Source organism: Lactuca sativa, chromosome 9 (assembly GCF_002870075.4).
Source record: "Lactuca sativa cultivar Salinas chromosome 9, Lsat_Salinas_v11, whole genome shotgun sequence".
Lineage (NCBI taxonomy): Eukaryota > Viridiplantae > Streptophyta > Magnoliopsida > Asterales > Asteraceae > Lactuca > Lactuca sativa.
The window spans coordinates 178333468-178405556 of record NC_056631.2 but is presented as its reverse complement, the minus strand read 5'-3'; the positions used below and the strand labels follow the sequence as shown (position 1 = coordinate 178405556).

Below are 72089 nucleotides of genomic sequence, written 5' to 3'. Positions count from 1 at the left end.
GTATTTTAGTATCGGTGTTTGTTATCAAAAACGTTGAACGTGTCTCAAGTATAAGTTCGTGAAATGTATGTAAGTGTTTGTAAAAGTTTGAATCTCTCAGAAAAACCTATATTTTCTAATAAAGTAGCCTTCTACCAAGGCTTAACTGTTTTTGTATGTTCGTTTGTTGTAAAAGTGTGTAATTCCCCAAGTGCAACTATCTTTTAATAAAATATAGTTTGTACATTAAAGTTCAAGTGAGGTTATCACTAAAAATATGTAATGGGTAAATCATTGTAGTACTGTAGTTTAGTTTTATAGTAACTACTGCTGTACTAACTACCTTAAACCAGATTTATATTAAGGTAAAATGTGATAATTGCACCATGCTATCGACTGGTAACAACGACATACGAATGGTCGTAATAATGGAATGACGTTTGGCACCTGCAGACCTGCAGGTCCGGCTATAGCTAGCAGCAAGGTGTAGGATAGTCAATCCAATATAGATCTATACACAAACTCAACGCTCTCTCTCCAAGAGAATTCTGGCTACAACTCGGGCCATGACATTTAAGGCATGCTCCGATACAGTGGATCACAATTGTTAACGTATTAATGTAGGGGTAATGTTTCTCGTTCTAGTATAGTTGTATATGTTCTCATAGTATAGTTGTATAAGGACTCATGAATGAACTGACTCATCGCTCTAGCAGTTGTAATAGTATGATCGTGTGTTACCCCGATGGTAACTTACTAATGGTGTGTCTAGTACGTATGAATATAGAAGTACTTTTATGTCTATATATGTATATTTGATATATAATTAATATTAAAACGACCTTCGGATGGTCACCCGAAATCCCACCAAACCACATCCAAATCGAGAAAAAGGAAATAGGGCGGATGGCCTTCCTAAGCCCTTTAAACATTATTTATACATCTATACATATATGGGCAAGCAATTTATAATATAAAAGCATAAATAAGTTTTTATAAGACATTTGAAACATAAGTATTATTTTAAGAAAAGATCGACTTGATGTCAATCTATAAAACAATTTGAAGGCATAGGTTTGATAAAACAGTTTAAGTATAAGGAACATTTGTTTGAATCACAGTTGTAAATAAGTTTGAAAGTAAAAGGGTTTGTAAAACATTTTGAAGTAAAACAGTTTGATAGACAGTTTGAACAGTGATAAAATCACTGGATTCCCTAGTTATTAATCACATGTGATTAATGCAATCACATGCGATTGAAGCAATAACTATAAGTATTTAACTTGTATCCACCCCCATAAGTATTTAAAACATTTAAAATAATTTCAAAGGTTGATTAAAGGGGTATGAACTCACTTGAAAGTTTGAAGATAGCGAGATGGAAAACCGGGCAGAGTTTCGTCTTGGGAAACGGATTTTTCTCGGGATTCTCGGGAATCTCGGGAATCTCAGGAGTAAAATCGACCCTCGGGACTTGAGCAAAAAGACCAGAGCTTCGGGTTTGAACGGGCACGGAAATCGAGGCAAGATCGTGAGAGAATGAGAGAGAATGAGCAAAATTTTTAGAAAGCCTCGCATTCTATTTATAGGGGGGTCTGAGAAGCCTCGTACGCGGGGCGTACGCTTGTACGCAGCGCGTACGCGTACGTCATGCATGAGAAAGTCCTCGACTGCCTCGGCTTCGGATGGGATGGATCAGATGGGACGGGTCGGACGGGCGGGTCGGACAGGCGGGTCGGAAGCTTCGCATAGGGCGACGTGGACGATCCGAGGCCCTTGATCTGAGTACGCGGGGCGTACGAAGGTACGCAGGGCGTACTCCGGTCCTATCCGATGACTCCCCTTCGGATAATACCGGGAGTTTATAATTAAATTTATATTTATTTTAAATAAACTTCTAAAATTCATATCTCCTTCATACGAACTCCGTTTTTGACGTTCTTTATATCCACGCGAAGGTGAGACTAAGATCTACAACTTTCGTTTAGATTCCGCTGGCAAATTATTTAGTTATTTTTATTATTTATTTAATAAAATGACGTGATTAAGGAATTTCTTCAAAAATTCATAACTTCTTTACCCGAAGTCCGTTTTGGACGTTCTTTTTATGTACGCTCACGATTTGAGGTTATCTATAACTTTCATTTAGATACTTAAGGCTAAAAACTATTGTATTGAAACTTCGCATTTTTCGTTTAATCGCTGTTGCCGGTTTTGCCGAGAATCTTCGGTTGGTTATAACTTCTTCGTTATAACTCGGATTTTAGGGTTCTTTATATGTACGAAAACCTTGCTACGATTCCTACTACTTTATTTAACCTAAATAAGATTTTAGGAAAGTTATATTTTGACCTAGATTTGATTGGTTTTACATTACATTGTCTTGAAATATCGGGTTGTCACAGCTAGCAAGGCCCAACAAGCACGATTTGAAACTTCCAAGCCCAAAGTTTGTATATTGACTTCTCATAGTTAGCACGTGTTTAACGAATTGTTTTGGTTTGACGATTTTGTATTGTTGTTGATTCGAGACCAAATCAATTTAATTTGTACCAATGTTTATTGTTGAAAGTGTAATTGTTCTCTGTTTTGTCGATAGTCGTGGGTTTGTATTTTGTATTATTGATTTACTTTGCTCGAAAATGTAGTTTGGCCCTTTTCATTTCCTTCCTTTTATAAAAATAACACTTTTAGTCCTTTATATAAAAGAATTACATTTTAGTCCTTAAAACATTATTTTGACACTTTTGTATCATAAACTTGTTGAAAAGACATTTTTAGCCCAAATTTATTTTGTAAACAGCTTTAGTCCTTCCAGAATGATGTTTTCTAGGTTAAAACCCCCAATTTCGCAACTTTTACAGTTTTGGCCCAAAATAGAAAAAATTTACATTTTTGGTCCTTTTTGAATTTGAAAAACATTTTTGACCTTTGAAATAATTTTAATACACTTCAAATCCCCTGTTTTTACAGAAGATTGCATTTTCAGCCCCTCAAACTTATAAATCTCACATTTTAGGGCTTATTGGGCTGAAAAGCCCAAAGTTAGCCCATTATATTCAAAATTTACATTTTAAGTCCCTCAAAAATGTTTTTGTTCAGAAAAATTATTATGGAAACTGTTTGGAACCTTTTGACCCTCCAGAAACTATAAATTGTCGGTTTATACCCTAAGTTTTGTATTTTTGACATTTTAAGCCCAAAAATGGGTTTTATGTTCAAGTATGTTCATCCTAAACATATAAACTATTTTTCTTGACTTGATTAGTGTAAAATAGTTTAAGTTATGTTTATTCCCTTCCTCATGTTTTAGATCTCGGTTTTTACACACTTTTTAGATAACATATTCATCACAAACACATAATATCACACACATACATGCATCAAATCACACATAGCATACAGTTACACATAGATTTACACATTTACTTGTACTCTCCCCCATAAAAACTCATAAAAACCGAAAAGAAGGGGTATGAAACTCAACTTGAGTTGTGATTTCGGTTTTGAAGAAGATTGGAAGAAGTTTGATGTTACTTTTGGTCCTAGCAAGCTTTCCTTTGTTGATTTCGAACTTATAGGGATTCTAAGAGAGTGATCATGATTTTGAATGGGTTAGGAGGAGATTTTTGATAAAACAAAGAATCTAGATCATAGATCTAAATATAAACTTACCTTGGATGATGATTTTTATGGAAAAATCTCTTTGAAAAGCTCCTAAATCTCGAAAATTTGATGAAGAAGAGTGAGGATGTTCTTGAGAGAGTTTGTTTAAGAACATTGGATTAAGTGTGTATGTTTGGGAGGCTCTCGGCCGAAGGAAAAGAGAGAGGGGAGAGAGTGCATGGAAACATGGGTAAGGCTTGGATGCATGATGAATAATAGCCTAGTTACCCACAAAATAACAATGAGGTGGCTAGCAAAAGTCAACCCTTCTTCTTGGGCTTGTCTTGGGCCGAGAATGGAGAGGGAAAAGAGAATGTTTGGGCCTCAAATGCTTAAGCCCAATTTCATGGTTATGTTGAGTGATTTTTGGTCCAAATAAATATAAATGTGATTTTTATGACCTATTAGGGCTAAATTAGGTTAGTTATGCCCCAATAAGGTTCATTTAAATATTTTGTTTCATTCTATGCCCAATATGACCCATAATATTAAAATAAATGAAAGTGGGTCCAATTAGAGCCCATTCAAGAGTTCTAAGCCCATGATATTCCAATTGGAAGCTTATTGGTCCACTGGGCCCAATAAGGAAATCCTAATCCAGAATGGACTTAAACAAGGATTTCTAAGGTTTCCAATTGTTTGTTGACTATTTGTAGTGCTTGTATGAAGTGCTTGATTGAAATTTTGTTGTCATAGAGTAAGCATCAAACATGCTTTCATGTTTTTGATTCATAGTTGACATAAGTGTTGTAGTTACAAGGCACCAAAAATTTCTAGTTGTGATAGTTCCCCAAGATACCGCATACCAAACATATCATATAACGAGCCCCGCCCACACTCGCATAACGGGCCCCACCCTATAACATACATATACAGGTACATACAAGTATCACACATACAAAACGTATATAGACATAACCAATCAAGGGTTGGCCTTGGTGCCTTATACCCGCTAAACCCAGTGACGAGACTCACCTCGAAAAGCTGAATGAAACGAATGATCCTTGACTGTTGCTCCTACAGCTCCCCGAGTTATCAATTGCCACATAAAAACTAATTAACGTCTGTGGTCTACATCGGTACCCGAAAATCTCTACTTGGGGTAAAAAAGACAATTTTACCCCTAACCTAGCTTGGTCTAAGAATGAAGACCATAACCACAATCCAATGGGCCCAAAAGCTAAACAATCCATCAAGGCTCAAAATATGGCCTGATTTCCAATTAGGCCTAATCCCTTCACATGGGCCTTAGCCCAAGGTTCAATAACATACTTGGCCCAAAAACTACCAAAGTTAGATGGTCCAACTAAACCCTAACCTTTTAAGCCCAAACCGAAAGTCCAACATCGAAATGCTATCAGACTGAGTATGTTGGGCATACTCAGCTGGTATGCTAAGCGTACTGGCTCGAGGGCTTGTACACTGCGCGTATAGGCTTGTGCGCCCAACATACTCAACCAGATTGGCCACCTAATACTTTAAGAACTTAACTTGTTAAGACTTCACCCCAAAGTGCAGATCTAACCTCCTTAAGCTGAAATATCATGTAAAGTTGCTAACTTTACGTCTATGCATGACCATAAGGAGCTCTAAAGCTTAAAAAGGACTTAATGAATCCATGAGGCCCCTAACTCCATAAAGTTGGCACCTTAATACCAAAGGAGCCCATGAAGACCTTAATCTGAAAGAATAAGCCTTTGGGACGTCCTAAACTCAACATCCATCCAAACCATGGCTAAAAACATAACTATTTAACCCAAAAAGAGATCTAAGCATCTAGCTAACAAGATAAGAACTTGATACCTCAAACTTATTGCAAAATGGGTAGAGGTTCTAAATCCAAGACTTCCTTCTCCAAGCTTAGCAACTTCAAGATCTTCTAACTCCTTCACAATGAACAAAATGAACACCAACTCTCTTCAAAGGCTCAAATGCTTGACAATAAAGGCTAGAACTCGATTTAGGGGTTTGAAGGCTTTGGGTGCTAGCAAAGAGGCCAGCCCCTGAAGATAAGGATGCTTAAATAGGGTGTAACACCCCTATTTAGGGTTTCATTAAAGTCTACATACGCCCATCATATGTGACCTAAGTCTCGTCTCACCACCAACCTAGTACACTAAGTGTACCAAGTGGTACGCCCTACATACTACTTCAAGGACCAAAATGCAATTATTGAATACTCAAGGGGTTATAAGGCGCATACCAGGGCACAAGTGTTACAATTCTCCCCCACTTGGATCAGATTTCGTCCTTGAAGTCTGATGCCCCAGACATCTCTGGATAGTGCTCCCTCATCTTCTCCTCGGGCTCCCAAGTCCATTATGATCCCTTGCGGCGTTGCCACTGCACCTTCACCAACTCAACTACCTTGTTCCTCAAGGTCTTCGTTCTTCGATTCAAAATCGCCACAGGACTCTCAATATAATTCAGGCGGTCATCCACTTGAATATCCTCCAATGGTACCACTATGGAATCATCCACTAAACACTTCTGCTGCTGAGAGACATGAAATGTGTTATGAATCTGACTAAGCTTGGATAGAAGATCAAGACGATATGCAACCCAGACCACCCGAGCCAAAACCTTGAAGGGACCAATATACCTGGGGCCCAGCTTGCCCCGCTTCCTGAACCGGATGACACCTTTCCAAGGTGACACCTTCAGGAGAACCATATCTCCAATCTGGAACTCCAAGTCTGATCGGCGCCTGTCGGCATAAATCTTTTGCCGAATCTGAGCACTTTGGAGCCTCTCAGAACTTGTTAAATCATCTCAGTGGTCTTGAGCACCACCTCGGTACTCCCTATAACTCGCTGACCGACCTCACACCAACAAATCGGGGTCGTACATTTCCTCTTGTAGATCATCTCAAATGGAGGTTGATCGATGTTGGCATGATAACTATTGTTATAGGAAAATTTCGCCAACAGAAGATACGTATCCCAACTCCCACCAAAATCCAACACGTACGCACGCAATATATCCTTAAGAGTCTGAATAGTCCGCTCACTCTAACCATCGGTCTGCGAATGAAATGTCGTACTAAAATGGAAACAAGTGCCCATCTCGTCATGAAACTGCTTCCAAAATTCGGAAGTAAAACGAACATCCATGTCTGAAACCACTAATATCGGAACCCCATGATGTGCTACTACCTCCCTGTTAACATGTTGTCACGCACGTATTAAACAAATAAATTTATCACTACTGGTTGCATTAAAAATATAGCACAGGGAAGCAAGGTCGAATCCTCATGGACACAGCCTAATGGTCAATGTCTTTTTGCATCATGCACAATCTAGTCAAGAAACAGAATACAAAGGGGGGATTTAATTATGTACTAAAAACTAAAAATGCAGTGGTATTAAAATTTAACGAAAATTGATAATAAAAGTGGTTTCAACTCTGCTGCAACTTTCCGGATCATGCAATCAACCCAGATCCGAATATTTGAGATGCGTTCTATCTAAGCAGGTACTGAGAAAAACTAAGAAGCTCTAGTAATTTCTCTTTTACCTTATTTATTTAACCAAAACAAGCTCTTCAATTAACCCTAACTTTTTACTGTTCAATTAAACAAGCTCTTAATTAAATCAGAAAAGAAGCTTTATGATCTGTGTAAAATTCCCAACAATACCCAATACTTCTCACAAGCTCGGAAGCGTACATATATGATTTTTATAGTTTATAATAAAGTCAAATCCCAAACACGAAACCGATTTATTACTTGTTACTTATTACCAGTTGACAAGAACAATTACATATTCTATTAGCTGATTAACTGGATTGATAAAACCCTAGCTAGGTGATCAGACTAACAAGAATCAAAATCAGACATTCATTACGAGCAAAACTAAAGAATCTAGATAGAAACACAAATCAAAAACCAGATCTAAGGATCAATCACATGAAAAGTACTCGTCTTTGCAGAACTAAAAACTAAGGTTTTAGCCAATCATGGCTGAAATCTGATAAAAACAAATGAAAAGAGACATCAAACAATTAATCTTACTAATCTACTTGAAGGAGATAACCCACAGTCATTAGATCTACAAAAATCGTTGAAATTAGAGAAAAAACACCTCCAAAATCGTATTTTCATTGTCTGGTACCTCTAGAATCGCCAACTTAGGTTACAGGGATGCTATCAGGATCTATTTATACATCCAACAGCAAAAACAACGCGCATACGATCGCATGTAGACAACCTGTGATTGTAGGTTTTAAAGAAAACACGTCTCGAGGCTTTTTAATGAAGTAGGATGCTATTTTGACACTTTTGGCCAACCTGCGATCGCAGGTTGTCATTTTTCACTTCCGTGTGAATTTTTGGCACTAAAAAACCTCGAATCCATGTTGTGACCTAACCTGCGATCGCATAAAGGCCCCATGTGATCGCATAAAGGCAACCTGCGATCGCATGTTGTTCCTAAGACGTCCGAAATTTCATCTACTTTCTAGATCATTTTGAATCGTTACGGTTCATGAAATATGGTCAAAATACTGATAAGGGGTCAAAGCTGCCAGCAACTTCCTTTAACTTTAGATAGCATATTCTATCTTCGTGTGATCAATTCGATCGAATGTCTCTTGATCAAAGAATCTTATTCCACAACATACTCCATAAGTTCCAAGCTACATTTTAAGCTCCAAACGCACATCCAACTGCTCCCAAAGCACTGCTCCACCCTGACTATCTGAAATTGACATAAAAGCATGAGCAGTACGAAAATTCTAACGAAAGACATGAGCTGAACATTATTTAAACAAATGACATGCAAATGTACAAAATATGATGCTAAAATGATAATAAAACTACCCTATAAGATGCAAAAAATGGCATCTAGCACTTATGGACATAAATCTCGGCCAAATTCTCTGTATCTCCTGGATTGGAATGAAATGCGTGCTTTTGGTCAAACGATCCACGATAACCCATATATAATCCACTATGCATGTAGTCCTGGGAAGCTTCGTGATAAAATCCATAGTGATGTCTTCCCATTTCCATACATGAATCTCCAACGGCTGCATTTTTTCATGAGGTTATTGATGCCCAACCTTGATCTTCTTGCAAGTCAGGCACCACTCCACATACCATGCCGCATCCCGTTTCATGCAGGGCCACCAATAATCAAGACGAAGATCCCTATACATCTTCATCACTCCGGGATGAATGGAGAATCTCGACTTATGAGCCTCCTCCATCAGAACTTAGCGCACACCGCCCCAATACGAAACCCAGGCTCTCTGATACATAGTCAACAATATGCGGCTATCATAATCGAAGGAAGCCACCTGCCCCACAATACACTCGCTCTTTCGGTGCTCTTCCTTCATGGCCTCAACTTGTGACTCACGAATGCGCTACGACAACGGAGTAATCACGATCATCCTCAAACATAGTTCTTTGATCGGAGCCGCGACCGCCTGGTGGCTGAGAGCATCGGCCACCACAGTGGCCTTCCCTGGGTGGTACAGGATCTCACAATCATAATCTTTCACCATATCAAACCATCAGCGCTGCCTCATGCTCAGATTCAGCTGATCTATCAAGTACCGTAGGTTCTTGTGATCCGTGTAGATGGTACACCGGACCCCATAGAGGTAATGTCGCCAAATCTTGAGCGCAAAAACCACATCCCCAACTCCAAATCATGCGTCGGATAATTCACCTTATGAGGCTTCAACTGCCTCGAAACGTAAGCGATCACGCGACCCCGCTGTATCAACACTGCCCCAAACCTGTGATCGATGCATCACAATAAGCCACGAAGTCATCAATACCCTTTGGTAGGGTCAAAATCGGCACCTCACACAACCGCTGCCTAAGAGTCTCAGAAGTTGCCTGTTGCTCAGGCCACCAGCGAAAAGTCACGGACTTCTTGTCTAGTCGGTTCAAGGGAACAACGCTCTTGGAGAAATCCTGAATGAATCTTCGATAATAACCAACCAAACCAAGAAAGCTCTGAATCTCAGATGGATACCTTGGAACCTCCCACGGCATCACGGCCTCGACCTTGGCCGGGTCAACCAGAATACCATTCTGGTTGACAAGGTGCCCCATAAACTGCACCTCTGTAAATCCCGAATTCTCATACGTATCAATCGGATACACTTTGATGGTGCGAAATCCCCATCAAAGTGTATAATGCAAGATATAAGATGAATAAGAACACAAAATGAATCTTCAATGCACACGATATATTGATTAATCGTCTGGTACATAAGATTCTGATTACACACTGTTTTCTCTCTATTTCTCTCTAGATCACCTCCTTAGCATATGGCATCCCCAAGAACATCTAACTCACTTTACAAGTCCTAAATAACACTATTTATACATATAACTAATAACAAATCCCAAGCCCAAAAACCAAACAAAACAATATTAAGCCTAACCAAAATCACATGTGATTTTGGTCCAAACAACACCAAAACATGGTGTTTTTGGTCCTAGATCGAGAACTCTAATAGCTTATGCATAGCAAAGTATAAACCACAATTTATGACCTAACAATCTCCCCCTTGGTTTATAGATTTCTTTTCACTTATTTAACTTAGTATAAACCATAATTTAGTCCTAACAATCTCCCCCTTGGTTTATCGCTTTCTTTTCACTTTTCTTTTTAATCTTTAGCTTTCAGCTCTAATCTTCGATTTCTTCACAACTTCAAGATGAACATATGAACTTTCTTCATGAATGACTTAATTTCTAGTAGTTGGACTTCCTTCTAAGAATTTGACTTTGAACGTAGATTGGGTGTAGATGCTTCTTGTAGAGGTTCTTGAAAATCAACACTTTCAGCTTTGAAATACTTCAGAGATAATAATAGAGAGATCGATTCTTCTGGATCACTTCAGCAGGTTCACAGATAGCAACAAATTGATTGAGGGGGGCTTCAATGCAATCTGTCACATAACTTCAAGTACAACTTCACCTTGCTTTTGGGTTGAAAAAGTGAATGTTGAAAAATAATCTTCACTTCTTGTTCCTTCAAATGAAAATTCTTTAACGATCACCATTGCGCCTTGAAAAGTAAGAAATGACTAAAAAGTCCTTGTGGATCACAGAATCATAATGACCCTTCTCACCATAATTGTTAAGGGACCCAACCTTGGCTCAGAAGGAGACTACTCGCAGTATCTGTGTGAACACGGAGGAACGCACTACGACTTGTTGAGTATCGGAGAACTACTCATGGCCTTTTTTATGTTAGCCCCTGTATATCTTAGATCAAAGATCTCAATACAGTTTTTCAAGTTAAATAAGTTAACTTGGCCCTTGGCGACACATTCAACGATAATCGTGCCTTGCGAGGTGCATCGCCCTGGTGTCACAACTAGGAATTTTGATGCCTTGTAACAACAACAATGATAACAAATGTGAACCAAAAATGTGAAAGCATGTATGATGCTTATTCAATAACAACGAATCGTCCATCAAACACTTTATACAAGCACTGCAAATAGTCAACAAAGAATTGGAAACCCTAGAAATCCCGATTTAAGTCCATTTTGGACTAGGATTTCCTTATTGGGCCTAATGGACCAATAAACTTCCAATTTAACTATCTTGAATATAGAACTCTCAAATGGGCCCTAATTGGACCCATACACATAAAACTTAATATTTTGGGCCTTATAAGCCTAAAATGAACTAGGTTATCTTTAATGGGCTTATTGGACCACAAAAAATCTAATTAGCCCTAATGGACCATAAAACTCATTCTAGATTTATTTTGGGCCGTAAACCCTCATGGGAGCCCAATGGGCCGAAAAATTTTCCTCATGAGTTACATGTTTTCAAACAATGCAAGAATGGGCTCAAATTATTACATAACTCCTTTCAATAAGCCCATTCTCGACCCAACTACAAAGCATAGGAAGGAAGAGTTGACTTTTGCTTGCCACCTCATTTTTATTTTGTGGATAACTAGGCATTACACTTCAAACATCCAAGCTCCCTCTCATATTTCCATGCAACCTCATCTCTCTTCTTCTCTCTTTCTTCTACTCGGCCGAGAGCCTCTCAAACACACACACATCACAACAAAACTCTCTCTAAATCACTCAAGACTCATCCATTCTTCTACATTTAAAAATCCCGAAATTCTGCTTGTGTTTCAAGAGGATTTACAAGATAATCATCATCCTTTTGTAAGTTTTCACATGTCTAAGTTATAAAACTCCTCTCTCATGTAAGATCACTCATTCTAAACAAGTTTTTGGTGATCATACTCCTAGAAAACTCCTTAAGTTCGAGATCTTCCAAGAAGGCTTGCTAGGATCAAGTTTTCTTCATTTCTTCCTTCTAAATCAAAAACAACAAGCAAAGGTGAGTTCATACCCCTGTATTTTTCGGTTTTTATATGTTTTATGGGGGAGAATACAATAAAATGTGTAGATCTATGTGTATGTGTATGCTATGTATGATTTTATGCATGTATGTGTGATTTTATGTGTTTTTGGTGATGAATATGTAACCAAAAGGGAAGAAATCTCGAGATCTATGACATAAGAAGGAAAACAAACATGATCCAAGTTATATTATACTAAACAAGTCAAGAATATTAACTCATAAGACTGTGATAAACATATTTCAACATAAAACCCACTTTTGGGCTTAAATTGTCAAATAAACAAAAGTCGGGTCAAAAATTGCCACTTACGGTTTTCTTATGGGTCAAAGGAGTCAAAACAGTTACAACAAATGTTTTTATGAATATTATGCACTTCAAAGGACTTAAAATGTGAATATTAGCTTATTGGGCTAATGTTTGGGCTTTTCAGCCCAACAAGCCCAAAGTTGTGAAAATCATGAAATTAAAAGGTCTGAAATGGTAATTTCTTCAAAACAGGGGATAAAAATTTAAACAAAACTATTTCAAGGGTTAAAAATGACTTTCTTTTCCAAAAAGGATAAAAAATGTTAAGTTTTTGGATTGAACCAAAGTTGTAAAAGTTGCAAAAGTTTGGGTTTTAAACCGAAAAACACTTTTCTGGAAGGACTGAAACTGCCAAAGAATAAACTTTGAGCTAAAAACATCATTTGAACAAGTTTATGATGCAAAAGTGTCAAGAAAATGTCTTAAGGGTTTAAAATGTCTTTTCTGTCATATAAATGACTAAAATTGATATTTTTATAAAAAGAAAGGGGCTGAAAAGGTTAAACCACTATTTTTAAACCAATTATTTTACTTATAGAATATTGAGTCAAAAATACTAATCTACGACTTACAAAAATTGAAAGACGAATACACGTATAACTCCTAATATCGTTATAAACAAATCGATCGGTCTCGAGTCGATACAAAAATAACAATCGTTCAATCAAACCCACCAACAATCGTACAATACCCAAGGCAAGTAAACATTCCAAAACCTTGGGCTTAAAGGCTTCAATCATGCTTGTTGGACCTTTGAATTCCATTAACATGATCTTTGGGCCCAAGGGATAACGATAATATATGTTATTGGGCCTTCTATGACCTAATTTCATATTGAAAGGACCCTCAATGGCTTTTGAGTGCTATTGGGCCTTAGTGGCCCATTAGCATTGCTAATAGGGTCAAAGTAATCAAATGTGAAATGGGCCAACGTGTCCTTCGCACACCCAACAACCTAAAATAAACTCACGGAAGCAGTAGGACTTTGCACTCCTCTCCTCCTCGTTTGCTAGGCTTATGAGTAATCAAAGTAAACAGATTCAGGTTGTTAATCAAAAGTAATCGAGTTGTTTGGATTTAAGTGAGTAATAACGGGCGACACCTCTAAGGATCGTTCGTAGTATGTAGTTATAACTAGTCATTATCATGCATGGTTATAACGACTCACAACCATTAATTAATCCAAAACCATTCGAGTAATCAAGGAAGAGTAATCAAAATTATTCATTGTGGTGGTATAACAATTTGAGAAATAACTGTATTTTATGTATTTGGAAAACATCGGGTTTTCCGGGGAAGTTCAACATTTTCACTTGTACGTTTAATACTAAGTTCTTCAATTATACATGTTTTGAAATCATCATGCATATATTTACGGATCTTCACACCTTTTTACAAACAATGGTCTTTTAAGAAAATATCAGATTTTCTGGGTTGTTCTCGTTCAAACTACACAAAACATTTTCATATCAAACATGCTTATGAACTCACCAACATTCCATATGTTGACCGTTTTCAAAATAACTTGTATTCTCAGGTAACAGGTAAGCTGAGGAATAAGTACCAAGTATGTTAGTGTGTTTTGCTTTTGAAAACTATCAAACAATTTATGTATGGATTTGTAATGTTAAAACAATGTACTTAATGTGAACAATGTCGGTTGTAATATATTGATGCATGGTGATGTTTATGTTATGATTCATGTATATTCATTGTGATGATATTCAATTTAAGTCACAGGAGCCCTCGGACGTTTCCGCCGTCTGGTTCGGGGGTGTGACACCTGGTTCCATGACATCATACATTTTCAGACTTTTAATTCCTTAAATACGACAGTTCTTAGAAATATATTGCATATCTGACAATTTGTATAGTTTCGATCCTTCAATTCCTTGTGAAAATAGATTGAAGTGTAATGACCATCAACTCCTTTCCAAGATTTTTCTCCTTGCTCTGAAAATTCCGATAGAGTCTCCTTGAGTCTCCTTTTTTTTTTTTTTTTTTTTTTTAAATTCTCTTTGAGTCTCTTCTTCCTTTTGAATTCGCTTTTTAAGACAAAAGAAACTTTGAGATGAAAAATAAAAGTAAAAATAAACTTAGCACACAATAGAAATAACTAAGAAATTAAAATAAAATTAAAACTACACACAAAATTAAAAATAAAATATTTTTGGATTTTCAATTTTCTGAAAGGGAAATAAAATAGAATTAAACATATTTTCAGATTTTTTAATTTTGATTTTTTTTGAATTTTTTAATTCTCCCCTAAATTTTTGCATAGAGGAAAAATATGAACAAATTTAACAAAAACAAAAATAAGATACAAATTGTACAAAACAGAAACTTTTGGGATCAAAGTTTTCAAGCAATTCAATATCGTTTATCAGCACACACTTGCATGTTTAGCTCTGGTCAATCATCAATATTGTGATCCACTTAGACACAAAGGACATTGACAAGTTGGATAGATCATAAGTGACAAGTCATTGTGATCTTTATTCCTAAATAAACCATTTTACTGACGACAACCAAGGATATTGTTGTCCACTCAAATTCAGCAGCGAGATCTACAGACAACTCTTTAAATGATTCAATTTTAGATCTACCAGAACGTGTTCCCCAGTTCACGACATACCCCGACAATCAAGAAATTCCAAAGAGCTCTTTACTTTAGGTGAGTGCTCAATTATTTAAGAGAGAGAAAATATATATAAAGATGCATATGTTGTATCCCAGGTCGGGTGTCTTCCAATCACACAGAGAGAACAACATATGACTAACATAGATAAAGGGATAAAGATACAAAAAGTTGCATATGTTGTGTCCCAGGTCGGATCTTCCGATTACGCAGAGGGGACAACATATGACTGACATAGATAGATATGTATAGAAATAGAGTGCATATGTTGCGTCTCAGGTCGGATCTTCCGATCACGCAAATGGGGAAACATATGATTGACAAAGAGGATAAGAAAGAAAAAGAATTTCACACCGTCATACTTTATTAGAGCCCCCCATTCACCCTATCAGCACCAGAATTAATGACATTAGTCTGTACATCGAAGAAATGTTGAGCCACAATTCTGGATGATAAGTAATTTTAATGTATCTTGTAGGCTCCCTTTTTTATCTCACTTCTCGATCTATCCAAGTGTCTTATGGTCAGTCCAAATGTAACTATCTAAGTCCAGATGAATTAACACTGTCAAGTACTTTCATTGTCAACAATGTCTAGTCCTTTCATTTTGAATCCTTAGTGCCTACTAGCACATCGAACACAGAGTGTAAACAATTTAGTTTCAGTGCATTACACGCATCTCATATTGCTCTTTAGCACTAAACTTCATATAACTTCCCAAAAATACTTACGAAAGAAAAACATATTTTTGTATTTTTTTATTTTTATAATTTTTTTTTATTTCTCCCCCCTAATTTGTGCATGGAGAAGAAAGAAAATAAAATAAATGCGTAAATTTAAAAAATTGTCTTCAAAACGAATCATTTTAAGAAAAACTTAGGAGTATCGAGAAGAAAACTCAACCCGTAATTCAACAATTGAAGTTGCATCCAGATGATCTAAGAATAGCACGCATATGCAGCAACATGTTCAGCCTTAGCTATGTTTCAATCTCGGAACAAATCCAAAAATTCTTCACATCGTTATGTACAATCCCCATTTGTGATCTACACAAGGTACTCTCTCCCATGACATATCCTGTTTATCAGACACAAAAGATGACGAAACATTAGAATCATTAGATGATTTGGGAGTATGAACCTTTGGTACCCATCTGTAGTGGGGTTTAACCCATTTTTTGTTTGATCGGATGGATGCCTTAGCACTTGCTTTAGAACTTGAAACCAATCGCCGAGATGACTTCAACCTAACCGATCTTGGTCTAACATAACCATTTCTTGAATTTGGCATCTTGTCAAACATTTCCTTCTTGTCCTTAGGAGTTTCATTCTTGCCCTTCTTAGCATTCCAATCACTGTTGTTTGAACGTGACCTCAAAGGGTTTCTTTTGGAGAATCTCCCTCTTGGCACATTCTACCACCCATGTTGGTAGTAAGGAACATATAAACGATATCGGCAATTTCTGGTAATGTGACCGGGAGTCCCACAGTTAAAGCAAGTCTGTCTTTTCATATAGATGAGATTATGACTTGGTCCTTTTCCAAAAGAATTTTTTTTCAAGGGACTTTCACAAGCACAAGAACATTTAACATATTGTTTAACAGACGTTTGTAGCTTGGGTTTTTCCATAGTGGCCTAGTGGGAGTATCAGAATCACAAGATTTTGAATCATTTTTAGCAGAGTCATAATTGAGTTTATTCTGCTTACTCCCATCTTGCACTACTTCTTTATCTACACATGAAGTAGAAGCATTAGAACCGCTCACCTTATCACAAGTTTTTGAATCATTTTCAACAGAACAAGAGTTATTTTTTTTCTACTCATGCCCATCTTACACTGTGACCAGCTCTGCACATGAGGTAGAAACATTAGTATCGTTCACCTCAATATTCTCAGTTGGTCCAAATTGTTCAATCTTAACTGATGATGGTACAAGGCTTTGGCCATACTGAGCAGGTATCTCTACCTCATTGGTTTCAAGGGGCGGGGTACAGTTATCATTTAAGGGAGGTGGAACACTGTGATACCCTAGACCCTTATTCTGATTATCTTTAAATTTTAATTGTTTCTCAATCATAGTCTCAACTTTCTTACTTTATACGTCAAACTTTTTAAAATTAAAGTCTGTATTTTCCAACTTATTTTTCAATGTGTTAAGCTCGGCAGTTAGACTGGCAATCTTTAGGTGAGCATAATCATAGTGCTCACATTTAGTGTTATATTCTCCTTGAAGTTCTCTAAAGTCTTTGGTTTTGGCCTCTAATATTTATTTCAAGGGTTTTTGATCCTTTATGATAGTATATCGTTCGTATTTAAGGTCCTCAATTTCCCTAATTAATAACTCATGTTAACCACGATAATGTTTAATTTTAGCTTCATACGACTGAGAGCATGAGTTTTCACTTACTTTGGTGATTGAATAACTCATTATTCACCAAAAAGAATAATTTACCAAAAGTAGAACTGATTGTGAAACCAAGAAAAATGCCCTTTGATCTGAAACCTCGAAAGTCAAGCTTGAAAGTCAAACTTGAAAAGTCAAATATAAAAGTCAAACTTAAAAGTCAAAGTTAAGAGTCAAAGGTCAAATTTGAAAGTCAAAAGTCAAACTTGAAAGTCAAAGGTCAAACTTGAGATTCAAAAGTCAAATATGAAAGTCAAACCTTTTGTCCAAAAAAAATAACCGAAAACAAAAATTTCTAGACCGAAAACAATAGTATTTGACAAAAAACGAGAGTATTTGACCAAATACGAGCCTTTTTGACGAAAAACAAAGCTTTAATATCGAAAACGAGGCTTTAATACCGAAAACTTGATTTTTAGACCAAAAATGTTAAAAATCCGAAATTAGCACAGAAATTGTGAGGACTGAAGATCCAAATCCGAGAGCAGGACCGAATTCGAGAGGCTTCTGACCGAGAAGTATTGCACCGAGATCGGTAAACTGAAATCCGAGGCTTCTGTCTGAAATATGAGGCCGAGAACTTGTGAAACGAGAAGCGAAAACCGTGAACAAGGCGAGAACTTTAGACCGATAACCCTCGTCTCCGACCGAGAATTGCTGCTGACTCCGAGATCTTCAAGGGCTTGACCGAGATCCAAAGTCTGCCACCGAGATCCTGCAAATCTTGACCTAAAATGCCCAAAACTTGCCAAAAACACGGGATATTTAAATTTTGAATGCCAAACTCGATCTAAACTCCAAAAATACGAAGAACAGTGGCCAAAAATTCATAAAATATAAATAAAAACACTTAGAAACTCCAAAAAAACTTTTGCAATGACCTGATTGATACCGATCCAAGCGCTAATACCACTTGTAAGTCCCGAATTCTCCTACGTATCAATCGGATTCACTTTGATGGTGTGGAATCCCAATCAAAGTGTATAATTCAAGATATAAGATGAATAAGAACACAAAATGAATCTTCAATGCATACGATATATTGATTAATCGTCCGGTACATAGGATTCCGATTACACACTGTTTTCTCTCTGTTTCTCTCTAGATCACCTCCTTAGCATACGGCACCCCAAGAACTTCTAACTCACTTTACAAGGCCTAAATAACACTATTTATACCTAGACCTAATAACAAAGCCCAAGCCCAAAACCCAAACGAAACACTATTAAGCCTAACCAAAATCACATGTGACTTTGGTCCAAACAACACCAAAACATGGTGTTTTTGGTCCTAAACCGAGAACTCTAATAGCTTATGAAAAGCAAAGTATAAACATCAATTTATGACCTAACAACCTCGTGCAACTATAACTCACACTTGGAGAACTTTGTGAAAAGTCTCTCCATCCTCAAGGTCTCCAGCTCCTCCTTCAAGTGCTCCTTATGTTGCTCCTGAGTCTTGGAATAAACTAGAATATCATCAATGAATAGTATCACAGACCGATCCAACATCGGTCTGCATATGCGTTTTCATGAGATCCATGAACGCGGTTGTAGCATTGGTGAGCCGAAAAAGGCATCACCATGAACTTATAATGACCATATCGAGTCTGGAAAGTCGTCTTCTGTACATCCTCATCCCGGACCCGCATCTGATGAGAACCCGATCGCAAATCTATGTTGGAGAACTAAGATGCACCCTGAAGCTGTTCGAAAAAATCATCAACCCTCAGAAAGGGATAACGGTTCTTCACTATTACCTTATTCAACTCCCGATAATCTATACACATCCGATGAGACCCGTCCTTCTTCTTCACAAACAGAATCGGGGCTCCCCAAGGTGAACAAGTCGGCCTAATAAATCCCTTGTCTAACAGCCCCTGCAATTGTGTAGACAACTCCTGCTTCTCGGGAGGAGCCAACCGATTCGGTGCTTTAGTTATCGGAGCCGCACCAGGAACCAAATTATTCCTGAACTCCACCTGCCTCTCCGGAGGTACCCTTGGAAAATCCTTTGGGAACACATCCGGATAATCCCTCACAATCGGCACATCATCCATGGTCACCTTACACTTTTCCCAGGTATCCATGACATAAGCGAGAAAACCCGAACAACCCTGATAAAGATAGAGTTTGGCCCTCGCTATAGAACACATAATCGGCCCACGCTGTGGTCCCTCACCCTGAATCACCATCTCTCCCCCACTTGGGGTCCAAACCCAAACTAACTACTACTCATAGTCGATTATTGCCCCATTAGGGCTCAACCAATCCATTCCCACAACAACCTTGTTCCCACGCAGAGGAATGGGAACCAGATCAACCGGATACTGTTTGCTGAATAACTAGAGAGTACAACCTGAATGAACCCTTGCAACCCGAATAGACCTATCATTAGCAATCTCACCATCTAGAGGACAATCCAGCTCCCACGGAGCTCCAACAAATCTCTTGCTAAACACAAGAGATACAAACGATCGGGTAGCCCCTTAATTAAATAATACCAAAGAAGAGATACCGTTCACACAGAACGATCCTAAAATAAAACAAATAAACATAAGCAAACAATTCAATATAAATAAAGATATAAGGAGAAGATACATACCCATCACAACATTGGGAGCTGCACGCGCCTCCTTTGTCGTCAGCTGGAAAGCCATGCTCTTCGACACAGGTGCATCTGCCCGAACTTGGCGGCCGTCAGTGATTTGAAGAGTCACAGGAGCAGGTGCTGACACCGGTCCTGCTACAGCCAAACTCGGAAAATGGGCCTTCTTATGGCCCCTTTGATTGCACTGAAAGCAAATCAGATCAGATACCAGGGTGATGGTGGTGGTAGTAGTTAAATCCTTGCTGATATGACCATTCCTGCCGCACTTGAAGTAGCCGGAACCACCCACCCTGCATGTCCTCTCGTGCGACCTGCCGTAACGGGCTCAACCCTGCTAGCCCTTCCCTATCGTATCAACGACCTAGGTTCTCTTATCCAACCCCTTAACACTAGACACAAAATCTGGTTTCCTTTTCTTCTCCATCTCCAAATCAATCTCCCTCTCCCTAGCCCTCGCTATAATGTCTTCCATCGTCTTGCAACTGGATCGGCTAACAAACTGCCAAATATCACTCCCCATCGTCTCATGGTACTGCGACTTCTTCATCTCCTCGTCCGCCACATACTGCGGAACCAAAAGTGATCTCTCCATGAACATAGCAGTGATCTCTGCCACCATCTCAGTAGTCTGGCATAGATCCTAGAATTCTCATGCCAACTACTGCACCTCAACCACCGGTGCCAACTCAGCTCGGAACCTGGTTGAGAAATCACCCCAGGTCATCGAATCAACAACATCATCACCCACAACATGCCCTACGTCCTCCCACCAATCACATGCCCTATCCTTTAAGAGGCAGGAAGCTAGTCTGACCTTGTCCCCCCTCGAGACATCGACTGGTACGGAAGGCGTTAGCAACATCTGCTAACCACCTATTGCTTGTAATAGGGTCCCTCTCCCCATGATAATCTGGAGCTACACATGCCCTAAACTCCCCAAAATCTAGAGAATGCGTCCCGAAAAAAGCCACAATCTCAGCGTGAAGGGCGCTCAACTGTTCATCAAGAATCTCCAAAATACCATCCTTGATCGTGCCAAAGATCGCAGGAGCCTGCTCAAGGATACTGCGCCTTATCTCAGACGAGATGAACTCCCTCGTCTGATCATCAAGTTGCCCGACTCCAGAACCTAAGCTCAAACCCTCCTCAATACTGGAACTGGCAACTGGCCTGCCTTGTAATACCACCATAGTGAAAATAGATCATATAAACCACCAGAATATGCATCAAATATACACATCGGCGAAATCACAAATCCACAAGCTCCCTGGATTCATCGCAACCCTCCTTTAATTGAGTACGGATCCTTTGCTTCCAGTAGTATGGGCCCAAACTACCTTCCACATATATCTGTACTTTCCTCATGAAGTGCCTTAACTCAACTAAGTTACGTTATATCCAACAATTCCCTCACAAATAAGGCTCCCAGCACTAAATCTGGTTGCATCTTTGAATACCAAGTAGTACTGTTTTGAAAAACAACAACATTATTGAAGAATCTTGTTTTTTTTCAAAGCAATACTATTGTCTATTCAAAGTCGGGAGACATTCTTAAAAATTTGGCAAGTAATCTTGAATAATATAGCAAGTATTCTTGAAGAATGTTGTTGTTTTTCAAAACAGTACTACTTGGTATTCAAAGATGCAACCAGATTGGTTAATGGCTGTTAATTATTATGAAAGAATGCTAGTAATTCATAAGCTTTAAATTCACTTAAGTTAGTTTAGGGTTGTTTTAACAATTGCAATTTTTATGTTTTTTGGTGTCCTTCATTTTGAAACCATTCTTGAACAACATGAACAAGTTGCAACACCTCATCAAATCGATGTATATCCCAGACCAAATTTGATTTTTCAAAGAAATCAATTGTCTTGAGGTTCAAATCCTAAAATTTATTATATAAGTTTTTTTATATCCTATTAGAATATGCTATAAATATTGTTAGATGTTAAATTTATGGGCATTTTTCCATGGATTATTTATCATAGAATAAGGGTAATTTGTTTAATATAACATTGATTTAGGTTACAATTATTTATAAATTATTAAAGAATACATGTAGTGTTCATATATTGTGCCTTTTCTTGTAGAATTTTATTGCCATTGTGTTATGCATGTTTCTGTTGTTGAAGAAATGTATTGTTAGGCTGATAACTTTGTAAAATATTAATTAAATTCTTGCCGAAATTGGTTAAATTCTGATAAAATTTCATTGATCTTCATGACACTATTTGAATTGGGTTGTTTATTGATTTAATTTTTTGTACGCTCTTATAGTATGCTAACTTGTTGAACTTATGGTTTCAGGTTCTTTAGTGTAGGGATTGTTCAAGAATTGTATTGCAAGAATTTGGGAAGCTTGCCATACTAGAAAAACACAACGCATGCAAGAAGTAGAAATAAGAAGAAAGAGAGACAAAAACTCAACGTGGATGACAAAATTTAGGAATGTCATAGACGATAAATGTTTTTTTTTGAATTTTATTGGATCCTTAGTTTTTTGTGTATGTTTGATTGTTAATATTTAAGTTTTTTGGGGTACTTTTTTTTATCTTATTCTTAATGAATTTAATCACATTCTTGTAGAATATGTTTAATTTACTATGTTTTAAAAGGCGTGAAGCGCTCCGAGGTGATTAGCCATCCGAGAGCCTCATTTTTTGAGGCGCTTCGAATCGAGGGATTCACGTACGCGAGGCTCTTGTATATTAAAAAAAGTTAAAAGTATTTTAGAACCATAACTCCTAGACAAAACAACTTAATAACCAAGTTAAGAAGAAAAACACCCATATCATAATTCAAAGACAAACACAAAACATAACATAACAGAAATCATAAATAACCAAAAGGCCTAAAACTCATCAGCATCATCGTCATCAACATCAATCCCAAGTACTTCCTCCTCCCCATCATCTTCAGAAACTCCAATGTCTTCTTCTGTCTCTTCATCAATCAAGCTAAATCCCCTAGAAGCCATTCTACAATTTGAGGTTTCAGATGCCTTCCTAGTAGAACTTGGTGTAGATGACCTCCTAGTAGAATAATTAGGCTCAGATGCCCGAAAAGCTTTATCAGCAGCAGACCAAGTTAAATCATCTCCGTCAAACACAAAGTCATCCTCCTCAACATTTTCCTTATCCATATGACCCATCAACCACTCGTTACTTTCATCTATTTCTTTCAAAAGAATAGGATCAGTTGTGTCCTTTCTTTGATATGTTCTTTGCAAAGCACGATTAAACTTGATGTACACCATGTCAACTAATATACTTTGTACTAATCTGTTCCTTTTTTTTTGAATGACGTTGCTGAAAGACACTTCAGTTCCTCTCGCAGCCCATAGCACTACAAGTTAAGCTAAGAACTCGGATAGCAAATTTTTGTAACTTCGGTGCCGACGCTCCATAGGCAGACCACCAATCAGCTATTAACAGAAAAAAATCAATTGCTAACAGAAAAAATCATCTGTTAACAGAAAAAAAATAGTCAGGTAACAAAAAAAGTTAGGGACCAATCCACTGTTTTTTATTTTTTTTATTACCTGGAAGTCTTTTGTCTCTTTGTCTTATGGCTATTGGATTGCCAAAAAGACCTTGGGCATTTTGATACAAGTCTAGTTGTTCCCCAATCTTATCTTGAGTGCTCAAATCAGGTACCAACCTTTGAATGGTTGCATACAATCCATTCATAACCTCAGCACACATTGCATTCTCGGGATTTTTGTAATACAATTCTGGATTTAAGAAAAACCCAGCTGCATGTAATGGTCTATGGAGTTGGCAATCCCACCTTGCATCAATATACTCAAAAGCTTTTTTATAATGTTCTTCCTTATGCAAAAAAACTAGCAGCGATAGTCTCTTTAGCCCTATCCATGGACTCATAGATGTATCCCATGGCTGGCTTTTTGTCTCCATCTACCATTCTAAGAACCTTAACAAGAGGTCCAGTTAACTTTAAAGCAAAGACTATATTTCTCCAAAACCTTTCTTGCCAAAAAGTTGATGTTAGTCTCTTCCCTGCAACATCTTTTGACCACTTGGAATTGTTCCACTCTGGAGACGTGATCATCTTCCGTAAATTATTTTTTTGTTTATGCATTTGGGAAAGAGTAATGAATGATGTTGCAAATCTCGTGATTGCAGGCCTATGTAGGTTTCTCTGATTTGTAAACCTCCTCATCATGTTGACAATGCCAACATGGTTATAAATATAACCATTGCAGAACATATCTCCCTTCAAAGTATTCCGCAGCCTTGGGATCTTTCCAATATCTTCCAACATTAGATCGATACAGTGAACGGCACAAGGAGTCCAGTATAAATGTGGTCTTGTTGCCTCTAACATTGATCCTAAAAGAGTTTTGAGAGAAATATGAAAGAATAAGACAAGTGTACTCAAAACAGTAACTAACAGGTAAAAGAGTTATTAAGGCTTAGTGACTTACCAGCTTTAACATAGTTAGATGCATTGTCTGTCACCACTTGCACTACATTCTCCTCTCTTATCTCTTCCACCATATCATCAAGCATTTTAAACAATGCATTTGCATCTTTTTTGATTTCTGAGACATCCAAGGACTTCAAAAACACTAAACCTTTAGGAGAATTCACTAAAACGTTTACAATATCTTTCTGAACAGTTGAATCACGCCATCCATCTGACAGAATCGAGCAACCTTTTACTGCCCATTCTTGCTTGTAATCTTTCAACACTTTTTGGGTGGATTCCACTTCATTTTTAAGTAGAGGAACTCTAAGCTCATACATGCTTGGAGGTTTGAATCTCGGGCCAAATTGTGCAACAGATTCCATTGCAATATGAAAGCTATCATAAGAGGCTGCATTAAAAGGTAGCCCTGCATCATAAACCAACGACCTATCTCCTTACAAGCCTTGTCCCTAAGGTCTTTTCTACATACCTCATTAATTGTTTGCTGTTTTCCACATTTTCTACCTTTGAGTTTGTCTTCTGGTTAAGTGGCATAAAACTTGTCTAGAGGACCCTTTTGTCTTGGTTTTTTAGGTGGAGGCTTGCTACTTCCTTGTCCCACGCCATCATCATCTTCATCATAGTCATCAAGTGTCACTACATTTGAATGGTCAGTAGTTCTTGCACTTTTTTCTGCTTCTTTCTGGATCATATAGTTCTTCACTTCTTCCCGCACATGCTCTGGACACTTTGGGCATCTTTTATAGTTTTTGAAACCTACGACTAAATGTTGTTTTAGTCGGTATACTCCTCCAGAAGTTGACTTTACACAAAATTTGCAAGTAAATTTGTATCTTTTTGTTGGGTCAGCTGTACCATATCTCCTGCTTGGATCCATTGCATCTTCAGTGTCAAGAATAGGATTGTTGGTGTCCATAGTATCAGTGGAATGAGAAGAAGGGATGACAAGAAAAGACTTCAGAATAATGGAAGCAAAAGAATATAGAGAACGAGGGAAGAAGGTTGCATGGATTGATAGAGAATGAGGAGAAGATACATGGATTTATAGTGATTATCGAGACCTGTTGGAATACTCAGAAGTAATGCAGAGTCGGTATCGATCTATGTGAAGCGTGAATTAAACTAAACGACACATATATAATTACAGTTAAAAAGCAATAACATAATTAATAGGTATAGCCGTATAGGGTAGAATTAAGCCCAGTACACAAGGCCCGGTACATGAATCCCTAAAGGCGAGCCCTTTGGCGCCTCAAACAGAATCGCCGATTCACAGCAAGATTCTATGCCTCATGTACACTACCTCGCCTTGGAGGCTGGAGGCGTTTCCATTGTCGCCTTATGTCGCCTAGTGCCTCCTAGCGCCTTAGGCGCGATTTTTAAAACACAGTTAATTTATTATATTATTTTTCACATTTTTACTGATGATGGATATAATATTGTTTTAAAAGATTCTTTTTTGTTTTTTATGCAGAACATTGGTTAACATAATGAAAACTAATTCTTGAATGTAATGCATAACAATGGAATACAAAATTGAAATTGATTCTTGAAGAACAAGTTGTTTAACTAAAACTGAGTATTGAAGAGTGAAACACATAACTTGAAGTGGTTTTCAAAGAATGGGATGGAGGAGAGTTTTATAATTTGGATTTGAATTAAGATAAATGTGTTCTCCATAATTTTCTCAACTTCCTTACTGTAATTAATCAGAATGTCAATTATGCCCTTATAATTATTATTTATGGCGTTCTTTTATTAAAAGGAAATGTTTATATGTATTGTGTTCCATTGTAACTATTGTACACCATATAATCTTATCCATATACAAATCTAATCTAATGGTCCAAAACTTGTCATACATTCACACAATATATACCATTCACATTTAATCCTAACCCTATATATATATATATATATATATATATATATATATATATATATATATATATATATATATATATATATATATATATATATATATAAATATCTTATTTTGTATAAAACTATCTTTTATATAAATTGTAACTAGCTTATTTTATATAAAACTACATTCTATATAAATTGAACTAGTTATTAAGATATAACTTATAAATAATCATACTTTATGATATATTTCATAAGTTGTTATTTCTCAAATAAATATTATTTCCATAAATAATAAATTCCCAATTAGTAAAATATTATTTCTATGAAATAATAATTTTCCAATTAAATACAAGTGTTTGATATATTTATTAATAATCAAATTATACTAATAAATAATCAATTGATGGTAACATGCAATATGGTGTGGCCCTATAAGATCATATATTAATGACTCTTGGGCATACTAGATCTTTCAGTTTTTTCACTCGATCTCTTCGATTATGATGAATATGTTCCTGTTATGGTTAAATTCATATCTCATCATCCCATCGCCATCCCTCTTACAAAAATTCCTAACCCTAGTTTCCCACTTGATCTACTTTTTGAAGCCTTTGAGAGTGTGAAGATCGATGAAGGTGTTCTTCAATGAAAAATCATTGGTGATAGAATTGTTTTAGTCTCTAAAGAAATTTTTTTGCATGCAATTGGGGTTTTTCGCACTTTTATTCCTTCCGATTTTCCTCACAAAAAACTCCATCCGGAGACCACGAGTTTGGCTATCCCACCAAATCCTTCCCATGTCTCAGATGAGCAGCCCTCGAAAGCGAATAGACCTAGAGAGAAGAAGATCACATTAAAGAGAAGAGGATCCCCTTCTAAAACCAAAGCCATAGAGAGATCCAAAACCGGTGTGTCCTCTAAAAAAGATTCACATATCGGTTTTGGACCTGACTATGTCACAAAATACCCCACCTTCCCACTCTTCCGATGCACACATCAGAGTTTCAAAATCACTTGTACACACTTACGGGGAGTCACCACATAATCTATCCCAACCCTCTCAAAAGGTTGTTGTTGGTGTTGAACAAAGTCCATTGGAGCTCCATGGTACACACTTATGAATCATCTTGAAACCACCATCTTCTTCAAAACAAGCACAATTTGTGGCCCTTGCCATAGGTTCTAAGCATTTCAAACTGGGAGTTGTCTCTCCAACCTCGAAAGTTACAACTAAGCCGATATCCACCACGAATAAAGGACGCTCATGTCCCACGTCTAATGATTGGAATGAAATTCTTGACATATCCATCTTCGTCATCTAAATCTTACAAGAGATCAAGTAGAGTACACTCTTCTCCAAATGAGAACTCGAGCACTTCCCAACGAACTCACGATGGCACTACTTATTGATTCCGAAGTCGATGCTCTTTTTCCTTCCTCCAACAATGAAGTTGAACCAACTCCAATTGATGAAGACCCTCCTCCTAATAGCTCTCCTCCTGCAAAGGAAACTGAGATTGTTTTTGAAGATAATAATGCCTATGTTGCTGCTCTTCCCACTCAAACTTCATTTCCCTTCCATATTCCTTCCACATCCAAAGTCCTAAAGGACCTCAGACTCTCTCTTCCTCGGATGAAATAATATTGAAGATCGGGTTGGTGATCAAGAAAATCAAGCTCAAGGTGTTGTTGGTTCTCTAGATTTTCAAGATGTTGATGTTAATAGAAATTCAGGAAGCTCTCCCTCAGATACAGGATCCATAGATGAAAAAATTGATGATCCGTTCACACTCTTGGAACTCCGAGATAACGTCGATACAATCAATTCCAAGGTCGACGCTGTCACTTCAAATGTCGTATTGCTTGATTCCAAACTCGATTTGGTGATCAAATCACTTTTCGAAATCAAAATTGTTGCTCCCTTGGAAATTGACAGACCCAATTAATTGGCTCAACTCATATCTCTTCGATTGAGTCGTACATTGGAATAAGCTGAAGAACGATACCTAGATAATCTTGATCATCACATCTCCACTATCTCTACGATGCTGAAGATTCATGATGACAGGATTTCTACTACAAATAAACTCATCAAGAACACTCGTGTCCGTCATGATAAACAAATTCAAAGATTGGAGAAAGAGATCAAACAGAAGGAGGGTTTCAACATGATCTTGCAAGAAGTTCTGATCAAAGTCATTCACTCTGCTCAACATTTTGTAGATACTCCCAATCAAAAATTCGATGTAATTCTCTTGGTCATGGAAGAAACTCTTGATAGCGTTAAAGCTTGACAGTTGATGCATATTACTTGCTCTCCAAGAAAATCAATATGAGCTTCTAATGAGTGTTTGAAAAGCTTGATGATCTTAAGCTCGACGTATTGCTTGCATCGGAAGTAGGGCCTTCCCATGCAAGCGGGGAAGAATTATAGAAACCTATCCCATAATTCAAACTACGACATGAAACATCTGATGATAAAATCAAATTTGTCAATGAAGTTGGAGTTGAAGATGTGTTTGTTGAAGTTGAAGATGAAAGTGAAGAAAAAGTTGATGAAAATAATCAAATGGTTGATGCCATTCTAGGTCTCCAAGCAGTCAATGAATAAAAACCTGTTATTAAAACCCTCTCGGAAGATAAAACGAAAAAATGGTCCTTTGTTTGTTAGCCATCAAACACTCATTCAATTGAAGCAAAGAAAAGGATGAACTACAAATGAAGATAGCTACTGATGCATTCCAAGCTTCTCTGCCAATTCCTCCTCCCATTCCTACTCCGAAAATTGCTCCTGGTTATGATGGTCCTTCACCAAAAAAGCCAGATGACCTACTTGAGGAACCTTTGTTCCCTCATCCCTCAAAATTATTCATCAACCCAGTCAATCAAAAAGTCATCTCATCTACCATCACTCCGAATTCTCCTGCCAAAGACAAAGGAAAAGAAATCTCCTTGCTTTAGAAGAATTAAAGTAAGAATGCTAAGGAAACTTAGGGAGAGATTGTTAAAACACGAAAGTGCCCCTTAGACAATCCGAGATGTCTAGCCATTCCAAGATGGTCATGGATCCGATATGATATAGAGATTCCGAGATAGTCTTTTATCTGAGATGAAATTTTTAGAAGTCAAGACTCTGAGATGAAGTGTAGAGACTCCAAGATCGTTCGTGCTCCGAGAGGAAGAGTCTGAGATCATCTTTATTCCGAGATGGAATATTGTAATTCAAAGATAGATTGAAGATCCATAGATGAAATGAACACTCCGAGAGGACTAGTTCTGAGGTGCCTCAGATTTGGAACTTAGTCAACTTCATCTGACTAGAAGAAAGCTCTTTTTGTTGTACTCCGTTTTTAGCCTACCGTCAGTTCAGATGAAATCCACTTTATTATGATTTTATTTAATGTTATACGCACTCTTTGTTCAATGTATTTGTCTTGTTGTCCATCCTTTAGCTATAAAAGGTGTGTCAACCTTGTACTAAAATTACACAAAAAAATACACAAAATCAAGTATCAAATAAAATCCTTCACTTCTCTCATTTCTTTCAATCTTCTCTTATACATTCTTCCTGTTCTTAATTACATTACTTTGTTCATACTTTGCTTTTTTAATCTTCTTGAATACTTTGTTGACTTATTTACTTCAAGTCTTGACTATTTAAACCAGTCTTGACCAAATCTTTAATTACTAGAAACCGTTGACACTAAGTTTAATTTAAGGTTTGTGTTTTCAAACCTTGTCCTTGCATTTAATAGAGTTTAAATACTCACATGTATTAATTTTTAAAGACTCAATATTGAATATACTAAATGAAACCCAGTTAAATTTTGTATATAGTTAATACTTTTACTCCTTGAAAAATCTCTCTCTTGTTGAGTTTCAATAGATAGTAACATTTGATGGTTATAATTTCTAAAACTAGTATAATACCTTGAGGTTCTTCCTTAAGTATAATAGAAATTAGATGCACTGAAAGAACCCATACATGAACAAAATCTGCAAACCAGTCAGTCATGTCATGATACTATGATGGAGGTATTATTGTGATGATATTGATGTGTTTCACATCATACTCGAGTAATTAACCTTGACATGCATAATGTCTTCGATAATTATGAAACATATCGAATGTCTCATCAAGTAAAACAAATATTCAATTAGAATAGTTGTAGCACCTGGTTCCCGGTACGTATTCCTTGTAATTATAATTCTTATTTCTTGCATTTTTGCCTTGGAATTGGCGAGTTGAAGGACCAACTCGCCGAGTAGAAGCGGGATGAGGCGCGGAGTCCAAGCTTTAGACTTGGCGAGTCGGTCCCCGGACTCGGCGAGTAGACCCTGTTTGGGCAAAAACCCTAATCCGGGTGTTTGCACCCTATTTAAATGCTCTAACTTGGCCTCATTTGTCCCTAACACTTCCAGAGAGCTGTAGAGCAAAACCCTAGCCCCCATATTGTTCTTGAGAGTGTTCTTGGCTTTGTGAATAAGGTTTAGAGCTTAGGAGAAGAAGGAAGTGGTTGAAGTGTGCAAGGAGGGGAGGTAGATCCGGAATCTTCACTGAGAGAACCTTCCATTCAGGTAGAAAAGTAGCTTCCATTCAGGTAGAAAAGTTCTTACCTTGATCACTAGTTCATTAGATCCCCTTTTTGTCCCAAATTAGTGGTTTTCAAGCTCTAAAACCTCAAAATCCATGTATTTGTGCTCTATATTCTGAAAGGACTTCAGATCTAGACCTTATGGACGTATTAGAAGTATAAAGTTTCTGTGGTTGAAGTGGTTGAGGTCCCCATTGAGTGTATGACCTCATTAAGAGCTTGGTTTTACCTTTTGGAGCTTATAAGGCCATGCATGCACGTAAAGTTTGCAACTTTACGTGATAAGCATGCCCCAGGAACATAGATCTATGGTTTCGAAGCGTTGCATGTCTCATATTTGGTCTGTATGGGAAATGGGTCGAAGGGACTCGGCAAGTCCCAAAGTGGAACTCGACGAGTTCTATGAAGGTGGCCTTAGACTCGACGAGTTGGATGAACAACTCGGCGAGTCCTATGAAGATTTCTTGGAACTCGACGAGTTTTTCTTCAAACTCGGCGAGTCATATGAACTGTTACTGAGTAAGAGGGGTTTAAGTGTTGAAGGTCCAACCCTTCGCATCTACACGCAAAATTAGCAATTTAACGTGTAGCAATAGTCCCAAAAACCCAAATCCTCATAAAGGATGCTCTGAAGAGGATTTGGAATCGAGTAGGAGAGCTGATCGTGGGACTCGGCGAGTCGGATCGCGATTCGGTTCTATAATCCCAAGTAGTGAGTTGAGGGTGACTCAGTGAGTGGGAAGAGGGACTTGGCGTGTAGGACCGGGTTAGTAGGAGAAGGACTCGGTGAGTTTGTGCCATAACTCGGCGAGTCCAGTCAACTAGAAGTTGACTTTGACCAAGGAGTTGACCTTGGACCAAGGGTGGGTCAGTCATTTGATCTAAGGGTATTTATGAGTGGCTAATCTATGTTTATGGATTTGTAGCCGGAGGATTACCGGTGCAACAGTCAGACGTTCGGCAGTTAGACTTTTGGTAGCTACTTTTCGAGGTGAGTTTTCTTCCGGTAGGAACGTGTCTAAGGCACCAAGGCCGGCCCGTATAGACGATATGATAGTATCGGAGTGTGAGCAGAGCTCATATCTCTTAGTTGAGTCTGATGATGATATATGCTAGTGTGGTAGAATTGTTTATACTCGTTGTCTGTGTGATACTTGTATGTTATGGTTTCGTAGTGGAGTGTGGGCGAGGCCCGTATCTCCTAGATAGCGGAGTGTGGGTGAGGCCCGTACCTCCTAGATAGCGGAGTGTGGGCGAGGCCCGTATCTCCCAGTTAGCGGAGTGTGGGCGGGGCCCGTATCTCCATGAGTGTGGGCGAGGCCCATATCTCCTAGATGTTCCTTATATGATTGTATGATATATGGTATTATGGGGGAACTCACTAAGCTTCGTGCTTACAGTTTAGAGTTTTGGTTTCAGGTACCTCTTCAGCGAAAGGGAAGGAGCTGACACGGTAGCGGCAAATCATACACACCCCTTGTATTTCCGCACTATGAGATTGTTCTAGGATTTGTACTCTGACACTATGGTTGATTCCATGTTTTGGTTTTCAGACACGTAATATGTTTTAAGAAACGATATTATCGAATGTTGTTTATTTTCAAATGTTTTGCAAAATGTTTTATTAAAAATGAAAATTTTGGCTGTGAAAATTGGGTCGTTACAATCGTAGAAAGTACTTCAAGTCTGTTCAAGCATTGAATAATGGAAGTCTAAGAGATTGTGTACTTAAATAGACTTATAGTTCTTTTAAAGGAAATACAGTATATAAACCCAGAAATCAAGAAAGGATGTAAATGCTTAATGTTGTTTCTATTATGGAAAAAAACTGGACATTGATAGAGGAACCGCTTCTCTAATCTCATTGAGCTGAAAAAGTCTGACTTGGACAAGACTTTAGATATCTAAATGATATAACTATGAATTTTTCCATCAGTCGCTTGAGTATTTTAGCCTTCATGTGACACTAATAATTGATAGGATGTGCTGATTATTAGAAGAAATAATCAAGTGATTAAAAACTAGTGGTATTTCGTGCTGAAGATATAACAAGTGCTATTATAGTCTTTCTTTAAACAATAGATGTTTTTGTACCTATTCTTATAGGGACATGTAATAGTTGTAAATTTATGAATAAATCTAGATTTACTTATCATTTAATGGATGCTCACATTCATTTTCTGCAAAGATGTATTATGTGTTAAAGAATATTTTCTCATAATGTCATTTATAAGGTAAATCTATAATCTTTCGTTAAATTGATAATTCTAATGATAACACGTAAATAATCAAATGATGTTTGATTGAAACTTATCTATTTCATAATCATCATAAGTATATAAATATGAAACACATATACCAACTTCAAAAGGATGGAATTTTTGAAGGCAAATGAGCTAGATTCATTTAATATATGTGAATCCTATTTATATGGGAAAATGTTTCGTAAGTGTCTTTATCTATTAGTATTTAAAGAACAAAAGGTTTGACAAAGAATTATACATAGGTTATGTATGTAATATTTTCAATCCATGAATAGGTTTGGTGATAGCCAGTTAATCAATTTCACTAACGGCTTTTATTCGATATTATTGAGACTATTGATTTGCTCAAATAGTTTCATAGTGAAGATTGAAATATCACTTAATGAGACCATCATTAACCTTTCGTCGTGATAAGAAAAATTAGTTTGTAAACCAAGTCTTCTTGGAACATCTTAGAAGTTGTGTAATCGATTCATAACTCATTCCGTTAAAATCACTCACTCGTCATTAGTATGGTTCTTGTGACACATGATCACCTAATCAATTGGATCTATCTTTTGATCTCCGAGCTAGCTTTCATATTCTTTAGTGGGATAGGGTCACCTGGCCACTAGTTGAATGTTGACAGTAGAAGTTTTTGAAAAGGATAAAAATAACCCTTACAGTCTATTATATGATGTTTTAAAAAGAACTATTTACTTTATAAATTTTTTTGAATTATGCTCACTACAAAAAATATATATTGATATATATATATATATATATATATATATATATATATATATATATATATATATATATATATATATGTTTCCAACCAAACAAATGGATTAAATACTTTCATTAGACTAATAATCTAATGGTTTATCCTTATCTAAAAGGTATGAAGTTATGAAGCTTATATTAGACAATAAGCTTAACCACTCTAGCATCTAATAACTGCTACTGCCTATGTCAGTCTGTAAGGAATCTTGTGCAAGTGGGAGATTGTTGAATCTATATGTTTAAGAATCATTATAGAGTGACATTTCTAATAATATATGATCCTATAGGGTCACACCTTTAAAAATATGGCACAGTTTGTATATTTATTATTAATATGATTATTAATAAATAATATCAATTCTTGTATTTAATTAGAGAATAATTTTTTTTTGTGAAAATAATAATTATATGAGAGTATAACTAGTTATTATTTCATATGATATGAATTAATAAATCATGCACACCCTTTTGGACTAGTTGGTTCCTTTTGTCTTTTACCTAAAGACAAAGTTTATATTTTATGAACTTTGAACTTATAAAATTTAAAGAAACATTCTCTTTCATAAAGGTATGGCCGAAAATTTAGAGGCATGGGTGGTTGTTTGTCAACCTTCCTCCTCTTGTTCGCCAAGCTTGCTTAAGTAGCCAATACTTTATATTAAATAAGTATGTAGGGTTTACTTTGCATGATAATATATAAAGGAGTGTAAGGGATTGCAAAAGTTGCTAGTTTTTGTGAATTCTCTTCCTTTTCTTCTCCATGGCTTAAACATATTCCCTCTATCATCTCTTTAAGACTTTTGAAGTAAAGTGAAGAATTAAAGTTTCATTGAGTTGTCTCCTTTAGCACTTATTTGAGTTAAGTGCTTAAATGCTTAAGATACTAAAGAATACAATAATGAACTAGTATTCCAACTGTCTTACTCTTGATGGTGGATATACATTAGGGATGAAATTTAAAACCGGAAAACCCGACCAGAACCGGAACTGTTAGAACCGAAATATATAGAACCGACTCCGGTTCCGGGTTTAAAAGTTGGCTTTATCCGAGTTCCAGGTAATTCGGGTTTGGGTCCATCGGGTCCGAAAAACCGGGTCTAAGAACCGAAACCGGTGTTAGGAACCGGAACTACTTTTATGTGTCGGAACCGGTTTTGTGAAACGTTTAAAACATGCATATCTCATACGTTTCAAGGCGGATTGACATACAGTTTTTTCCAACATGTGTTTTAGAGTTTGTACATGATTTTTGACAATAATATAGTCATTTTTAGTTTTATATTCATTGACTTACAGTCCCCCAAAGTCGATATATCAAAGCTGGAAATTTTTAGTTTTTCAGCTTTTTTATATTCTGTGAAAGTCTTAAAACATACATGTCTAATTCGTTTGAAGTCGGATTGACATGCGGTTTTTTCCAACTTGTAGTTTAGATTTTAGACTATAATTTTGTCATTTTTGGTTTAATATTCAATGACTTACAGCCCACCAAAATCGGGATATATCAAAGCTGAAAATTTTCAGCTTTTCAGCTATTTGTTTTTGTACTTTGAATTCTGTGAAAAATGTTAACACATGCATATCTCATTCGTTTAAATTCGGATTGATATGTGGTTTTTTCCAATGTGTAGTTTAGAGTTTGTACATGATTTTAGACTATAATTTTGTCAATTTTTGGTTTTTATTCAATGATGTACAGTCCGCCGAAGTCGGGATAGCAATATTAAAATTTTTAAAATTCAACCACTAAGTAGTAAGTAATTACTAAAAAATTCTGGGTTTTTTGGGTTTTCCGGTTCTAAACCCACTTTATCCGGTTCCAACCTACCCACTTTGATGTTTCCGGGTTTTCTGGTTCTAGACCCACTTTACCCGGTACCGTACTCGGAACCGAATAGGAACCGGTTCCTATATACCGGTCCGGTTTTCGGTTCTACAACATCCCGTTAACTGGTTTCGGGTTTTCAGGATCCGGGTCCATCCGGTCCGAGTTTATACCCACTTTCATCCCTAATACACATAGATAAATTCTATTCTTGAATTTTTGTTATCTTTATCATCACCCCAAAACCAAATGGGTTCAAAGGCTTCAAAGGTTGTCATTCTAAAACACTATATGTTTGTTTTTATTTCATTATAATCTCTATAAATGGATCCTTGATGATTTGCTTTTGTTATAAGATTAAAAATAAACTTGTTATTTTTATAAGACTTCCATTGCAATTTTTATGAAAAATACACTTATATTTTGTATCAACACCAATTATATATATATATATATATATATATATATATATATATATATATATATATATATATATATATATATATATGGTACATCGCGGTTTGAACCCTTGTTTTATATTTAAAAACCGCAAACCACACCACAAATGCCAAACCGTGTTATGCAGTGCGGTGTGGTGCGACTCATGAGGTTTATGTGGGTTGGGGCACACCCTAACACACACACATAAACCACATGCATACATACATACATATATACATACATACATACATTAATTTAAATAAATAAGAAAATTACAGAATTGAAAAAGGTTACATTAGTTTAAATAAAGACAAATTAGTTACCATGAAATTTATATTTCATCAACAACATGTGCATGTGTCGCCGAAAAATGTTTAGAAGAATTATAAAATTCATACCATCCAAATCGAAGTCGTTACTCCTATTTGGATGTGTGTTTTTGAGGTCATTGTAATTGTCATTGATTTTGGTTATTTTAACCTCATATCATGTCATTTTGATGAAGTTCATCGAGATGACGATAAACACATTTGCCTATTTCGTTGTGGAAAAGGTTTTGGATAGATTGGCACAAAGTTTCTCTTCTTTTTTAGGGGTATTCTGACACTGAAATCCAAACACGAGATGATGCGGTTTCTTCATTCTCCTTCAAAGGTTGTTGGGTTTAGAAGTTTGATGGTTCATGGTTGTGTTAAATGTTCCATGGTAGGGAGTAAAAAATTATGAATGTATTTTAATTTGTATAGTAAAGGAAGAAAGAAATTGTACGAAAAAGCTTGTAGTAAATGTTTGGTATTTGTAGGAAAGATGGAATGATTAATATTTAACGAAATTTTTATACAAATAGACATTAAAGGCTAGTAAAATTTATAACAAAGAAATTAGGTGCCAAAAGCCTTTGATCATGCCCATCCGTGCCACACTCCATGAACCAACACCACGACCGAGACATCGAGCATGGTGTGTACGACAGTGACACCTTTGCTACCTTGCCACAGATGGTTCCTGTGACTTCTATACCCAAAGACCCAGAGGACCTAAAGGTATAGAAGGGAAATCACGTTTTATGTTTTTTTAAGCATTTAGTAAATGTAAATCAATGTAACCATTTAAATTGAGTTATTTTGTCACCTAACTTGTCCCATATGTCTACTTTATAATACAAACTAAAAACGGGAGGGCTCCAGAACATGGATATCACATTTTTTGCTATGAAAATATTTCCATTTACTTTTCCTTGTCATTATATTTTTTAAGTAATCTTCTAGAAAAATAAAATATGGTCGTATGTGTGCTATATTAAAAACAAGATGCGAAAAAGACAAAGCACATAATTCTTATTAGTACTAGTGAGTATGTGTCAGTTTTGACCTAAAACCGAACCTAACCCAATAGTATCGGTTTTCAAATACTGAAAATCGAACCCTACACCTAAACTGACGGGTTCTGTTTCTCGGTTTTTTCAGTTTTTCCAGATCGGTTTCAGGATTAAATTACCCAAACCCATTCCAAACCAAACTTTAAGAATTGATATTTCTCTTATGTCATTTTGATGAAGTTCATCGAGATGACGATAAACACATTTGCCTATTTCGTTGTGGAAAAGGTTTCGGATAGATTGGCACAAAGTTTCTCTTCTTTTTTAGGGGTATTCTGACACTGAAATCCAAACACGAGATGATGCGGTTTCTTCATTCTCCTTCAAAGGTTGTTGGGTTTAGAAGTTTGATGGTTCATGGTTGTGTTAAATGTTCCATGGTAGGGAGTAAAAAATTATGAATGTATTTTAATTTGTATAGTAAAGGAAGAAAGAAATTGTACGAAAAGCTTGTAGTAAATGTTTGGTATTTGTAGGAAAGATGGAATGATTAATATTTAACGAAATTTTTATACAAATAGACATTAAAGGCTAGTAAAATTTATAACAAAGAAATTAGGTGCCAAAAGCCTTTGATCATGCCCATCCGTGCCACACTCCATGAACCAACACCACGACCGAGACATCGAGCATGGTGTGTACGACAGTGACACCTTTGCTACCTTGCCACAGATGGTTCCTGTGACTTCTATACCCAAAGGCCCAGAGGACCTAAAGGTATAGAAGGGAAATCACGTTTTATGTTTTTTTAAGCATTTAGTAAATGTAAATCAATGTAACCATTTAAATTGAGTTATTTTGTCACCTAACTTGTCCCATATGTCTACTTTATAATACAAACTAAAAACGGGAGGGCTCCAGAACATGGATATCACATTTTTTGCTATGAAAATATTTCCATTTACTTTTCCTTGTCATTATATTTTTTAAGTAATCTTCTAGAAAAATAAAATATGGTCGTATGTGTGCTATATTAAAAACAAGATGCGAAAAAGACAAAGCACATAATTCTTATTAGTACTAGTGAGTATGTGTCAGTTTTGACCTAAAACCGAACCTAACCCAATAGTATCGGTTTTCAAATACTGAAAATCGAACCCTACACCTAAACTGACGGGTTCTGTTTCTCGGTTTTTTCAGTTTTTCCAGATCGGTTTCAGGATTAAATTACCCAAACCCATTCCAAACCAAACTTTAAGAATTGATATTTCTCTTATGTCATTTTGATGAAGTTCATCGAGATGACGATAAACACATTTGCCTATTTCGTTGTGGAAAAGGTTTCGGATAGATTGGCACAAAGTTTCTCTTCTTTTTTAGGGGTATTCTGACACTGAAATCCAAACACGAGATGATGCGGTTTCTTCATTCTCCTTCAAAGGTTGTTGGGTTTAGAAGTTTGATGGTTCATGGTTGTGTTAAATGTTCCATGGTAGGGAGTAAAAAATTATGAATGTATTTTAATTTGTATAGTAAAGGAAGAAAGAAATTGTACGAAAAGCTTGTAGTAAATGTTTGGTATTTGTAGGAAAGATGGAATGATTAATATTTAACGAAATTTTTATACAAATAGACATTAAAGGCTAGTAAAATTTATAACAAAGAAATTAGGTGCCAAAAGCCTTTGATCATGCCCATCCGTGCCACACTCCATGAACCAACACCACGACCGAGACATCGAGCATGGTGTGTACGACAGTGACACCTTTGCTACCTTGCCACAGATGGTTCCTGTGACTTCTATACCCAAAGGCCCAGAGGACCTAAAGGTATAGAAGGGAAATCACGTTTTATGTTTTTTTAAGCATTTAGTAAATGTAAATCAATGTAACCATTTAAATTGAGTTATTTTGTCACCTAACTTGTCGCATATGTCTACTTTATAATACAAACTAAAAACGGGAGGGCTCCAGAACATGGATATCACATTTTTTGCTATGAAAATATTTCCATTTACTTTTCCTTGTCATTATATTTTTTAAGTAATCTTCTAGAAAAATAAAATATGGTCGTATGTGTGCTATATTAAAAACAAGATGCGAAAAAGACAAAGCACATAATTCTTATTAGTACTAGTGAGTATGTGTCAGTTTTGACCTAAAACCGAACCTAACCCAATAGTATCGGTTTTCAAATACTGAAAATCGAACCCTACACCTAAACCGACGGGTTCTGTTTCTCGGTTTTTTCAGTTTTTCCAGATCGGTTTCAGGATTAAATTACCCAAACCCATTCCAAACCAAACTTTAAGAATTGATATTTCTCTTATATATGAGTTGAAGACGCATAAGTTTTATATGAGGTCGATGTGGGACAAGTTTGGAACTTAAAGAAATAATTTAGAATGGATGTGGGATAACCTTGTTGAACAAAATAAAACAAATCAGAATTTAGAATGGATGTGGGAAAAGCTTGTTGAACAAAATAAAACAACTCATATGTAAACCGCGTGATTTAAATCTGGGTGCTTTGGATGTTGCGTCCAACGTCTTAACTAGTTGGAGTAGCTGATGATTTTGTCTAAGCATGTTGCGTTTTTGCAGATTTTATTTTTAAATATTTACATTCGTTATAGAAGTTTGACTTTCATCAACAAAATCATTGAACTTTACAAAAAAAACTTCATTTGAATTTAGGGTATGTTTGGGTTAGCTTTTTTTTTTTTTATGTTAAAAGTGATTTTTAAGAAAAGTGCTTATTAGCTTATATCTTTTAGGAAAAGCTGATTTTAAAAAGTGCTTGGATGCGAAAAGCTGTTTTTTCAGGAGTAAAATAGTTAAAAAGCTAAAAAGCTAGGATTTTCCAGCTTTTTGAAAGCTTTACTTTTTTTCATTCAAAAAGCTGTTTTAAAAAGCGCTTTTTAAATAGACAAACACTTTTTTAGATTATTAGCTTTTTAAAAAGCTAAAAAACTAATAATTTTTTTTAAAAGCTATCCCAAACACCCACTTAGAAGTAATATACTATAAGCATTTTGCGACTCTTTGCAAGAAAGTGTTCCTAATCAAATAAAAAAATGACAACCGGTTATATTATCTTTTAAGTGTATGAGTGTTTTCATTGGTTTTTAAAGGATAAAAGGTCTGTAGTCTGCAAATACAAGAAAATTTCGACCAAATGCTTGCAATGTGCAAGAAAAGAACTGTTTTACCATGAAGACAGCTGCAGACTTGAATAGATGCTAGTTTATGTACGTACGCTCCAAGAAGATGATACACACAACTTTTTAGATTTGTAGTCTTCTAAAAAACAATCTGTAAGAGAAAACGTTTGTGCGCTATCTGCTCGAAGCAGACAAAAAAGCTCAAGAACCTTTTCTTGAAAAAAAAACAAACACCAAAGTTACTAAAATTGACGAATCGTTTCCGATTAAGAAGTTACCGTAATAATATATACTTTATTAATAAAATTATGGGCAATATACATAGAAGTCATTATATTTTCGATTTAGTAGGTATTAAAAAATAGATTTCTCATTTACTAGTGGTTATATGTATTCTATGGAATAACACATTGCGGTTCAACGGGTTATATATTTACACATATCATGTAATATCATGTAGGTAAATGAAAAATAATTTCAAAAAGTTAGAGACTATTTTAGGAAATACTTATGATGTAACATAAGTTGAACAAATATCAATTTTAACACTTGTTAATCATCGATAGGCGGTCGTAGTGAAAATTTCTTCTCAAAATAGATGAATTTTATCAACCGGTAAATGACACAAAAACACTTTTTTTACACAAAAATTCGATTTTGACATCGTGTTTTTTTTTTTTTGTGTCAATTTTGACATTGTGTTTCCAATTTGTTACAATTTTGATCACTTAACCGGTTAACCAGGTTACATGTTGACGTGACATGATGACGTGTCAGTTTTGATAACGTCGTATGCTGACATGTAAAAATTGAATTTTTTTTCTTACAAAAACACTAAGTTTTCATTTTTCTTTTTTTATTTTGACACTAAGTTTAATTTTTTTTTTCAACTTTGACACTATGTTTTTTTTGTTCCAAATCGAACATCATTTTTTTCAATTTTGTTTAATGTTGACAATTTGTATTTGAAAGCGTATAAATATTTTTTTAATAATTTAAATCGTATAATTTTTTTTTCCATTTAAAAACCATAGTTTTGTATAAATACAATTTTATTTACACTCAAACCATATTTTTATGTATCAATATGTATTAGTTATATAAAAATTGTATTTTATGTTAAATATGCAACTTTAAAATGTGTTTGGAGGTTTGAAGGCGTGTAGTTGATCAAAACCCGGATATCAAGTTTGCAACCCATCAGAATTTTACACCTTATTAGAAGCTTATGGTTAGTTTGATTCTCATGATATAACTAATGCTTTGAATGTAAGGAAAAAAACACCTTGTATTTAAATAAAAATGTGGTTTTTAAACGAAAAAATATGTTTATACGGTTTAAAATGTAATAAAAAAATATATTTATACGGTTTCAAATGGAAAATAGACAAAATTGAACAAAATTTGATAAATGATGTTCGATTGGAACAAAAAAACATAGTGTCAAAATTGAAATAAAAATTAAACTTTGTGTCAAAATCGAAAAAAAAAAAGTGAAAACTTAGTGTTTTTTGTGGAAAAAAAATCAATTTTGACACGTCAGCGTATCATGTCAGCATGTCACATCATCAAAACTGACACGTCATCATGCCACGTCAGCATGTAACCTGGTTAACCGGTCACGTGGTCAGAATTGTAACAAATTGGAAAACACAGTGTTAAAATTGACACAAAAAAAAACACGGTGTCAAAATCAAATTTCATGTAAAAAAGTGTTTTTGTGTCATTTACCCTTTTATCAACCGTAATAAAATATAATAATCAAACAACAAACACGATCAAAATATAATAGATATTATGTGTATTGTAACAAAGTGATTTAAGAAGTCACAGACATTTTAGTGCCCTTTAGACCAACTAGACTCGTATATCATGCCTTCTACCAAAGTATTACACTTTAAACCCTTAAAAATAAAACACAAACAAAACCCATAAATTTGACTCGAAACTTTCACGGCTACTTTATTTCAAACTATAAATTAAAAAGGTTATTGGGTGTGATGTCTTTCAATTTCGGAGGTGTCATCGATTTTCTTTAAGATACACTTACAAAGTCTAAAATTTGTTTGGATTATCTAGAAAAATCACTTTATATGGACATATAGTACTTGAGAAAGAGACCGTACTAGAGCCGGTACCGTCTAACAAAGCTAGATAGTATTGGACAGGTATTATAGGGACTATTTTTGAGGACGAAAGTCTTTTATAGAGACGATAGATTGAGTGAGTCTTTGTCTCACTCTGTTCCACCTTTTGGCTATGACATTGGTACATCACATTAGTCTTAGTTAATGCATTATGCCAAATGCACTTCAACATCTTTATATTTAATAATTTCATGTCACGCATAACAAAATGGGCCAACCACGACATTTATTTGATACGATTTACAAAGCGGTATTCAACTTTTTCATGAACTTGAGGATTTCTCTTTATAGTAATTTTCAAAACCGCACAATCCAAGCATATGTTGCTTGTTATGTGTTAAAAATCAGATCTAATAGACACGCAAGGAAACCGGCAATGATATTGATAATTATATCTCGATTAGTTGCGAATTATAAATCCAATTTTTATTAATACGATTAATGAGTTTCGTCCATAAAGATTTCTTGGCCATTTTCGATCAACTCTGATTATAAGAAAGGGGTAAAAGCAAACCATTCTGTTATCGACAGAAATTAAAAGACGAAACAATAAAGTAAAACCAACCTTGTAGTTGTTGATTCGTGAATGATTGTACAGAGACAGAGAAGCTCCTATCCGTAAAGGTTTTTACATCGCTCTAAGGCTGTAAGCTTTAGCGTAAACACTCACGATTTGATGCAGTTTTTTCTTCGTTCCAACAGCTATGGAAGAAGGAATAAAGGAAAAATGATTACTAGGAAAAAACAGAAGAAACTGGATTTTCCAGAAGCAAAAATCACAAATAGCATAGAGAGAGATAGAGAGCTCATAATTTTGGTGTGTGGAATATTTCTCGTAGGGAGTTGTATTTATAGTTGCAGAAAACCTAGAAGGCAGCAAAAAACCCTCCATATGACCCACCCCAAGAAACTCTAGGGAAATGTCATGCTCTCCTAGCAACTTGTTTTCTAGGCCTTAAGAAGTTTCTATCAAGGTACACGACACGACGCGAAGCCCACCGTTAGCGACACAAAATCTACGAATTGGGTTTGTCCACAATGACCGATCTCGAACCTGCTAAAAATAAAAGCTTATTACCCAGCGACCGATGCAACATGCGAAGTGACAAGTGCACCTAAATCCTGCCATTTCGTGCACTCGCAACATGGATAAGCTAGGTGTGCATGTGGGCTTAGCCCATCTCTTCATCCACTTAAAGTCGTTGAAGCCATATCAAGAGAATAACCTTATAAACCTGATACAAGTTTCTTCCTCCTACCAATGTGGGATAGAAGGAAATTACCAAATTAAAATTGTCCTTCATCAATTCCAATAACCCCCCACAAAATTGGAAAGTTTCCTTTTACTCTGATAGATGATGTCACTTAGGTATCACGAAGATTAAACCCTTGTTTTAAGTGGACAAACAAGAAGAGAATGATTCTATGGTATCCTTATAGGTTTAAACCAAGAACCTTGTGATCTCCCCCTCCCCTCGATTTACCCTCATACATAACATGCCATATTTGCGCTCTCACTGAGTGCTAACATGACTATGCACTAAAATCCTTTTCATGACCCTTTAGAAGATATACCACTAATATGCACTTAAGGTGACAACACCTCTAGATAATATAGGAAAATTTTTACAACATCTTTGTTTCTTAGATGTCTCCAAAATTTTCTTAAAAGCCTTAACTCAATCTTGTTCTAGACAACGACGTACTATCCTACCTCATATGGATCTATCATTAATGATAGTACCTTCTATTGTTAATGACTTTGTTGTTACCCTTTAAACTTGAGAACTAGGAGCACTAATTTATGTTGTGGTTTTAGACCCATCAATCTTGTGGTAAATGTAGACAAGTTGCTCGTGAGAGGTTTGGTAAGTAGATCTGCCAAGTTCCTACTTGTCTTGACATAGACAATTTTGATGGTACCACTCTTAATTAGTTGTCTCACAAAACTGTTTCGCAGACCTACATGTTTTGACTTCCCATTATATACTGCATCATATACTTTAGACATAGTAACCTCAATGTCACAGTACATGGGTATAGATGGTATTAGAAAATCCTTGTGATGGATATCCAAGAGTAGATCTCTAATCCACTCGGCCTCTTTGCCTATTGTTGCTGAGGCACTTAGTTCGGCTTCCATCATTAAATGAGCTATGCATGTCTACTTCTTGCTCGCCCATGAAATAGCACCACCAAATAGTGTATAAATCCAACTACTTGTGGATTTTGAGTCAATGGTCTGATTAATCCAACTTGCATCAAAATAACCTTCTAGTATTCTAGGAGACATGGAATATGTCAACTCAAGAGTAATTTTCCTTTTTTACGTATCCCAGTACTCTACCTACTTCCTTATAGTGCTCCATTATAGGATTGATAGTATACTAACTCAATTTACTTATGACGAATGTGATGTCATGTTGAGTAAAATGTGTGTCACACATGATGCTACCAATTGCACTTGCATATTCTAGTTGAGTCACTGCTCAACAAGAATTCACACTTAGTTTCGTACTTAAATCAAAAGGAGTGTTGAATTCCTTTATATTCAAATGATGATATTTTTTTCATAATTTTCTCTATATAATGAGATTGACTTAGAGAAATTTGCTTTCCTGTCCTTTTCACTTTGATATCAAGAATTTTATCAACTTCTCTAAGATCTTTCATATTAAAGTTCGAGGATAAGTATTTCTTAGTCTCAATAATACCTTCTAGGTTAGTACCAATGATCAACATATCATCGACATATATATATATATATATATATATATATATATATATATATATATATATATATATATATAACAAATGTATATTCGAATTTGATTTGGAATAAATATATTTTTCAACACTATTATGTTGAAATCCAAAAGTAATAACAACAATGTGAAATCTCTCATGCCATTGTTTAGGAGCTTTTTTCAAACCATACAAGGATTTAACTAAATCTCCTCGTTGAGATAATCATTTAGAAATAATGTCTTCACATCTGTTTGATGAATTTATAGTGCTTTCAAATTTGATATTGCTATGAGAGTTCTAATCGATCTAATCCTAGCAACTGGGGCATTTGTATCGAAGTAATCGATCAATTCTTGTTGTCTGTAACCTTTAGCAACTAATCTTGCTTTGTAGGTAGATATGAATCCATATGCATGATAATTTATCTTTAATATCCATTTATATCCTATGGGTTTCTTCCCGTTAGGTAGATCAGCTAACTCCCAAGTTTCGTTCCCCATAATCGAATCCATTTCGTCATTGATAGATTACTTCCACACAAGACAATTTTTAGACGAGATGGCTTAAATGAAGGTCTTTGGATCATCATCTAAGATTATGGCAAAAATAAAATCTCTTGTCACTTTTGTTTAGTACCTTCAACCAAATAAGAATAAAAACCATCGCCCAGATTTTTCTATTTGCTACATCTTGTACTTCTCCTTGGCTCCTTTATAACCTGAGAAGGTCGAACATTTTCTTGAGAAGTACTTGAGGCTATTATTGGATTTGAGTTATCAATGTCTCTTGGAAACTTGTCTTCGAAGAATTCAATTTCTATGGATTCTATAAAGACACCAGATTCATCATCCAATAATTGGTAAGCCTTATTGTTCTGAGAATATATAATGAACACATTTTTCATAGCTCGAGCTTCCAATTTAGACTCTTTGGATCAAGTTCCTATATTAAACAACACAACCCACATTCTCAAATAGTCTAGGTTGGGATGCCTTCATTTCCACAACTTATCAGGACTACTAAGAATCACACGACTAGTGATCCTATTATGAAAAAACAAGACATTAATAGACCTTGACCCTACAATTTGTTTGGTAAACCCAATTGGTTCAACATCCAATTAACCATCTCAACTAGGGTTCAATTCTTTATTTCAGCAAAACCATGTTGTTGGGGAGTAAAAGGCGAAGTTCTTTCATTTATGATGCCATTCTCTTCGCAAAATGTATCAAACTCAAGATTGAAGCATTGTCCGCCTCTATCAGAGCGAAGAATCTTTATATGTTTCTCTTGTTGGTTTTCAACCTCGGTTTATACAGTTTGAGTGTGTCAAAAGCTTGGTCTTTTAATTACAATAAATAAACATGTATATACTAGATCGAGTAATCACAGAACATAATGAAATATCTCTTACCTCCATTTGTGAGTATTCCATTAAGTTCACAAATGTCAGAGTGAATGAGTTCTAGTAATGATGTAACACGTTTGAAAGTTGGAAAAGGTTTGTTAGTAAACATAGATTTTACATAGGTTTCATATTATCAAAATCATTATTGTATACTTTTATCATACCTTTAGTTTACATTTTCTTCAAGTTTGTTTAGTATTTGTGTGTTCTAAACATTTGTACCGTCAAGAAATTAAACAAGAGATATTGTAACACCTATGTTCCAGATTGGTTTAGCTGATTATTTATCAGGGACCAAAAATGGAGTTTTGGTAAAAACTTTGTGCCACGATGTGATGTGATGATGCCCATGATGTGTCATGGATTAAATGGAACGTGTGTTTTTGTTGAGTGCCACGACGTGGCAACTGTTCTAGCCCAAGCCCATAATTTTAGTGTTTCCACCCAAATTTAAGCAACATTTCCAGAGGATTAGAGCATCCACTTCAGCCTCCAACCCTATACCTTAAATCCTAGCAACCCTTGGAAAGTTTTGGTTCATTTTAGTATTATTGGTGCCCTGAAGAAGAAGAAGAAGAAGAAGAAGAAGAAGTAGATGGTGTTGGTGCATTGATCCAACATGCAAACTTCATCATCACCATCTTGAACATATTTTGGACCCTTGTGAGTATTCAAGTTTCAAGCTTTCTAGTTTGTGTTTCTATTTGTAGGGTTCTTGTCCATTTTCTTCATATTTTGAGAATTTAAAGAAATGGATTCCATAAAGTTGATAACTTTATGGATCCTTGAGGTCCATTTGAAGTTATATGTTCCATATCTAGTGTTCCTTGGTGTATTTGGTCTCATGCACAAGTTTGAGCTATTTTTCTTCGTTGGTTTTGACCTATTTTGGGTGATACATGCTTTGGACATGCATGTCCATAAAGCATAATTTTTATGGAGTATTTTGGGTGTGAAAATCTTTTGGGAAGTTTGTTTGGGTGACTTGATTGACTAAGAGCTTAATGGGTTAACTCATGTCTTCAAATATCATTAAGGACTTAGGGTTATAAGTTTTGGCTTATTGGGATGACTTAAGGGATAAATTTGGAAAATTTATCCATTAAGACCTTGGGGCGTATCAAGGATGAGCTTTGGAGCTCTTAAGGGCAAAGAAAACAACTTAATCAATAAAGTTGTTCAGACCCAGTTACCACGCCGTGACACTTTGGCTGCCATGTCGTGGCGACTGAGAAGCTACTCTTCTGTTTTACCTTTACGCTGCCATGATGTGGCCAATGGAAGGCCACGATATGGCTATTCACTAAGGATCAATGGTGGATATTGTTGGCTGTTGATTTTGACTTTGACCATTTACTTGGGTTGACTTTTGGTAAAGATTGCTGGATTAAGGGTGTAGACTAAGGTTGGTCCATGTATGTTTTGATGGGAGTATTGTAGCATCTATTGTGGGACATTGAGCTGCAATTTAGTTGATTTCATGAGTTAGTGGGTCTTCTCACTATACTATGTAAGGTGCTAGTTGTCTTTGTGATACTTGCATGGAAGACCCTAGGGTAGCCAGTGGCATTGTATAAAAGACCATGAGGGTAGCCCATGGCATATGCATGAAAGACCATGGGGGTAGCCCATGGCACTTGGATGTTCGGCCATGGGGGTAGCCTATGGTATTTCAACAAAAAACCATGGGAGTATCCCATTACATTTGTGTATGGTATATGGATGTAAGACCCTATGGGTAGCCCATGGCATATGAATGTAAGACCCTAGGGGTAGCCCATGGAATTTCAAGCAATAGACCATGGGGTAGTCCATGGAAAATGTGTGTATGGTATATGGTATGTTGGGGAACTCATTAGATTTATGCTTATGGTTTGTGGCTTATCATTTTTTTAGTTACATCAAATTCAATAGGGAAGGGCCCGACTTGACTACACAACATCCCTCGATGGCTTTTCCTCACAGATTATTAATGTAACACTTGAATTTTGGTCCTTAAGCAAGTATAAGGGACATACAGGGTGGTACGCTTAGCGTACTAGCCCAAAGTTGATCACAGATTCAATCAACGTACGTTGGGCATATGTGGAGTACGCAAGGCATACATGTGCTATAATGAAACCCTAATTTTTATGGTTTGCACCCTATTGAAACCTTTTGATATCCTCATTTGGTCATGATTAGCCAATCTCCACCCTCATTTGTCCAGAAATCGAAACCTTAGTGTGTGTTTGAGAGTTTTGAGCCTCAAAGAGTGTTTGTTGGTGATTTGTGAAGGAAGAGAAGACGAGGACCATTTGGAGAAGTGTCTTGAGCTTGAAGATATGGGGTTAGCTCCTCATTTGCAAGGTTTTGAGGTAAAAAGCTCACACCATGATGATCCATGATGCTAGGTCAACTTATGTTGTTATTTTATGCCTTTTTGAGTCCTTAGAGTGATTGATGAGCTTCTTGACTCACTCCAGAAGTATTGATGTTAGATCTAGGCTTAGTTTGGTCCCCTTGTTCATAAAAACTGCAAGCTTTATGGTGTATCTTGAACCATGCATGTGTTAAGACCTTTGTTAAGTCCTTTTTGAGCTCTTGATCCCCATTAAGACGTGCATGTATGTAAAGTTTCCAACTTTACATGAAAAGTCACCCTAAGGAATCATATCTGAGAGTTTGGCTTAAAGTCTCAATGGATTAAGTGATTAATAAAGTGGGTGGTTAACTGGGGAGTACGTTGGGCGTACCAAGCTGGTACGTTGCGTGTACTAACCCTAGAGGGTGTACGCTAAGCGTACGAGTTGAGTATGCCCTGCATACTCAGCAAATGGGCTTTGGATTTTGGGCATCTCGGTTTTAGGCCATGTTGGACCTTAGGAGATTAGGGTCTTGTTAGGCCATCAGATTTCCATTTTTTGGGCTGATGTCATTATGTCGAGTTCTTTTGGTTGAAGGCCTACGAAGGGATTTGGGCCCAATTTGGAATATTGGGCCATAATTGGGCTTTGGGTGACCACTTTTGAAGTTGGGCCTTTTTGACTAGTTGGTTTGGGCTTTGGCCTTGGGGCCAAGTTAGGTAAAGGGTCAAATAGTCTTTTACCCTAGTTTAGACTCTTAGTATGAGCTGGGATCCAATTATTAATTGGATGTAATTTTTATGATGATAGCGCAGGGATTTTCGGACCAACAACCAGAGATTTATCTGTGAGATTCATCAGTCTGAGGTAAGTTTTCTCAATGTGTTCAGCGGGTCGAAGGCACCAATGCCGGCCCATGCTATATTATGTTATGATGCTAGATGTCTGCATGACTCTTGCATGTGTATGCATTGGTGTGTATACCGAGCGGGACTCGAGGTTGGACGAGGCCCGATAACTGTATTGTATGCTAATATCTTCGTGATTATCTCATGTGTTAGGATGATTATATGATTATATGTTTATATATGTATCGAGTGGGGCCCGATGTCATGCGGGGCCTAGTGATTGACAGATCTGTAAAACGAACGAGGCTTGATGTCGGGCGGAGCCCAAGGCCGGGTGAGACTCGATGCCGGGCAGGGCCCGATGAAGGGCGGGGGCCTAGTATGTGTTTATTATGTATGGAATGTGGTATTTTGGGGAACTCACTAAGATTTGTGCTTACATTTTTCAGTTTACATTTCAGGTACTTCTGGTTCAAAAGGAAAGAGCCCGTAATGATTGCAGAGCACACACCACCTCATTCTGCATTTTGTGATGGCCACCATGATAGTTGAATTCCAGAAGTCCTATGAGGACTACTACCCTTTTGAGATGCACCAAGATATGATGGAAAGATACCATCAGAGTGCTCGTCAAGAACGGTATGAAATAATCTCCTCCATGATAACTACCAGGATGAAGGACGGAGACTCCGTCACAAGCCACATGCAGAAAATGCAAACGTATGTGGACCGTTTGCTGAAGCTTAATATGAACTTCCTTGAGGAGCTTGCAATAGATATCATTTTGCACTCCTTACCCTTGTGTTATGATCAATTCCGCATGACATACCACATAAACAAGGAAGAACTCACCCTATTCTAACTCTTGGGTCCTTGATACCAGTTGTGGTATTCATATATGTTCTTATTTGCAGGGAGTAAGAAGAAGTGAGAATGTGGAGCATGGAAAGATATACTTGATCATGGGGAATAGGAAAGCTTCACCTGTCACCAAGATTGGAGTTTATTCTTTGTTGCTAAGAAGTGGGTTTACTTTAGATTTGAATAAATGTTGTTATTCTCCAAAAATGGCAAGAAATATTATTTCCTTTCATGCTTTGTACAAACAAGGGTTTACCTTTTTCTTTTAATAATGAAATTGGTGGAATAAATGCTATCTTTAATAATGTTCTTTATTTTAAAGCGTTACCTTGTGATGGTGTGTATGAAGCTTTATCTGTTGTAGATAATCTAGAAAATAATGTGTTGTGTATTGATTCTTCTGATAATAATAACTTGGATAAAGCATCATTATGGCATTGTCGTCTTGGACATGTGAGCAAGAAACGCATAGACCAACTCCAAAAGGATGGAGCCTTGGAGTCATTTGACCTAAAGTCAGATGATAGTTGTGAATCATGCTTACTTGGAAAAATGACAAAGTCACCCTTCACTGGTTCTTGTGCTAGGGGTGAAGGTTTGTTGGATCTGGTGCACATGGATGTGTGTGGATCCTTCAAATCCACCACAAGGGATGCTAATCGTTATTATTTGACTTTTACTGATGATTATAGTAGATATGGATATGTCTATTTAATCAAGCATAAGTCAGAGACTTTTGAAAGGTTTAAAGAGTTTAAACAGGAAGTCGAGAATCAATTGGGCAGGAACATTAAGATGCTTCGATCCGATCGTGGTGGTGAGTATCTTAGTACAGAGTTCCTCGACTATCTTAAGTAATGTGGGATTATCTCACAATTGACACCTCCCAGGACACCACATCTTAATGGTGTGGCAGAGAGGCGCAATCAAACCTTGTTGGATATGGTTCGTTCCATGATGAGTCTAGCTTCGCTACCAATATCATTTTGGGGGTATGCCTTAGAGACTGCCTCCCATATCCTTAATCTGGTCCCTACAAAGAAAGTTGCCAAAACTCCTAATGAGATGTGGACTGGTATAGTTCCTAAACTAGACCACTTCAGGATTTGGGGCTGTGAGGCTTTCGTGAGACGCGCGATTCATGATAAGCTCGAACCTCGAAGTGAGAGGTGTATTTTCATCGGCTACCCACATAAATCCTTTTGTTACCTCTTCTACAGACCTAGTGACAATGTGGTCTTTGTAGCAAGGAGGGGTGTCTTTCGATAAAGAGAGTTCATAAGCCAAGGAAACAATGGGAGGCAAATTGAGCTTGAAGAAATTCAAGAGTCAAGTGGTGAAGGAACTTCAAACCCTAGCACTCAACCTGAGGAGGAAACTCATGTTGAGACAATTGACAAGTATGTACCTCTAAGGCGTTCCATAAGGGTTAGGAATGCACCTGAGCATTATTATGGTTTCTATATTACTGCGGAAGGTGAGACACTTATCAGCGACGAGACATTGGTAAGTTTGGATGAACCTAACAGTTACATGGAAGCCATGGCAGGCCCTGATTCTGCCAAATGGAAAGAGGCAATGGACAGCGAGATACAGTCCATGTATGACAATCAAGTTTGGAACTTGGTTGACAATGTACCATGTTGTAAGACAGTTGGGTGCAAATTGATCTTCAAGAAGAAGACCGACATGGATGGTAATGTACACACATATAAGGCGTGATTGGTTGCAAAGGGCTTTTCTCAAACTCCGGGAGTTAAATATGATGAGACCTTTTCACCAGTAGCAAAGATTAATTCCATTAGGGTTTTGTTAGCCATCGCTGCATTTCATGATTATGAAATATAACAAATCGATGTCAAAACCGCCTTCCTTAATGGAAGTTTGGCTGAGGATGTTTACATGTGCCAGAGGGTTTTGTCAGTACAGAGTACCCTAATAGAGTGTGTAAGCTCGAGAAATCCATTTATGGATTGAAACAGGCACCTCGCAGATGGAATCTTTGCTTCGATGAGAAAGTCAAAGAGTTTGGCTTTTCGAGGAGTGAAGATGAATCTTGTGTCTATGTCAAGGCTAGTGGGAGTATAGTTAGCTTTTTGGTACTGTATGTGGATGACATACTACTCATAGGAAATGACATCCCAACCTTGCAGGAAGTGAAGTCCTGGCTTGGGAAGTATTTCTCTATGAAAGACCTAGGAGAAGCTGCCTATATTCTAGGGATAAGGATTCTGAGAGATCGGAATAAAAGACTAATTGGACTTAGTCAACATACCTACTTGGATAAGGTGATGAAGAGGTTCAGCATGCAGGACTCCAAGAAAGGAGAGTTACCCATCCAGTGTAACGCCAGGCTGAGTAAAACTCAGAGCCCGAGTATTGAGGCTGAGATAGCAGAAATGAGTCGAGTACCTTATGATTCCATAGTAGGCTCGATCATGTATGCTATGACCTACACTCGTACTGATGTGGCCTTTGCCTTGAGCATGGTTAGCAGATATCAGGGGAACCCTAGCAAGGCTCACTGTACTACGGTAAAGAATGTCCTCAAGTACTTGCGGAGGACTAAGGACTTGGTCCTTACCCTTGGTGGGAGTGATGACTTGAGAGTTGTAGGGTATAGTGATGCTAGCTTTTAGACTGATAGGGATAATTTCCGCTCTCAGTCAGGTTGGGTCTTAACCTTAAACGGAGGAGCAATTACTTGGAAGAATTCCAAGCAAGAGACAGTGGCTGATTCAACTTGCGAATCAGAGTATATAGCAGCAAGCGAGGCAGCAAAGGAGGTTGATGAGATTTAAAACCTTTAAATCTATGAAGATCGATTAGATCTCAAACAGGTAAGTAAATATAAAACTGTAAGAACACGAAAATAAGAACGAGACAAGATAGAATCAAACGTGTCGAATGATTAAACAAAATCCTCAGAAGAGCTCGATTAAGAACATCAACTGTAGAGGATTGGTAGGTTACAAGAACGATTAAAGAAATCTGTAGATACTATCGTTACGCTCTAGATTAATTTCTAAAATCCTTGACCTAATATGCATGCAAGCATATACTTATATAGTAAACATAATGGGCTCTCGGTTGGACAGGCCCAAACCGGAATACAAAATAAATAAATAAACATTCGAGCCCAACGACGCAATACTTAACCAAAATTTCAGCCCAACAATCTCCCCCTTTGCGTCAATTGGAGCGAGACCTTCACTTGTTACGTGGGCCAGCAGCGGAGCCAGGTACCTTCTTCTTCACAGTGTTAAACAGACGAGAGATTAGAGCCAGAATCGTCTGCCTGAACCTGATGTACCATTGGATCATGTCGTTGAAGTACTTAACATCATCCGCTGCATTCTCTTTACACCTTCGAATGATCGATAATACATGCTCCAGACAAGCAGTGGTGTAGAGATGTTTGTCAGCTAAAGCAAAGAGACATTTTTGTCCTTCGGCTCTAGTGAACATAACCGAGTTGCGTCTCGGGTCGATCTTGCCCATCTTCATTTGGTTGAGATCACTGGCCGATCCCACAGGAGCTATCTTCGGTTTCTTCTTGAAGACAGTAGCGACCTCCTGATCCATCAGGGCAACCTCCATGATATAACAGACAATCATCCTCTTGATATGGTCTATAATCGGACCATATTCAGCTTCATTTGTCAAGAGAATGTTGTGCAGAACAATCCAATCATGAGGATTTAAGTTCGGTAGATCCGCCAGAGATATAAGGTGTTCAGTTTTTGCAGATCCTCGAATCACCTTGAACCGAACGTTTATGAATCTTCCTTCGGTGTAAGGCTTCAATACCCGAACGTTCACTATCTTCTGGGCGCTCCAAGTTAAGTACTGAGGACGAGCAGCCTTCAGATAGAAATCGATGAGCTCCCTATCAAGTTCAGCGTTGGGATGAGGGACTTCAAAGATATTTGAGAAGGCATGGAAGATGAATGCCTTTCGAGTCAACGGCATGTCGAACTGTGAATTGACAGAATTAACACAGTCGAACGAAATCACCGGCTTGAGCCATAAGATGCTGGGAGTATCTATGGCCTCTTTGAACAAACGCTCCCGAGTCCAGTCAGGGAAGAGAGTCTTCCTGCTCTCGAGGAGATCGTGGGCTTCCTTCTGCTTGCGTTCAGCTTCTTCAGCCTCTCGCGCCACACGATTAACATCATCATCCACATTGCGACTGTTCTTTCGTTTCAACATGTCAGCAATGGTTTCATTGTCTTCATCTTCATCTTCTTCCTCAGCTATATTTTTCCCTTTGTCCTTCACACCCGAACCCGAAGCTTGACCAGTTGAAGGTGGTTCGGTTGTGTGAGTAGCTTTGGAGGAAGGAGGTGGTTTCGATCCGGTCTTCTTCTCTTCTCCCCCTTGTTTCGGAATGGACACGAAACATGGTAAGCCTTCTATTTTGCTTAGAATGTCCATGGCAGGAGAAAGCTTTTCAACAAGGGTTCGCCTGACCGAGTGGTTGAGAATAGGATCGTGTGCTTTTAGGATGTTTGATAAGGCAGTATGTACATCCGAAACACATGTCTTGATGACTTCCCTTTCGGATCGAAGAGCTTCAAGTTGTTGTTGTGAGTTTGAAAGTTGCATGCTCTTGATCTTGAGGGCGGTGGTTTTGCTCGCCAGAACGTCCATCAAGGAGTTTTCAGCTGCGAGATCCTCCTGAAGCTTAGCGAGGCGCTTGTCGATGGAGGCACGAAGGGCCGAGTTGTCGTCGCTTATGGTTTGGCGAAGGGCAGCGAACGAAGTCAACTTCGTTGAGACGAACTTGGCCAATTGCTGAACAATCGGTTCCAAAGTTGTCTTTGTGGCGTCGGCGCTTTCCTGTAAGGACTTCAACAGGATAGAAGTGTCGGAGAATAGTTTATCGACTTTTTCGGTCGCAGCCTCACAGGCTTTGGTAGAGGCTTCGATGGCGGCAGTAGCTGAGGCTACCGAATCATGCTGAGCCCTGGAGAAGGCATCAACAAGCTTCTGAAGTGCAGCTTCAGAGAAAGAGGACTGTTGGTTGGAAGAGGAGGCGAGAAGTAAGTCAACCTTCTCGTTGAGCTCCTTAAGATGCTTCTTTGTCACTAGAGCATCATCCTCTTCATCACTCTGAACTTGAAACGGACTGAAATAGACCGAATCAAATGTCATATGATCACCGCCAAGGAATGGGTTGTCTCCATCAGAGGCATTTTCTGGAGATGGTGGAGGTGGTGAAGCTGGGGGTGTTGTGGTATGGGTATGTTCAGGTTGAGTATGGGGTGTGGTAGTTTCGGGTGGTGGTTGAGTATGGGTTTCGGTTTGAGGAGGTTCGGTTATGGGTGGTATTTCGGTTGCACTGGTATGAACCCCCGTATCAGATACGTTGGTTGTAACCTTTGCAGTGGTTGTTGTTGTATCAGTAAAAATGGGTGGTGGTATAGGGAAAGAGGTTGGTGGAATAGTGGTAGTGGGGATTATGGTCGGAATGGAAGTAGGAATGGTTTGAGGAGGTGAAGGGATTGGTGAATTATGAAGTTCCATCTCAGGGGTAGGTGAGCGAGGTGGAGTGTTGCCTCTTTGAGGGGTTTCGCCTCCTTGAGAGCCATCCGAACCCGAATGCTCATCTTCTGAGTTACTTGAAGAAGAGGGAATAACAAGCTTGCGCTTCGGTTGTGTCTTCCTCCTCTTCGGTTGTGGTGACTGTGCAGCCTTTGTCTGTTTCCTCTTCTTGGGAGAAGGACCCTTAGGAGCTTTGGTCGCTTGCTTCCCTTTGTCCGCCTTTTTGCCCCTTGGCACCGGTTTGTCTGCATCGTGGATGGACCTGAGCATATCCGGTGTAAGTTCCCTAGGACCAGTTGCCCTGAATTCCTTGATCGTCCGTATGAGCCTGCTGTCAGAGGGCACGTCGGCATACATTGTCTCCGGAATGGAGCCAATAAACGAAAATTTAGATGCATCAGAGACGATGATCTTCTTGGTATGAAACGTACCAATAGAAGACATCGATGCATCAGCAGCAGTGGGAATGTCGAACTTGTCCATCGCCCACTTTGTGATTAAGATCCAGAACCGGGCAAGCGACACCTCAGAATGTCGTGATGATGAAGAAAGGCTCTGGATGAGCTGTTGCCAGAGGACCAACCCGAAATCCAAATTGACCCCGTTGTAGACTGCGTACATGATCGACAAGAAAAGTCGACTGGCACCGTCTGATCATGAGCTTCGTTCCGACAAGCCCTTGAAGAGGACTGTAAACAAGCCGTTCCACTGTGGCGGCAAGCAGGACTTTTTGAACTTAGCGACGGAGGTGAGGACCTCCGTGTACCCCATATTGTAGAACATGCTGTAAAGATGCCCAACCGGAATCGTCTCCGGATTGATTCTCGACGGGTCTACAGCCAACCCTAGCATTGTACAGAATCGCTGCCTAGAAATCGAGGTCTTGTGATCAGCGACTTCAGAGAATACCCGCTCAACTGCTTTGTCGTAATACGCAGTTGCATACACCTGTGAGAGAGCCACCATTGGCACAGACTCAATCCTTGAGAGAGCTGGAGCTATTTGGGAGTACTTCAAGCACTCAATGATCGGCGACATGTAGGAGTCGTACGCCAGAGGGTTGAGGTCAATCACCAGACATTGTTGCGGACGAATGGGAAGGATCTGTGAAGTAGCATGGACGGAAGAGGATTCTGCCATTGTTGAAGGTATGAAGAAGATGATGAACAGGAAAGCTTTTTGGGAGTAAAAGTTCTCTTGAAATTTCGGAGGCAGTAAAGAGGTAAATGGTGGTAAAGACGGTCTTTTATAGTGGGTGATAGGAAAGAGAAAAATCGTTTCAAATCTTCTATGGAAATACGAAAAGGTTTCCTGAGTGACAGATGGATGACAGTTGAGGCGTGCGATGATCACGTAGGAGAGAGAATGTCAGATTCCTAGGATCACGCCGCCCAACAAGCGCCGTTTCAGGGAGAAAACCATTTCAATTCCTCACGCGACTCTAATTGCCAGAGAGATGACGCTTGGATATCGCACACGCGTCCACTTTGTCAGTAAAAGGATGGCCGTTTCAAATTCACACGCGCCCCTTTTGAATTTTTACCACCGGTTGAAATTCAATCCTTTTATTTCCCGCCTGAGTCAGCAACCTTTCGTCTTATCTTGTAAAGCGCATCTTTTTGAACAAACTACCCACGTGGAGGATTGTTGACCACGTCTCAATTATTAACATCCAATGCAACAAATTAGCCTGAAATTAATTAGTAACGGATTTTTGGAAAATCAAAGATTTTCGTGCAAAGAGTGTAAAAAGAAAAGAAATAAAGCAACTCTTTTTAGGATTTAACTGTGATGTCAATAATGACACGAAACTGATGATCCCGGGCACGAATCTCTTCCTTCAAGGTCAAGAGAGACCTTAAAGTGTTAGTGTGGAATCCCGTTGAATTACGATCAAACACTTTTTAAGAAATGTTGAAAGGCTTCTTTTAATTAGGCTACATTGGGGTGGCTTACTCTTTGATGCAACAATTCTAATCTTGAAATAAGAAAGAAAGGGATCAAAGTACTTGTGAGACCAGTGTAGTCTGTTTAACAAGTAGGTAGGAATTTATTTTAAAATGGCGTGGAAAAATATGAAATCTCAAAAAAAAAAAAAAAAAAAAAACTGGATCCCAAGGGTAGAAAAGTTATGGTGTTTAACAATTTCATAGGAATCACACATAATAAAATTTGAGATTTCATGAAAGTACAGCCGTCAATTCTTTGGTGAAAACTTGAGCAAATGAATTGATCACCGTCAATGCAGATTTGGTGTTGAATTTTGGGTTTCACTCAGCTCGTAGTGACACGAAACTAAGATCATAAACACAGATGTTGTGTAACCATAAACCTCAGTGGTAATTTCTGAGAGTCTCAAGGGTTACGATGATGAAACGAATGTAATGGAGAAATGTAATGGAGATGGTGTAAGAAAATAATGTACCTCAGCTGCAAAAAGAAGGACCAAGCAGAAAACTCTTAACTCATGTGAGAAGAGAGTGAGGTAGCTCACGATTAGAATAAATGTGGTAGCCTTATTAGGAAGACAAGGTTTGTTTATACCAGGTCATGAAGGCTATTATTCAAAATCTTATGAGGCTTGGGACACATACAGCAGCATGCTTCTAGGGACACTTAATTAATTCAACATTTATATCCCCATAAACGAACGAACACACAATTTTTTTTTTTTTTTTTTTTTTGGAGTTTTTGAGATTTATATATATAAAAAAATAAGTAAAAATTGAGTTAAAAAAAAACTTTTTAAAAAAAATGAAAAACCGAACCTGAACGTTCGGTTAGTATTGGTTAGGAAAAATTTTGAAAAACCGAACCCGAGCGTTCGGTTGGTTTCGGTTCCAGAAAATGTTGAAAAACCGAACCCGAGCGTTCGGTTGGTTTCGGGTCAGCAAAATTTTGAAAAACCGAACCCGAGCGTTCGGTTGGTTTCGGTTCAACAAAATTTTGGAAAACCGAACCCGAACCTTCGGTTGGTTTCGGTTCAACGAAATTTTGTAAAACCGAACCCGAACCTTCGGTAGGTTTCGGTTTTGGAAAATTTTGAGAAACCAAGGGATTTAGACATGCAATTGGAAAATACTTTCAAACACTAAGAAAAACAATTTTGTACAAGAAATATACAACCAAGAACAACTACCTTTGAAGTAATGAGCGAGTCGGATGGTTTAACCGAACCCGAACGTTCGGTTAGTTTCGCTTTTTACGTTTGAGGTTGAGAGGTAGTATGAGGTACTGACTCTGATTCGATCATACCTAGCCCTTGCAGTATTCTGTTGAATGATGCTTCAGGAAGAGCTTTGGTAAAGACGTCAGCCAGTTGATCAGTGGTTCTTACGAAATGAACTTCGACGTTTCCATCTTCCACGTGATCTTTGATGAAGTGATACCTCAGTGCTATGTGTTTGGTTTTAGAGTGTTGCACTGGGTTATGACAGATCCTAATTGCACTTTCAGAGTCACAATATAGTGGGATCTTCTTCATATTGAGTCCATAGTCTCGAAGTTGACTCTGGATCCAAATCACTTGAGATGTGCAAGATGCAGCGGCAATGTATTCCGCTTCGGCAGTAGACAACGACACACACGTTTGTTTCTTAGATTGCCAGCTGACCAACTTCCCATCAAGGAATTGACAGCCACCAGTTGTGCTTTTTCTGTCGAGTCCACATCCTCCAAGGTCAACATCAGAATAGGCTTGAATGAAGAAGCCTGAGTTGGATGGGTACCATAGACCTAAGGAGGTGGTTCGCTTGAGATAGCGCATAATGTTCTTTACTGCAAGCATGTGAGGTTCGCGTGGGTTTGCCTGAAATCGAGCACAATAACACACAGAAAACATGATGTCAGGCCTGCTAGCAGTTAGATACATTAGTGAGCCTATCATTTGACGATAGAGCGTGATATCGACAGCTGGTTTGTCTAGAGATGAAGTTAGCTTGGTGTCGAATGCCATTGGGACTTTGATTTTGGAGTCTCCCATCATGCCAAACTTTTCTAGGAGAGTCTTCGTGTAAGCTTCCTGATTGATAAAGATGCCTTCGGGTCCCTGTCTGATATTTAAACCAAGGAAAAAGTTAATAGGACCCATTGAGCTCATTTCAAACTTAGTCTCCATCAGCTTTCTGAATTCAGCTGTTAGGCTGGGATTCGTTGAGCCAAAGATGATGTCATCGACATAAATTTGAACTATCATAAGGTGGTTACCTTCCTTTTTGCGAAAGAAGGTTGGGTCAACCGAACCTTGTTTGAATTTAGACATCTTTAAAAATTTTGTTAGCATTTCATACCAGGCTCTCGGAGCTTGTTTAAGGCCATATACAGCTTTATCCAGAATGTAGCAATGATTTGGATATTTTTCGTTCACAAACCCAGGAGGTTGCTCCACATACACGGTTTCTTCGAGTTCTCCATCAAGAAATGCACACTTGACGTCCATTTGGAAAACTTCAAAGTTTTTGTGGGCAGCATAAGCAAGAAATATTCTTACAGATTCAAGCCTAGCCACAGGAGCGAAAGTCTCTTCATAATCAATCCCTTCCTCCTGACAATATCCCTTTACAACCAGACGAGCTTTGTTCCTTATAACATTCCCTTCCCTGTCCATTTTGTTCCTAAAAACCCATTTGAGACCAACAACCGAAGCATCTGGTGGAGTTGGAATGAGGCGCCAGACTTTGTTCCTTTCAAATTCGTTCAGTTCGTCTTGCATTGCTTGAACCCAGTCAGAGTGATCGAGGGCAGTGTTAACTATCTTCGGTTCAACTTTTGATACGAATGAGTTAAACATACAAAACTCAACCTTTGAAAATAAGGATGTCTGTTTTGCCTTCAGTTGTGATCTGGTCAGAACCCTCTCAGAGACATCGCCAACCACTTGAGAGATAGGATGATCTCTGGTCCATTTGGTAAGAGGAGGGTAATTTGGATCAAAGGTTGGGTCTAGTTCCGCATTGATCATTTCTTATGGCTCAGATTGGCTATCATAGTCAAGCGTCATATCATCAGGCTCCCCCTCGATTGATGAACTTTGAGAAATTTGAGGTTCAGAGGTTTCTTGTGATGCTGGACTTACAGGCGTTGATGCGCCTTCGGTTGGAGAAGCACTTTCGGTTGGAGAAGCATTTTCGGTTTCAGTTGTAGAGCTTGGCTCCCCCTCGACTGAAGTATCATTGGATGGAAGTTCATCAGAAGTCGATCCTCCTTCGTTCATCCTCCTAGCAGCTTCTTCGACAATTTGCTTCATGTGGTCGACCTTGTTGTCAGCTGCGCCTACTTCGGAGAGAGAAGCTTTCTCTGGTTCGTCAAAGAGCTCTAGAAATTTATCGTATAAATTAGCGATTGAGACTGTGACTTGCCCAGTTTGAGGAAAGATTTCCCCAGCGGTGTCTTCTTTAGCTTGTAGCTTTTTGACATAGTCATCGTCAAAGGTCACATAGTATGTCTCTTTAATTTTCCTTGAACACTTGTTTAGGACCCTGTATGCCTTGGATGTGAGAGAGTAGCCCAGAAAGATTCCCTCGTCGGCTTTGACATCGAACTTGTTGCGGTGCTCTTTAGAGTTAAAGACAAAACACCGTGAGCCGAACACGTGGAAAAATTTCACATTGGGCTTTCTGTTGTTTAGTATCTCATAAGGTGTGAGCATGAATCGTTTGTTGAGAAAAGACCTGTTCTGTGTAAAACAAGCAGCAGAAATAGCATCAGCCCAAAAATAAAGAGGTAAGGAAGCGAAACTTAGAATAGTTCGGGCAGCTTCGCACAAAGATCGGTTTCGTCTTTCGACAATTCCGTTCTGTTGTGGTGTGTAGGGAGCTGAGAAGTTGTGACTTATTCCCTTTTCTGCAAGAAATTCTTCAAACTCCCTGTTCTTGAATTCAAGACCATTGTCGCTTCTGATGTTGCGAACGACCTTCTTGAGCTGTACTTCAATCTGCTTGATGAACACTTTCAGCTTCTAAGTCGCTTCAGATTTGAGCTTTAGAAAGAACACCCATGTAAATCGTGAAAAGTCATCAACTATAACAAGAATGTACTTGCTACCACCGATGCTTTCGATAGATGAAGGACCACACAGATCGATATGAAGTAATTCTAGTGGTTCAACAACTTTTGTGTTAATTATAGATGGGTGACTTTGACGACTCTGCTTCCCCATTTCGCATGTAGCACACAAATGATCTCTATCGAACTTGAGCAATGGAAGACCCCTAACATGACCTCCAGTGACAAGTCGGTTGATATCTTTAAAGTTGAGATGAGAGAGTCTACGGTGCCACAACCAACTTTCGTCAGATTGAGCTTTTGATAACAAGCATATAGCTGGGTTTCCTTTGATGGGTTTAAGGTTTAAAGGAAACATTTCACCCTTTCGCTCCGACTTGAGAATTACTTTCTTTGTCTTTTTCTCAATAATTTCAGAACCTTCATCATCGAATGATACTTTGAGACCTGTACCTCCAACAAGCTGAGACACACTGATGAGGTTGTGTTGAAGTCCTTCCACATAAGCCACCTTCCTTATAGTAAAGTCACCATTTGTTATCATCCCGTATCCCTTTATGGTGCCGAAAGAGTTATTTCCAAACTTGACATTGCCACCATTTGCAAGAGATCTATATTCCCTGAGCTCCTCTTTCCTCCTTGTCATGTGACGTGAGCAGCCACTATCGATGTACCATTCTTCGTCGAACTGCTCGTCACTTATAACCTGCAAAAATTAAGCAGATTTAGGAACCCAAAGTTTCTTGGGTCCACGTGAGCTTTTCATGGGAACATGAACAGTAAGAGAGATATCAACAAGATATGTTCGTTTTATAAGTGTTGTTTCATCTTTCTTTTTAATGGTAAAAACTTTTATTTTGTTAGGATTGAGTGCTTTCGTTTTAGACTCTGGTGTGGATTCATTAACCTTCTGTTTGTCTTTTTGTTCAGCTGACGAATGAGATTTTTGAGAGCGAACAGAATTGGCTTTAGAGCTTGATAGAGATGATTTGGAAGAATTAGAAGAATTAGATGAACTAGAAGGAGTGGGTTTAGATTGAGAGGACTTCTTGGCTGGAGACTCTAGGTGACCCTTTTTCTTTTGTTCATTGGAGGGACTGACCTTAGAGTATTGATCTCTTTTAACTTCAGAACCGAGCGTTTGCTTTCGGTTGGAATCGTTCTCAGAACCGAACCTTTGCTTTCGGTTGAAGTCATTCTCAGAACCGAACCTTTGCTTTCGGTTGGTGTGACTTTCAGGTTTTCCGGCAGGATTGTTTTCATACTTCATATTCTTGTCTTGATGTGAGAAGTATGCATTCTGGGATTGCCAGAATTGTCTCCTTTCAGAGAGATTCTTCCTGTATCTTTGGTTCCTTTCTCGTTTCTTATTCCTCATCTGCTTTGGTTGATGATGAATATTAGCTTTCATTTTCGGTTTCTCCTTGGCTGGTTCATTTTGAACTGAAGGAGTTTCATTTCGCACAGAGGAAGTAGAGGGAACGTCTTCTGTTGCCGAACTATCATTCTCCTTAGGAATGTCTTTTGTACCACTGGTGCTTGGCTCATCGAAATTATCTAGCTTATTCAAGGGTTCAGGTATGTATCTACCTTTACTCATCCAAGAAGTTCTTTCTGACAGGCCTACTGTTTCATCAGCATTATCGATTGGAGCCGTCCAGAAGAACTCATCACAGCCATCAGCATTGTCTTCGTTCACAATAGCCGTGAGTTCAGCAGTCTGATGTTCTGTTACTCTAGTGACCTTGTACACTTGATTTGGAGTGGTCTGGACCTTTTGATACACAACTGCTTTCTCTACTAAGATTGAGGACTTTTGTTGGGACAATCGAGCGAACTCCACAGAATTTTCAGAAATTAGATTTTTGTGGTTTTCAGGTTCGTTTTTAACAAATTCTGAGCAGTCAACCATGTCCTCTACAGAAATTTCACTCATGTTGTCGTCCTCGTTAAGCTCAGATGCATTTTCAACATCAATTTTGTTTTCTGAGCTAACGTTGGCGTTTAAAGAGTCAAATTTTTGTATGGTTTCGGTTCTCAATTTAAGTCTATCATTTTCATCCAAAAGTTTTTTAAGCATATCCTTGTGGTCCTTGGATTTAATGAAAGATTCAATTTTGTCCAGTCCATACATGTAAGTCGGATTGACATCATCATATGATATCACACTTTCACAGTTATAAACTTCAGCATCAATTTCATCCTCCTTAAACTCCAGGAAGGGCAAAATCATGCGATGGATCTTTTGGCCTATTTCACAGTCTAAGTGAAGTTGAGTAATATTAGAATAAAGACGTTTTGCAATTAAACAAAAAACATTCCGCTGTTTTAACAACTTTAAATTGTCTCTTTGTAAATAGATGTTTTCGTCTTTGATTTTAACTAATTCAGACTCCTTCAACTCGATCCACATGCGCCGCTCCTCACTCTTCGACGACACCCTGCTTAATTGATCAGTTAGGTTAGAATTGGTGACTCGAGTTTGAGTTAAGCTACTATCTAGATGAGAAATTCTTGTATTAACATTTTTTAGTTCTTTCTCATAAGAGGATGGTGGTACTTTATATGAAACAAAAACCGATTGTACCTTCTTTATCAGTTCATCAAGCTCATTGAACTGCTGGCTGAGTGGCTTGGCTGTAAAGCACATGTCCTCCTGCACCTTCGGTTCCTTGCCTCCATTATCGGTGTTGTATCCCCTCATCTGAGATACATCTGACACCATGAAGCATCTTCCTCCACTGCTTTCATCCTTTGCCACATAAGCCTTTCCATGGGTAGGCTTCCTCACTTCATCGTCTTCTGAGTCGGTAGACCAAACTTCCGTGCTACCGAACTCGTCATCAACAACCGAACCCTGCACAATAAAAGCATTAGTAGAAGGGTTAGCGGTAGACTTCTTCTTTCTCAACTCATCCATCATTTTCTGCAACACAGCTTCCTCATCCATTCCATCATCCTTTTCAGCCATCTTCTTAAGGACGCAATCTTTAGCATAGTGGTTTTTCCCACCACAGTAGTAACAGCTTACCCCGGAATCGCCATCCACCTTTGGTTCCTTCTTGGGCTCTTCAACCTTCGGTTCATTGTTAACTTTTTCTGAACTGTAACTCCCCTGCCAGTTTCGGTTTTTATTGCTGGGGAATCTCTTCTTTATGAACCTCTTGGGGTTAGACACCATCATAGCATAATCCTCAGACGTGACGTCATACTCCTCCAAGTTAAGGTCTTCATCCTCCACCGCAGCTTTACCTTTTGATAGGAGGGCCAACGAACCAAGGCTTGAAACAACGTTTTTCTCCTGCAGTACAATCTTCTCCTGGGACTTGAGAATACCCACCAGTTTCGCCAATGAGTATGATTTAACCTGCTCATGGGCTTTGACTGTAGACACCACTGCTCTCCATTCAGACCTCAGACCATTTAAGAATGTAACCTTCTGCTCAATAAGCTTCCTTTCGATGTCATGCTTGATCATCTTGCTGAGAAGATGATTGAAGCGATCGAACGTCTGGGTCACTGTTTCTTCGGCTCCTTGCCTGAATTCTCCAAACTCTGATAAAAGCAAGGTTTGGATAGAATGTTCAAGATCCTCGTCTGTAGAGTACAGTTCGCGAAGTCTATCCCAAACTTCTTTTGCCGTCGTGCATGAGCTGACCAACCTAAAGGTGTCGGACTGAAGGGCAAATCTGATTAACCTTAACGCCTTGATATTGCACTGGAATTTGTCCTTTTCGTCTTGTGCAATATCTTTAACATCCTTCAGCAGATCATTGTACTCCTTTTGAGTTTTAATAATCCTGGACGTTGCTGAATGAGAAAACGGTCCATTAATGATAGCTTCCCATATGAGGTATCCATTATCCTCAGATCCTATCACGTAGTCTTCGAAGTGATGCGCCCAGACTTCGTAGTCATGGGTATATAGGATTGGAATCTTTGTCGTCGAACCGATGCTGTTGGAGATATTGATAGGATTTGATTGCGACTCGTCCATTATGATCGAAAGAACCTGTTAAAAGATCAGACTTGTAATAACTCAGATTAGGGCAAAACAATAAATATCAAGATACGTCAATAACGAGATGACGGCTCAATAAATATTATTAATTGCGGAAAAACCCTAATTGTAACCTTTTCACAGAAAAGATGTGTATCGATTACACAGCCTCCCGCTCTGATACCAATTGATGAGATTTAAAACCTTTAAATCTATGAAGATCAATTAGATCTCAAACAGGTAAGTAAATATAAAACTGTAAGAACACGAAAATAAGAACGAGACAAGATAGAATCAAACGTGTCGAATGATTAAACAAAATCCTCAGAAGAGCTCGATTAAGAACATCAACTGTAGAGGATTGGTAGGTTACAAGAACGATTAAAGAAATCTGTAGATACTATCGTTACGCTCTAGATTAATTTCTAAAATCCTTGACCTAATATGCATGCAAGCATATACTTATATAGTAAACATAATGGGCTCTCGGTTAGACAGGCCCAAACCGGAATACAAAATAAATAAATAAACATTCGAGCCCAACGACGCAATACTTAACCAAAACTTCAGCCCAACAGAGGTGATATGGCTAAAGAACTTCATTGGAGACCTTGGAGTTGTACCAGCTATAAAGGAGCCAATGGAAATTTTTTGTGATAGTGAAAGTGCAGTTGCCTTAGCCAAGGAACCAAGGGATCACGGGAGATCCAGACACATCGACAGAAAATACCATTTCATTAGACATCGAATAGAAGATGAACTCCTCGTGGCAAAGAGGGTATCATTAGATGAGAACCGAGCAGATCCCCTCACGAAGGGACCGAGTCGGGTTAAGCATCTCCAGCATGCTCAGAGCATAGGGCTGATGCATGATATTAGTTTTAGTAGTTAGATAATTTTAAAATTTGTAAAGTGTAATTGACATTTGATGATGAATAAAAGTTGTGTTTATTTATGAGTAAAGTGTTGCTATCTTTTGTCAATCGTTTACTATATTTATTTTGCATGTTTGACCTCCAAAATAATTATGTTTGGTATATCATATTATTCGAATTCCCCACAGTCGGTCATATGTAGGAAGTAGGTATGAATCAAGACTGTCATGGGTTGGTTGCAGAGGTCTAAGTTGTTGGACAGGGCTACAACACTCATGAGTGCTCATAAGTTCTAAGCATTGGAATCAACCCACGCTCACTAGTATCACTTCATGGAATTTATCTCAAGTGATCGTGAGACGGTAATATCATATAAGTCTTCAAACCTAGAGATATGACTTGTTACCTATGAGTTGGTTATGCATTGATCGTACAAAACCGCATTGGTAACTCGATGTGATAAAACGTACTTTTCTGTGTGATTCAACAAGTAGTAGAATAAGCATATGAGTCGAAGTTTATCTGTTCCTTCTTGTATTAGAAGCGATATCTGGGTCCCTCGATGATTTTGTTTTGACCTATGTATCGGGCCCGATCAGAACCTAATTGAATGTGTTCAATTTAGTTCTATGTCAAACAAATTGGAAATCGGGAAACAAACTGCTGGACAATAAGTAAAACATTGTTCCATGTATTTGTCCGACTGATATCTAGAATAGAGGATTATATGATCACTTATCTTAAATGGCGCATCATCATCTTCTCAGTTCCGAGAGACCTTGAAAGAGCTACGATTGTTGATCAGTTCTTGAAGTCATACTTACAGATATAGTTATTAGACTTATCCAAGTGGGAGACTGTTGGATAAGGTGTCTAAGTCCATAACTATATTTGGTATGTACTTGACCTGACTCGACATGGTCCATTTGGGTTGCATGACATCATGCATTTGGATAGACTAAATGAGAGAAATAACACTTGTGGTTTATTAATATATTATAAGTTCTAATATATTAATAGTATTATTTGATTAGTATTGATCAAGAATTAATTTGGAATTAATTAAGTTATCAAAAGATGACTAATTAAATATATGGGTTGATTATGTAAATCATCCATAACTTGTATAGTGGGCTAAAAGGCTGCATGGATTATCAAGTTGGGTTAAACCCATAGGATAATCCATGGGAGTTACAAACCCATGGGTCATGGAAATGAAGAGTCATGTCACATTAGGGTTTACTTGGTGTAACCCTAGATGTGACACACTATATAAGGAACATGATACTCTCCAAAATCGACTAGACACTAAGAACAAGAGAGGTCAAGCCGATTTTTACAAGTGTTATACATACTTTAAAGTTATTCCAAAGCATTTGGTGTTGTGTGAAGCATTTGAGGCATCACACTTGGGGTGCTAGGCTCTCAAGGTTTTCACGGAATCAAATCAACTACAAGGTATGTAATTCTAGCCATCTTTTAGATTAAAAGTTCCCCATGTATGTTAGATAGGATTATGAACCTTGGAAATCATATTTTGCATGTATTTTAGACAAACATAAATCCAAGGTTTTCTAGGGTTGCATATGCACTTAAGGGTGTTAGAATGCTCAAAACACATCACGTTCGAGCTCTTTCCATTCTGAGATGGTATCCTTGGTAGGGATGCGCATTCATTGACCTTCTGGGAGTTTTGGGCTTGTAGGGATTTAGACTGGTACGAGGAGAAGGGCCCGATAGTGAGTAGGTGATGGTTAGTAGATGTTGCTAACACATTCCACACCAACAGTTGTCCTGGTTGGGGAAAGGTTCAGACTTGCTTCCTGTCTTCTGAAAGATAGAGCTCAGGACTGGTGGGAGAAGGTAGGGCATGCCTTGGGAGGAGAGGCGATTGAGTCCATGTCACGAGATGATATTTTGACCAGGTTCAGATTGATTTTGCACTAGTGATTGAGGTGCAGTAGTTGGCGCGAGAGTTTTAGGATCTTCGCCAGACTACTGAGACGGCGGCTGATATCACTGCAATGTTTCGTGAGAGGACGCTTTTGGTTCTGCAATATGTGGTGGACGAGGAGATGAAGAATGTGAGGTATCACAAGATGTTGAGGAGCGATATCCTATAGTTTTTTGAGTCAATCCAATTGCAAGACACTGGAGGATATGATAGTGAGTGAGAGAGAGAGAGATTGATATCGAGATGGAGAGGAATAGGAAGTTGGATCAAGCTTAGGTTTCATGGGGATCAGGCAACAGGCCCAATGTTCAGGATTCGAGATCGAGAGGCCAACAGGGCCAAAGCCATTTTGGGAAATGCGGCAAGATGCATGAGGGACCGTGCAAGGTGGGTCGTTCAGGCTTCTTCAAGTGCAGTCGTATGGGTCATTTTAGCAGGTATTGTACTGCTACCACCACCAACCTAGGATCTCATCTGATTTTCTTTCATTGCAATCCGAGGGGCCATAAGAAGGCCAGTTGTCCAAGTTTGACTATAGCTGGGCCGATCTCAGCACAGGCTCTTGTGACTCTTTGGATCACTGATGGCCGCCAGGGTAAGGCGGACGCACCTGTGGTGAAGAGCATGGCATTTTAGTTGACGGCCAATGAGCCTCGCACGAAACCTGATGGGTGATGGGTATGTATCTTCTCCTTATCTATTTATTTATATTGAATTGCTTGCTTATATTTATGTGTTTTATTTTAGGATTACTCCTTGTGAACGGTGTTTCTACTTTGGTGTAGTTTGATTCGGGGGCTACCCGATCCTTTGTATCGCTTGCGCTTAGAAAGAGCGTGTTGGATTGTCCTTTAGATGTCGAGATTGTAGATGATCGATATGTCCAGGTAGTGAGGGTTCATCGGGGTTGTATTCTTCAAATGTTCAACGAGCAGTATTCATTTTATTTGGTTCCCATTCCTTTGCATGGGAACAAGGTTATTGTGGGTATGGATTGGTTGAGCCCTAATGGGGCGGTGATCTATTGTGAGAAGCAATTAATTCGGATTCAAACCCCAGGTGGGGCAGAGTTAGTGGTTCAGGGAGAGGGATCTCAACGTGGGTTGATCTTGTGTTCAACAGCGAGGGCCAGACACTATATTCAACATGGTTGATCCAGATTTTTCGCCTATGTTATAGATACCCGGGATAAGGGTAAGGTGACCGTGGATGATGTGCCTATTATATGGGAGTATTTAGATGTATTTCCAGAGGATTTTCCTGGGGTGCCTCCAGAGAGGCAGGTTGAGTTCAGGATTGATCTAGTTCCAGGTGCGGCTCTGATAGCCAAGACACCGTATCAGTTGGATCCTTCCGAGATGTTGGAGTTGTCTACACACTTGTAGGAGCTATTAGACAAGGGATTCATTCGACCGAGGATTGATCTGGTTTAGTAGGTTATTATAGGAGATTCGTCCAGGATTTCTCCAAGATAGTTGTTCCTTTGACTCGAATGACATAGAAGACGGTCACCTTTCGCTGGGGGCTAGAGCAGTAGACAAATTTTGAGACACTGAGGCAGAGATTATGTGAGGTGCCGATTTTGTGGTTTATTGTGATGCGTCGATCACGAGATTGGGGCAGTTTTGATGCAGAGGGGTCGCATGATCGCTTACGCTTCGAGGCAGCTGAAGCCTCATGAGGTGAAGTATCTGACACATGATTTGGAGCTGGGGGCTATGGTTTTCGCGCTCAAGATTTGGTGACATTACCTGTATGGGGTTCATTGTACTATTTACACGGATCACAAGAGCCTGATGTATTTGATGGATCATTCAAATCTGAACATGAGACAATGCTGGTGGTTAGATGTGGTGAAGGATTATGATTGTGAGATCCTTTACTATCCGACAAAGGCCAATATGGTGGCTAATGCTCTCAGCCGCTAGGCGGTCACGACTTCGATCAAGGATATATGTTTGAGGATGACTGTGATTACTCTGCCCTTGGAGCAGATTCATGAGGCTTAGATCGAGGCCATAGAGGAAGTGCACTGAAAGAATGAGTGTATTGTGGATCAGGCTTATTCCTTAGATTATGATAATCATGTCTTGTTGACTCTTCACCATTGGGTATGGGTTCTATATTGGGGAGGTGTGCGTTAGGTTCTGATGAGGAGGTGCACAAGTCTAGGTTCTCCATTCAATCCGGGGAGAAGAATATGTATAGGTATCTTCCTCCTGATTATTGGTGGTCCTTCATGAAACGGGATGTGGCTTGGTATGTGGAGAGGTTCTTGACTTGCAGGAAAGTCAAGGTTGAGCATCAGCGACCTCATGACAAAATGAAGCCATTAGAGATCCCTGTACGGAAATGGTACAAGATCACCATGGATTTCATCATGAAGTTACCTCGGACTGTGTGCGGGGTGGATTCGATTTAGGTCATCGTGGATTGGTTAACCAAGAGTGTGCATTTCATCTCGATTCAAGAGAGTATATATGCGGAGAAATTGGCTGAGGTATATATATCAGGGAGGTTGTGGCACGACATGGGGTGCCAGTTTCATTGGTTTTAGACAAAGATGTCCGGTTTACTTCCAAGTATTGGAAGAGGTTCCATGATGAGTTGGGTACTCGTCTCCATTTCAGCACAACATTCCACCCGTAGACCGATGGTCATATCGAGCAGACTATTTGAACTATAGATGATAT

The 72089-nt window shown here is 38.1% G+C and overlaps 1 protein-coding gene and 1 pseudogene across 1 annotated transcript; both read right to left on the bottom strand.

Annotated features, from left to right (window-relative positions):
* Nucleotides 1–22819: 22819 nt before the first annotated feature.
* LOC111916925 (uncharacterized) lies at nt 22820–24153 on the bottom strand (annotated as a pseudogene).
* A 790-nt stretch (nt 24154–24943) lies between these two features.
* Nucleotides 24944–25336, bottom strand: LOC111916926 (uncharacterized). Its single transcript, XM_023912577.1, has one exon. The coding sequence runs from the start codon at nt 25334–25336 to the stop codon at nt 24944–24946; it is 393 nt and encodes a 130-aa protein (XP_023768345.1).
* Nucleotides 25337–72089: the final 46753 nt, after the last annotated feature.

Coding starts and splice junctions, on each gene's coding strand:
- LOC111916926 (XM_023912577.1), bottom strand. CDS start 25,336: ATGGACACCAACAATCCTATTCTTGACACTGAAGATGCAATGGATCCA.